Raw genomic sequence first — 72,089 nt, forward strand, 5'->3', positions numbered from 1 at the left:
CCTATAATCACCCTTATCGCTCCTATAGCCACCCTTATCTCTCCTATAATCACCCTAATCACTCCTCCTAGACAATATCCCAACCCACATAATATCAATAGTGAAATGCCTCCCTTATACCCACATAATATCAACAGTGAAATGCCACACTTATACCCTCAAAATATTAACTCAATTAACACAACAATTTATACGGAATATTATCACGGGAACGTAACAAAATCAATTCATATCACAATTTTCCCAATGGCCACAACTAATTCCAAGGATATAACAAAATCAATTAATTTCATAACAAATAGCCCAAGGCTCCACACAATGTATATAAAACCTCAAAAATAATCAACAGAGATAGAAATAATCAGCATAGAGCAATACCTTCATTAATCCAAATTTTGTTAATTATATTAACACTTCTTCTTAAGATTGCTTAATTAATTATTTATATAGAAAAAATCCATAATGAAATTAAATTCCAAGAAATATCAAACCATCAAACTCATGGAATTCACATAAATATACAACTAAGAATTACATCAAATTTTCATATAAAAATAAATTCAATAAATGTGATTTGAGGCACGACAAATAGATGATTTAATAAATTCCAACAATGATCCAATTTACTACACAATATGCCTAAGACATTAACCCAATATATTTTGCACATATAAGCCCGAGTACGTACTCGTCACCTCGCGTACACGGCTTTTCATATTTTTACAAACGGCACATAAGACTCTATGCCTAAGGGGTAATTCTCCCACTTGAGGTTAGGCAAGATACTTACTTTTTGGAAGTTATGCCGATATTTTAAAAATTGCCTTCTTGCTTGAATTGACCTTCAGACAGCTCAAATCTATCCAAATTTATTGTACAACTTCGATAAAATTCATCGAAAATAATTTCGGATAATAAAACGGCGACTTAAAAATTTATTCCAAAAAGTCAACAAAAGTCAATGCTGGGCTTGCCTCACGGAACCCGACATAATTTTTATGAAATTCAAACACCCATTCCGATACGATTTCAACCATACCAATTTTATCGAATTCTAATAGCAACTCGGCCTCTAAATCTTAAATTTTCGTTTTTGGAAGATTTTGCAAAAATCTTGATTTCCTCCATTTAAATACAAATCAAACGATGAATATAACCATAGATTCATGAAATATAATCACTTTAAGATATAGAACACTTACCCCAACCAAGATTGTGAAAAATCCCTCCAGAATCGCCCAAATCCGAGATCCAAAAATTCCAAAATGAAATGGCAAAATGACCATTTTTCGTCCTTAAATGTTTCTGCCCATTTTCGCTTTTGCGGACAAATTTGTCGCACCTTCGTGCTCGCTTTTGCAAGCGAATGCACGCTTCTGCGAAGATCACTGCCCAGCCACAAAGCTCGCACATGCGGAGCAATTTTCGATTCTGCGATGATCGCAGGTGCGCAACATTTCCGCTTCTGCGCTGCTTCGTCGCTTTTACGTAGAAAACATTGCACCTGCGATTACGTAGGTGCGGAATGCTGTCCGCATCTGCGACCTTCCTCCAGCTCTTCCCAGCTCGCTTCTGCGATGAAATCCTCGCTTCTGCGAGGTCGCACCTGCGCCCAAATTCCGCAGGTGCGATTCCAACAGATGCTGCCCAGAAATAGCAGAATTTCCAGCAGTTTCCTTCAAGTCCAAATTGCTCCGTTAACCTTCTGAAATCCACTCGAGGCCCTCGGGACTTTTATCAAATATTATAACATGTCCCATAATATAATACGGACTTAGTCGAGGCTTCAAACCACGTCAAACAATGCTGAAATTATGAATTGCACATCGAGTCGAATTATGAGTTTTTAAATCTTCCAACTTCTATATTTTACGCCAAAACGTATCAAATCAATCCGGAATGACTTCAAATTTTGCACACAAGTTATAAATGACGTAATGGAGCTATTTTAATTTCTGGAATCGAAATCCGACCTCTTTATCAAAAATTTAACCTTTGGTAGGACTTTCTAAAAATCTTCTATTTTTTCAGCTTTCACCAAAATGCGTCGAATTATCTTACGGACTTCCAAATCCAAATCTGAATATACGCCTAAGTCCGAAATCATCATACGAAGCTATTGATACCATCAAAATTTTATTCTTATTTGCTCAAAAGTCAACTCTCCGGTCAACTCTTTCCATTTAAGTTTCTAAATAAGAATTGTTCTTTTAATTTAGTTCTGAATATTTCGAAAGTCAAACTCGACCACACCTGCGTGTCATAATACATATTGCGAAGCTGCTCGAGACCTTAAGTCACTGAACGGAGCGTAAATTCTTAAAACGATAAGTCGGGTCGTTACAATGCATGTGCAGACAAATCCCACGCACCTGTGACCACAGCCCAGCTTCGCCCAAACCGCACCTGCGATAAATCCTTCGCTTCTACGTCCACGCACCTGCGACCAAATCTCTGCAGGTGCAATCGCACCAGACCTGGTGCACTTCAACAATTCCTTAAGTTCCAAACTCGATCCGTTAATCATCTGAATCTACCACGAGACCTCAACTAAATACACCAAGAAGTCCTAAATCACGATATGAACTTAGTCGAGCCTTCAAATCACATCAAACAACGCTAAAATCACGAATCGCGCATCGATTCAAGCCTAATGAACCTTTGAACTTCTAACTTCTATATCGATGGCGAAACCTATCAAATCACGTCGGATTGACGCGAAATTTTACACCCAAGTCATAAATGACACCACGGACATACTCCAACTCCCAGAACTCCAATCCGAGCCTGGTACCCACAATGTCCACTCTCGGTCAAACTTCTAAATTTTTAACTTTTGCCATTTCAAGCCTAATTAAACTACGGACCTCCAAATCACTATCCGGACACACTCCTAAGTCCAAAATCACCCAACAGAGCTAACAGAATCATCGAAACTCCATTCCGGAGCCATTTACTCACAAGTCAACATCTAGTAAACTTTTTCAACTTAAGCTTCCAACCTTGAGACTAAGTGGCTCAATTCATTCCGAAACTTCTCCGAACCCGAACCAACTATCAACTCGGCAAGTCACATAGCAACTATTAAGCATAAAAATGAGTAGTAAATGGGGGAACGATGCTACAACTCTCAAAACGACCAGCCGGGTCGTTACAAGGCTATTAGTCAAATGTCTTTCTTAATGCAGTATTAATATAGAAGGAATATAATATCAGTATAATTTTATTCGCGAACTAAATGAATCCTTAAAAATTGAGATCAACAATCCACATGTTAAATAACGAAGTGTCCTCACTATATATCACGACATTAAAGAGTCATGAGCCTTTAGTCCCGGATATTAAAGAGTCATGGGCCTGCTTGTCCGTAGCAATTTATTTGGGATTTTTTTATTTTTATACACTATTCGAAACCTTATTACGAAAAATATTCATGTATTGGTATTTATCCGACCTAAACATATTTTAGTTGCAAAATATATACAATCCACCTTAAAAGGCTCCCAATCCATTATTTGTGCCTTCAATCAAGAGATTTAGTTACACCATTTTCCTTTTTTCTCTCCTCTCTTCCCTCCTCTCCATATTCTCTCTTTCTGCCCATATCTCGAGTAAACGTAGTGCTTTGAATAATAACGAATTTTCCAACTAATCTGCTACTCTAACAGACTTTGCTCAAAATCCTCTTTTTTACTCTTCTTTTTTATCTTATTTATATACTCTTTAAAGTGTCAATAGATGAAGCTAACTTCATGTACTAGTAAAGGTAATCACTGAATTGAATGATAATGAATTGAGAATTCTTTCCAACTACCCTGCACTTCACTAAGGACAAACCTATTGTAGAAAGTTTAAAGTACTATTTTAAGATAAACCGCTTTACTCTTAAATCTTGTCCTTTAATTAACAAAGATAAATATTATGAATTGTTGTTCCAACCGGCAACTACCATGCCCTTAATTCTACAAAGAAATAAAATCTATTGGAGAATACTCAAGGAAAATTCAAAGTTACCGTTACACCATCTTCTCTTATAATTAAATTCTTGCATTTCCTTTGCTATATGTTCATATGGATGGGATTGTAGTGGTCGATATATTAATTTCAATGTCGACAAAATTGTGATAAACTCGGAATCAAGTTACGACGCATTACTTTCAGCCATTACAGAGCATCTATCAATTGATATACAATTACAACTTTCATATATTATTTCTATCCAGTTATATACAACTACAATGTCATATCACTTGAATACAATGTTTATACAAATTTTATACAATATATCTTTTGTATATTTTGTATCTGATTTATACATAGTAAAAACAAATTTCATATAACTAAGTATATATTATACAACTTATCTACAACTTATCTATAACTTATCTACAATTTATCTACACTTTCATACATTATTTCTACCCAGTTATATATAACTACAATATCATACAACTTAAATATAATTTTTATATAAATTTTATACAATATGTCTTTTTGTATATTTTGTATCTCTTTTATACATAGTAAAAATAAATTTCATATAACTAATTATATATTATACAAATTATCTACAACTTATCTACAACTTTCATACATTATTTCTACCCAATTATATATAATTACAATATCATACAACTTAAATATAATTTTTATACAATATTGTTCAACTTTCATACAATATTTAAATAAAACAATATATATAAACAACATAATATAATTTTTCTACAATTTTACTACATACTTTACTACAATATCGTAAGTATAATGTATGTCATGTCGTCTTCTTCTTCTTCTTCGAGTTTCAATCTGAAATTCAACCAAAATCAAGTCTAATTTTCACCAAAACACCCTCAAAATTGAGATATAAACTCAAAATAATATTCTCAATTGTTTGCAATAACACCCAATCCAAACAAATAATGGTTTTTGAAAACCCAAATTTGAATTCAAAGCTTCAAAACTTTTTAATGGCTATCAATGGTGGAATTGCTGCTATCTTACTGGAATTAGGGATGATCTTCGAAAGTGTTTTCTTCTTCATTGAAAGTTAAGCAAGCAACAGTAGTTAATGGAGGTGTGTGGTAGAGTATTTAGAGCTTGAATCTATAAAAATGGAGATTGATTTTTGAATAAGAGTGAAAAATGTAGAGAAATTTTTGAAGAAGAGTGTATAGGAATGTAAAAATTCCAAAATTATTTCCCTCCAGGGATCGTCACAGCCGACAAGCTAAACATCTCAAGCTTTACAAATGAATCAAAAGATGATGGTATCAAAATTTCCGCTAATGAAACCATTCCATGTGCTGCCTAGCCCAAGGATCAAATTAACATAGTAGCTGCAAATAAAAAATATTTTTGACTAGTCCAATTTAAAAAAATACTCTAACGTCTTCTTCAAAGGGGGTGTGTGGAGAGAGAAACGTGGGGGGAGTGGGATATAGACGTTAGAGTGATTTTAGGATTTAATTATTATCATTAAATACCTAAAAATGTACATAATTGGTAATTTTATATATATATATATATATATATATATATATATATATATATATATATATATATATATTATGTAATTAGATTAAAACTTGAGTAGGGAGGGTAATAAAGTTTGAAATAATGTAAAGGAATGTAAAAATTCTAATTTATTTTTGGGAACTTTTCATAATTGCTTATAGATTCAAACAATATTCCATAATATACAACCACAATTAAATTTTCATATTATACAACTTTTACGTATAATCTTAAAATATGGTAGAATCCCTATAGAAAAGGAATGCAAACTGTAACGTATCCCATTTCTCATCCCATCCCATAATTAATGCCTACAAATTCTCCATTTTGTTAAATCAACGTTTTCATTATAAACCCATTAGATTATTACTATTTCAATCTTCATCTTGGTCTTTAAAATTCTCCATCACCTTTATTTATATTGTCCTCCAACACATTCTCAACAAATAATTCATTATTTATCAACTTCTCCTTCTCCCGTAGGAGAAATATTCTTCAAATAAAACTATCCAAAAAAGTGATGTATTATATATTATATACCAATTTCATAAAAAAATATATTATATGATATATTGTATACCATATTTATTAGTAGTATGCATCATATAAACTAAAGTGATATTATACAATGAAGGTATATTGTATAATATACTATACCAATATCATATAAGTTTGTATTATATAATATACTATATACGATATTTTTAACAGTATACATCATATTTTTCTTCTCAACATACACATCAGATAACTAAAAGTGTATGTTATATTGTATAGTTATGTACCATTTTTACATTAGTTTATACTGTATAATTAGAAAGATATATCATTAGGTGAGAGAGAATCTCAAGGAGAAATTTAAAAGTTGTATATAATTTAATTAAAAAGGTAAGATTTTAAAATAAATTGTTCTAAAAGTAATTTTGTTAAAGCAGTTGTAGAAAATATAAATAAGTCTTTAAAGAGTTGTATTCTATGTAAATTCCTCTTTTTATTTTTTGTAGAAATGACATCAGATAGCCACTCTAAAGGGATGCTATTTAGGAATTAGCTAGTGCGTCCTGAATTTTAATTTTTCAGTTTAATTTTACAGGACAAAAATGTTCTAAATTATCCCGAAGTTAAAATTTTTTGGTTTAAAATTTCAGGATAAAATCAATATTGGCTAATCTCTAAATAGCATCCCTGAAAATAGCTATTTGTGCACTTGCCCCCATTATTTTGGAAAATAACATCGTATATCCGCTCCAAAAAATAATAGTTGAAACAATATATAATTTTTTTATTTTAATATATAATATACATTTTTATATATGTTTAGTATACATTTTTTGTATATTTATGTAGCAAATATATATATTTTTGACCGATCAGCCAAACGTGTAATTGCCCCTTTTTTCCTGTAATAGCGTATGGTCGTGTAGTATACTAGTATTGAACTTCCTCTGCTTTTGATATCATTGTATGATTTAGTTTCCTTTGTCAGTGCTGCTATTATAGGAATATATTGCCTTCCTATCACTAATTGATTTTATATCCATCTTTTCCTTGATCTTATTGATTCAATTTTTTTCCTGCATAAATTCCTATTTAATCAACAACAGAATCATTCCCTACTAACTGCTTTACAAGATTTAATTATCTTACCACAAGTAGAATAATATATAAAGAAAGTGATTCAATGCATAAATTCTTGAAATCCAAATTATATAAATTTTAGTAAGAGATGACTAAAGTCAAAAAAATTCCTTTTTCTTGTATAAATTTGAAGAATCCTCTTCACCTTATAATTAGTTTTTTATATTTATTTTCTCAGTATGAGTACTAATTCCTTGATCATCATCTTCTTGTTATTATTGATATCTCCACTAGAGCTTTCAACAGCAAGAAAATGTTTCTTTACCCCTAAGTATGAGGTACACATTATCAACAATCTTCCTTCTAATACCCCACCATTAAAAATTCATTGTGCTTCTGGAGATGACGATTTCGGAGATTATTTTCCTTCAATAAATGAAGACTACAATTGGTCTTTTTGTGGAAATCTTTTTGGTAAAAGTTTATATTTCTGTCACTTTTGGTGGGAAAAAGAAAAAGTTTTTGATGTTTTTAACAACACAAACACTTGTGTCTCAGGTGGACAAATTCCATATTTTTCAAGGCAATGTGTATGGGTGGTGAAGTCAGATGGTTTTTATTTGGGATATTATGAAGATAATGGACATATTGATATGTATCTTTATACTGGTTGGTCTTAGGGAGTTGAATGTATGTTTTTGCTTGTAAGTAAGGAAAAGAAATATTATGATTGTAATACACAGTGGCTATTCTTGCATAAGTGAAAAAAACAATAAAACAAAGTGGCTATCTTGCTTAATTATCCTCTTCTTGGTTATTCTAAACTTGATGTCCATTTTCTCTCACTTAGAAGTTTATATGATTGACCTTTACTTTTACTTTGCCTTGGATTTAATTACTTGATATTAGTCGCGGAGTATTAGTTAAAGGGTGGTCAATTCAATCCTTTTTGTAGAACATTACGTTGGTTGTAAGTAAAATATTTTTTTTTTATGTATGTATATTAATTGTTGAATTTCGCAGCACGTGGCACAAGGTAAGCTTCTAGCATAGTGACAAAGGAAGTTTAAAAAATATTTTAGGCCTCTCTCATAACATATTTTAGTATTTTTTGAATTAACTTGTCTCTAATTCTATCTTCGCCTTTGTTTGATATGCTATGTCACTTTGACACATAAAATGAATTTGAACCTATAGGCTATAGATTAAATGATATCCAAATACAGCTGGTGGACAAGTAAAGTTTGCTCATTTTTTAAAACTCAACTAGATTGTTTGACCAATTCGAAGATGAGCCAAATTAATTCCATGTATTTGGATTGAAATAGATTAATATTGATTTATGCCAACATATTGTGTATCTTCCCCCAAGTATAGGGATATCTAAAGAATGAATAATACATACTCCTAATAAGCGACTTTCTCAACTTATCATGCAGTTTTAGCTATATACTTAAACTTTGAGGGGGAGGAATACCAGTAAGGCTAAAAAAAAAAAAAAAAAAAAAAACTTCACCCGTAAATTTTAAATATGTAATTTAAACTTTGGGACAAGATAATGAAAATAATCATTTATTATCCTTAATAGAAAAAGAAAAATCAAGTACTTATAATTGTGATTTAGTACTTTCAGAAAAGTACAAATTGTTGGAATCCACATCAAGATTTTATAGACCTGACTAATCTCAATAACTATTTTTTTTGTTTGTATAAAACTCCATAATCCCCCTTTCATTTTCAATACTTATCTCTCAGTATGGCTCTCTTCTTGATCAACATCTTCTTGTTGTTCCTGATCACACCCCTTAACCTTTCAATAGCCAAAAAATGTATCTTTTCCAAAAAGTTTGAGGTACATATTATTAACAAACTTCCTTCTGATTCCCCACAACTGCAAATTCATTGCGTCTCAAAGAATGACGACCTTGGATACAATAATGTTGCCATAGACGAAGACTTTAATTGGTCGTTTTGCGAGTCATTTCTTGATAAAACTTTGTTTTTTTGTCACTTTTGGTGGGGTTCACAAAATAAGGTTTTAATGTGTTTGACGACCCATATTATTGTAAATGGGAGGTGAGGCAAGATGGTTTTTATTTGGAACAGTATAATGCTACTAACCCATCATATTATATGGATCGCTATACTGGGTGGTCTTAAAGGAAAATATGATGTTTGTCTTTCTGTTTAAGTAAAATGATAAAGAATGAAACATACTGAGTTTTATAATTTATAATGGCTTTCTTTCTTTTTTGTTATCCTATTAACTTCATTTTTTCAGATAGGTATGATGCTATTCATTTCTCGTTGTAGAATTCATTTTACTGACTTGAATCTTATATTGATTTTTGGCATTTACCTCAATTGGTACTTTGAAACTTTAATTGAGTACAAGTATCATAAAACTAGCGCCTCGATTAATATATAGAGTGAGAAAATTTATATACTCTCCTATGTCCAAAATAAATGTTTTTTTAATCAAATCAATTTGCTCTAAAATAAGTTCCCTTTAGGAAACCAAAAGTTATTTTTTCCAAATATACTCTTGCTCAAATAATTGATCCAAAAAGTATGAAAAGGAATAAAAGATGAACAAAGGGGCCAGCATCTACTTTTGTAATGATGCATATTAGCTATATATAATATTTCTCCTTTCAACAAAAGAAAAAATCTTCACATTAACTACAGTAATATAAAGAGGCTAGGACATTTAATAGTGATTTAATGTTTTAGAAAGGTACAAATATTTGTAATCCAAATCAAGATTTTGTTTGCTAAAATTCTTGATCTCAGTTTGAGCGAAACAATATAAAATTCTTGCAGAAACTGCATTTTTAACAATCACCCAAAAAGAAAATTAATGTTTTCTTCAAAAATATAAAACCATTCCAAAAACTAAAATTCAGCCAAGAGATTAAATAAGCAAGAAAGACACTGTAGATTCATATTACATTATTTTCCTTATCGGTGATGCATTTTACTTTTACAAGAACACAAATCTCCAACTTCCTAATTATTCCAATCCGAATATTCGTACTTAAAAAGGGTTATATTGTTCTGTTATTATCCCAAATAAAAACCCTCTGGTCTCACCACCCATACACATTGATTGTATAATCTGGCACTTCTCCATTATGGACACAATTCTCTGGGTCGTTAAACACTTCATATTTACTCTCTTTTGAACCCCACCAAAAATGACAAAAATATAAAGAACAATCTAAAATGCTTTCGCAAAATGACCAACTAAAGTCTTGTGTATTGGCTAGAAAATGATCTCCAAGATCATCATCAGCAGAAGCACAATGAATTTGCAGTTGAGGGGAATTAGAAGGAAGATCGTCGATTATTTGTACACGATACTTCGTGCTTATAAAACAGGTTGTTATAAGGTCAAGGGGAAAAAGAAATAATAACAATAAGATGAAGATACGAGGGTAACTCATTTTGAGAAAATATGGATCGATGTTAAAAGGTTTAGGGGTGATAAATGTCACGACCCAATTCTCACTATAGATCGTGATGGCGCCCAACGTCGCTGTTAGGCAAGTCAACAGTGAACTATCCATTTAATTGTTCAATTTATTATTTTTAAAGTCATGAATTTTATTTAATAAAGAAATCAAGAATAAATAGCCACGGTAATATAAAACATAAAATAAATCGTAAGAGTGAAATAGTGCTATTAATAGACAAAAATCATAAGTATCTACTAGAAATTTTCAAAACACGGTATCACAAATACACGAACAATCTAGTGGAATATATAAACTACTACAATTATTGTCCGAAATAACATAGACATAAATATAAAATAGAGTGCAACATGAAAGAGACTTCGGCTCCTGCGAATCGGAGCATGGAGGAGTAGCTAACCACTAAGTCTCTGAGTAGTGCAGATGCGTGCCTGATCGGATACCAGATGTACCTGTACAATTTGTGCAGAAGCGTAGCATGAGTACGTAAACAACGTGTACCCGGTAAGTATCTAGTTTAACCTCGAAGAAATTGTGACGAGGGGTCGACATCGACACTTACTAGAAGTCAATAAATAAAGTGCAGGAATTATAAATAGGCATGAAATATAATAGTAACAATGGAATAACACAATAATAAATAATGATCCCTTAACAGAATGTCAATTTAAAATCTCTAATTATCACATGCCAATTTTAACAAATAAGATCCATCAAGTAATTATCAAATCTCAAGTCACGAAGGAAATACCAAGTGCAACCGGACTCCTAGCGATATCACCGATATCACGCACGAATTATGTCGAGGTCGTACAACCAGATCCAGAATAATTGTGTACACTGCCGAGGGTCGACCGACACGAAACATTGATGCATCTAAATATATTGTCGAAGCGTTCGACACGATCCACAAGAATAGAGAAACTCTACAAACTACGGTCAATGACTACAACACAGGAATAGTACTCAAGAATGACATAATTTCCACCAATAATCAAGTATTCCGCCAAAACTCAAGATAATGAAGCTCGGTCATAAAATCGCATATCTAATTTCAATTATAAATTCAAGTAATTAAACTAACAATTTGGGTTCAAACAATACAAGTATTGTATGGTAAAGTCCTAAGTCTACAGGACATAAGCATAATTTTACCTACGTACGGACTCTCGCCACTTCGTGCGTACGTAACACCACAATTATTAGCAAATAACAATTTAAAATACCTACGGGGATAATTCCCTCTTACAAGGTTAGACAAGAGACTTACCTCTTTTTCAAGTCCTCTTTCTGGTCCACAAATCACACTAATAGCCTCAGATCGGTGCCGAGCAATCCGATACTAGCCAAAGGTCGTACAAACTAATCAATATATGCTAAAAAGTTTACAATTTAACTATTACAATAATTACCCAACCTAATTTAGAAAATTCCTAAAAGTCCACCAGGGGCAACGTGCCCAGATTCCGAAAATTTTCATAAATAAATGTTACACAAGACCTTACGAACTCAAATATATAATTTTTACTCAATTCCATAATTATTTTCGTGGTCTAATCCCATTTTTGCCAAACCCTAGATTTGTTCAACATGATCCTATAAGTTCCACAATTTACATGTTAAAATTTACCCATAATCTATGTATTAAACTCACATTATGTAGAAATTACTTACCTCAAGATGCTAGGTGATAAGCCCTCTCCAAGGAGCTCTAAAATCGGCAAAGAGTTGAGAGAAATGAAGAAAATCAGAATAAGTCCCATTTTTAACTAAAGTCACTGCCCAATGATCCTTCTTCGCGATCACGAAAATGCCCTCGCGATCGCGAAGGTAATACTGCCAAGGCCCCTGAAAAGCCTCTTCGCGATCGCGAGAAGCTCCATGCTAATGCGAAGACCAGCCCCCGCCGATCATTGCGAACGTGACCCATTTTTCGTGTTCGCGAAGGGCATCCACTTGCTGAGCCCCCAGACCCAGTCCCTTCTATGCGAATGCGCGACCCAACGATCGCAAATGCAGAGGCAAATGACCCACGGTTTCGCGATCGCGACCATATTTTTGTGAACGCGTATAACAAAAACCCCAAGCCCCAATTCCTTCATCGCGAGGCCTTCTCCACATTTGCGAAGAAGGAAACCGGAAAAACAAATTTTAGAAATTTTGAACTTAGCTTTGGGTGGTCCGAACTTCACCCTAGCCACCCGGGACCCCGTCCAACTATATCAACAAGTTCATAAACATTATACGGACCTGCTCGAAGCCTTGGAACACATAAAACAACATTAGAACTAAGAATCGCATCCTAAAACTAATTTAATCAATTTATGAACTTCAAACTTCTTTAACTAGCTCCAAACGCGACGAATCATAATTAGACAATTCGGAATGATGCCAAATTTTACGTACAAGTCATAATTCACCATACAAACCTATTCTTCAGCTCGGATCCCAAACGGATATCGATAACACCAAAGTATACTTCAAACCAAATTAAAGAAACTTTAAAACCTTCAAGGCGCCAACTTCCAACATTAAGCGCCGAAATGCTCCAATATCACCCGAAACTCGATCCGAACACATGCCCAAGTCTAAATTCATCATACGAACCTATTGGAACCATCAAATCTCGATTATGAGGTCGTTTACTCAAAATGTTGACTCAAGTCAAACTTGGTCACCTTAGGCCATTATTAAGGAACTAAGTATTCCGAATTCAACCCGAAACCTTCCAAAACCAAACCAACCATCCCCGCAAGTCATAAATAGTAAAAGCACATACAAAAAGTCTCAAACAGGGGAACGGAGATCTAGAAAGCAAAATGACCAGACGGGTCATTACATTTTCCACCTCTTAAACAAACGTTCATCCTCGAACGGGTCTAGAATCATACCGGAGTGCTGAATAAGTGTGGATATCTGCTCCACATGTCCTCCTCGGTCTTCCAAGTCACCTCCTCGACTGGTTGACCCCTCCACTGGGCCTTTACCACAAAAATTTTCTTAGACCTCAATTGGGGAACCTGCCTGTAAACAATGGCAACTGGATCCTCATCATAATCCAAGCTTTCATCTAGCTGAACTGTGGTGTAATCTAACACATGCGACCTGTCGGCAAGGTACTTCTGGAGCATAGACATATGGAAGACAGGATGAACTCCCGATAGATTGGGAGGCAAAGCAAGCTCGTAAGAAACCTCCCCAACTCGCCTCAACACCTCAAATGGGCCAATAAACCTCGGACTCAACTTTTCCTTCTTTCCGAACCTCATGATACCCTTCATCATCGAGACTTTCAAGAGAACTTTCTCGCCCACCATAAATGATAAATCAATTTGACCGTGATGTGCGAAGTCGCTCCTGAATCAACTTTAACTTATCTAAGGCATCCATTACCAAATTTGTACCGTATAACCTAGCCTCGCCGGGCTCGAACAAATCGATGGGGGAACGACTCTGTCGACCATATAAAGCCTCAAATGGAGCCATCTCAATGCTGGACTGATAACTGTTGTTATAAGCAAACTCGGCCAAAGGTAAGAATCGATGCCACTGCACTCCAAAATCAATCATACACGCTCTGAGCATATCCTCCAGAATCTAAATTATCCACTCCGACTGCTCGTCAGTCTACGGATGAAAGGTTGGAGCTCTACCTGGGTACTCAACTCACTCTATACTACTCAAAAATGTGAAGTGAAATGAGAGCCTCTATTTGAAATGATGGAAATAGGCACACCATGCAACCGGACAATCTCCTGAATAAAATATGGGTCAACCTCTCTGAAGAGTACATAGTCATAACCGAAATATAGTGTGCTGACTTGGTCTATTGAAGTAAGCCACCTGGCCTCTGATGTTCATACTTAACCTGCTGGGAATTTAGACATCTCGCCACATACTCAACTATGTCCTTCTTCATCCGCCGCTAGAAGTAATGCTGCCTCAGGTCAGAATACATCTTCATAGCACCTGGATGAATATAATAACGCAAACTGTGTGCCTTCTCTAGAATCGCCTCCCTCAGGCCATCAACATTAGGAACACATAGGCGACCCTGGAGTCGCATAACACCATCATCACCTATAGTAACCTCCTTGGTACAACCCTGCAGCACTGTCTCTCTAAGAACTAGCAAGTGCGGGTCGTCGTATTGACAAGCCTTGATCCACTCAAATAGTGAAGAATGAGCCACAACACATGAAAGAACTCGAATGTACTATGAAATATCCACCCTCACAAGTCTGTTAGCTAAGGACTGAATATCCAAATCCAATGGCCTCTCCTCTGCTGAAATGAATGCCAAATTACCCATACTCTCGGCCATTCTACTCAAGACATCCGCAACCACATTCTCTGTGCCTAGATGATAAAGGATAGTGATATCATAATCCTTCAATAACTCAAGCCACTTGCGCTGCCTCATATTAAGATCACTCTACTTAAATAAATGCTTCAAACTGCGGTGATCGATGTAAACCTCGCACGACACCCCATAAAGGTAATGCCTCCAAATCTTGAGAGCATGAACTATAGCAGCCAACTCAAAATCATGAATAAGATAATTCTTCTCGTGGGGCTTACTGACGTGAAGTATATTCAATAATTCGCCCCTCCAGCATCAATATACAACCCAAGATAACGCGTGAAGCCTCGCAATGCACAGTATACATCCCTAAATAGGAGGGCAACACTAACACCGGTGTTGTAGTTAATGTGGTCTTGAGCTTCTGGAAGCTTACCTGCAATCATTGGACCATCTGAACGGAGCAACCTTCTGGGTCAATTTAGTCAAAGGTGCTGCAATAGACGAGAAGCCTTCCACAAACCGATGATAATAACCTGCTCAGCCCAAGAAAATCCTGATCTCAGTCGATGTGGTAGGACGAGGCCAACTCTGAACTGCCTTGATCTTCCTGGGATCTACCTTAATACCCTCACCTAATACAACATGTCCCAAGAAAGCCACAGAATCCAACCAAATCTCACACTTGGAGAACTTAGCATATAGTTTCTGTTCCCACAAGGTCTGAAGCACAACTCTCAAATGCTGCTTGTGCTCCTCCATACTGCGTGAGTAAATCAATATGTCATCAATGAAAACAATGAAAAATGAGTCAAGATAGGCCTGAACACCTGATTCATCATGTCCATAAATGTTGTAGGGACATTAGTCAAGACGAAGGACATCACTGGAAACTCATAGTGCCCATATCTAGTCTGTAAACCCGTCTTCGGAACATCCGAAGCCCGAATCTTCAGCTGATGATACCCAGACCTCAAGTCGATCTTAGAGAACACCCTGGTACCCTATAACTGGTCAAACAAATTATCAATGCACGTAAATGGGTACTTTTTCTTAATGGTAAGTTTGTTCAATTCGTGGTAATCAATGCACATACGCATACTCCCATCCTTTTTATTCACAAACAATACCGGTGCACCCCAAGGCGACACACTCAGCCTAATGAACCCCTTCGCAAGCAACTCCTTAAGCTGTTCCTTCAAATTCATCAACTCTTTCGGAGCCATGCAGTACGGTGGAATAGAGATAGGATGTGTGCCTGGCACCAAATCAATAATGAAATTGATATCATGATATGGTAGCATTCCTGGTATATCAGAAGGAAACCCATCTAAGAACTCCCGAACCACGGGCAATGAATCAATCTTGGGAGTATCTACGATAGTATCTCAAACATAAGCCAGATAGGCCAAACAAACCTTCTCGACCATATGTCGGCCCTTCAAAAAAGAGATAACCCGACTAAATGTAATGATAGATGAACCCCTCTACTCCAATCTAGGAAAATCTGACATCGCCAAGGTAATAGTCTTGGCATGGCAATCTAGAATGGCATGGTACGGAGACAACCAGTCCATGCCTAGGATGGCCTCAAATTCAGTCATATCAAGCAACATATGATCCTCTTTGGTCTCATAACCATAGAAAGTCATAACACAGGACCAGTAAACCCGATCCACAATAACAGAATCACCCACTAGCATGGACACATATATAGGAGCACCCAGGGACTCACGAGAGACATCAAGATATGGAGCAAATAGAGATGATACATAGGAATAAGTAAACCCTCAATCGAATAGTACCAAAGCATCCCTACTGCATAAAGAAATAATACCTGTGATCACGGTGTCTGAATATATTACATCTGGTCTGGCTGGAAAGGCATAGAACCTAGCTGGAGCGCCACCTGACTGGACTCCACTTCTAGGGTGACCCCTACCCACCTTCCCTGCACCTCTAGATGGCCGAACGGGCGGTGAGGCAATTGGTGCGGTGATCATGGGCTAATAGACCTGCTGCACTGCCTTGCCCCGAAGCTTGGGGAAAAACCTCTTCATATGACCTAGCTCCTCGCACTCAAAGCAACCTCTCAGTGCAGAAGATGACTGACCCTGGGTCTCACCCTGGTGACCTGAATACCCACTGGAAGGACCCTGAATAGCCGGTGGCAGTAGGTGCTCTTTAGAATGCTACTGAAGTAGGGCCGCAGGAGCACCCCAAGAAGGAGATGGTGCTGAATACATGGGCTTGCTAGACTAACCCCTCACAAACTTACCTCTGCCCCCAGACAGAGAACCACCATATCCTCCTGAATATCGAGACCACTTGTCCCTCAACGCATGCTCTCGGCCCTACTAACAGATACGATCGATCCTCCGAGCTATCTGCACAACCTACTCATAAGAAGTACCCATCTCAACCTCTCAGGACATATTAACCTAGATGCCATAATTCAAGCCCGCGATAAACCACCGTATTCTCTCTACATCAGTGGGGAGTATCATAAGTGCGTGGCGAGACAACTTAGAGAACCTCGCCTCATAATCGGACATCGACATCTGACCCTGCTGGAGTCGCTCAAACTGACCCTGTATCTCTTCCCTCTGAGAAGGTGGAATATATCTCTCCAAAAAGAGACGTGTGAACTGGTCCTAAGTAAAAGGAGGTGAACTTGCTGGCCTGCTACAGAGATAAGACTCCCACCATCTACGAGCCTTTCCCTCCAACTGAAATATGGTGAAGTCCACCCCGTTGGACTCTAATACTCCCATGTTATGTAGCCTGTCCCTACAACAATCAATGAAGTCCTGTGGGTCCTCCCGTCGCTTACCGCCAAAGACAGGAGGATGTAGCCAGGTCCATATCTCTAACCACTTCTACTACTCGATAGTCGCGGCTGGTCTGGGCTTTGTGTATAGCCGCTGCAACTGGATGAGCCCTGCCCGTAGGTAGTGCACCAAGGGTCTGATATACAGTAGCAATATGCCCTGGAGCCTGAGCGGTAAAGGTCTATGCTCCCCTCCCACCTGAGAGGTGTATGGGTCCGTTGGAAATAAACCAGCCCGTGTCATAGAATCCATGAATTGCAACAGATGGCCCATGACCTCCTGAAATCCCTGTGCAGTAATGAAATCTGCCAGGGCCGGCTCAGCAGCTGGCACCTCATCCTGCTCTTGTACATGATTTGGAGTTAGCTGTGATAGTTCATGCTCTTAAGATCTGGAGGCATTATCTTTATGGGGTGTCCTGTGAGGTTTACACCGATCATCGCAGCTTGCAACATTTGTTCAAATAGAGGGATCTTAATTTGAGGCAGCACAGGTGGCTTGAGTTGCTAAAGGACTATGATGTTACCATCCTTTATCATCCGGGCAAGGCGAATGTGGTTGCAGATGCCTTGAGCAGAAAGGCTGAGAGTATGGGCAGTTTGGCACTCATTCCAGTAGAGGAGAGGCCATTGGCTTTGGACATCCAGTCCTTAGCTAACAGACTTGTGAGGTTGGATATTTCTGAACCCAGTCGAGTTCTCGCGTGCGTGGTGGCTCAGTCTTCCTTACTTGAGCGGATCAAGGCTCGTCAGTATGTTGATCTGCACTTGTTGTCTCTCAGATAAACAGTACTATAGGGTGGTTCCAAGGAGGTTACTATGCGTGACGATGGTGTTCTGCGGCTCCAGGGTCGCCTATGTGTTTCTAATGTTGATGGCTTGAGGGAGATAATTTTAGAGGTGACACACTATTCTCGGTATTCTATTCATCCAGGGGCTACGAAGATGTATCAGGACCTGAGGGATCATTATTGGTGGCGGCAGATAAAGAAGAACATAGTTGAGTATGTGGCGAGATGTCTAAATTGCCAACAGGTCAAGTATGAGCACCAGAGGCCAAATGACCTACTTCAGCAGATGGTTATACTTGAGTGGAAATGGGAGCACTACTATGGAATTCGTAGATTAGTTGCCGCAAACTTTGAGAAAGTTTGATGTAGTTTGGGTCATTATTGATAGGTTGACTAAGTCGGCACACTTTATTCCGGTTGTGACTACGTATTCTTCCGAGAGATTGGCCCAGATTTACATTCAGGAGATTGTCCAATTGTATGGTGTGCCTGTTTTTATCATATCAGATAGAGGCCCTCGGTTCACTTCGCACTTCAAGAGAGTAGTTCAGAGCGAGTTGGGTACCCGGGTAGAGCTCAGCTCAACTTTCAATCTGCAGACTGACGGGCAATCGGAGCGGATAGTTTATATTCTGGAAGATATTCTTAGAGCATGTGTCATTGACTTCGAAGGTTAGTGGGATATATTTTTTCCCTTGGCCGAGTTTTCTTGCAATAATAGTTATCAGTCCAGCATCGAGATGGCTCCATTTGAGGCTTTATATAGTTGGAGGTGTTGTTCGCCCGGCGAGGCTAAGTTATATGGTACTGATTTGGTGAAGGATGCCTTGGAAAAGGTAAAGTTGATTCAGGAGCGACTTCGCACAGCACAGTCTAGACAGAAAAGTTATGCGGATCAGAAGGCACGTGATCTATCATTTATGATGGGCGAGAAGGTTCTCTTGAATGTTTTGCCGATGAAGGGGATCATGAGGTTAGAGAAGAAGGGCAAGTTAAGCCCAAGGTTTATTAGCCTATATGAGGTGTTGTGGCGAGTTGGGGAGGTTGCGTATGATCTTGCTTTGCCTCCCAGTATATTGGGAGTTCATCTGGTATTCCATGTGTCTATTCTCCAGAGGTATCACGCCGATAGGTCGCACGTGCTAGATATACAACACGGTTCAGCTAGATGAGAGTTTGGGTTATGAGGAGGAGCTAGTTGCCATTATTGACAAACAGGTTCGCCAGTTGAGGTCCAAGAAAATTGCTGCGGTGAAGGTCCATTGGAGGGGTCAACCAGTCAAGGAAGCGACTTAGGAGGCCGAAGAGGACATGAGGAGCATATATCCATACCTATTCAGCACTCCTAGTATGATTCTAGACCTGTTCGAGGATGAACATTTGTTTAAGAAGTGGGGAATGTAACAAACCGACCGGTCGTTTTGCTTTCTAGATCCCCGTATGTGCTTTTATTGTTTTATGACTTGTGGGGATGGTTAGTTCGGGTTTGGAAGGGTTTGGGGTTGAAATTGGGCTTGGTGCAATATTAATGCAAGGTGGCAGAGTGATTGCATATGCGTCACGGCAGTTGAAAGTTCATGAGAAAAATTAACATGTTCATGCGCTGAAGATTTGGAGACATTACCTTTACGGTGACTCATATGAGGTATTCACTGATCATCATAGTCTTTAGTATATGTGTTCCTACTGTGGATGGGCTTCGTAAATTAATTATTGAGGAAGCCCACAGTTCCCGATGTTCTATTCATCCGGGTGCCGCCAAAATGTATCAAGATTTGCGACAATATTATTGGTGGAAGAGAATTAAAAGGATATAGTTGCATATGTAGCTCGGTGTCTAAATTGTCAGTAAGTCAAGTACGAGCATCAGAGAGTTGGTGTTTTGCTTCAGAAGTTAGAAATTCCTGAGTGGAAATGGGAGCGTATCACTATGGATTTTGTTGTTGGACTCCCGTAGACTTAGAGGAAGTTCGATACAGTATTGGTCATTTTGGACAGGTTGACCAAGTCAGCACATTTCATTCCAGTAGCAGTTACCTATTCTTCAGAGCGGTTAGTGGAGGTTAACATCCGCGAGATTGTCCGCCTTCACGGTGTGCCCGTGTCTATTATTTTAGATCGAGGTACGCAGACCATCTCGCACTTCTGGAGGGCTGTAAAATGTAAGTTAGGAATGCGGGTTGAGTTGAGTACAATATTTCATCCACAGACAGACGGACAGTCAGAGCGCACTATTCAGATATTGGAAGATATGTTTCGCGCTTGTGTTATATACTTCGGAGGTTCTTGGGATCAATTATTGCCACTTGCGAAGTTTGCCTATAGTAACAGTTACCAGTCGAGCATTCAGATGGCTCTATATGAAGCATTATACGAGAGGCAATGTCGTTCGCCAGTTGGCTGGTTTGAACCGGGAGAGGCTCGGTTGTTGGGTACCAAATTGGCACAGGATGCCTTGGATAAGGTCAAGATTATTCAGGATCGACTTCGCACAGCTCAGTCTAGGCAAAAGCGTTATGCCGACCGTAAAGTTCGTGACATTGCATTCATGGCAGGAGAAAGAGTATTGCTTCGGGTTTTACCTATGAAAGGTGTAATGAGATTCGGAAAGAAGGGCAAGTTGATCCCTAGGTATATCGGACCCTTTGAAATTCTTGAAAGGGTGGGTGAAGTAGCCTACAGGCTTGCACTACCACCTAGTTTATCACCAGTTCATCCGGTGTTCCATGTGTCGATGCTCCGAAAATATCATGGTGATCCGTCCCATGTATTAGATTTTAGCTCAGTCTAATTGAACAAGGATTTGACTTATTATGAGGAGCCGGTAGCTATTCTAGCTTGGCAGGTCCGACAGTTGAGGTCTAAGAGTTATCCTTCAGTTCAGGTGCAATGGAGAGGTCAGCTGGTAGAAGCATCTACCTGCGAGTCCGAGTCGGACATGCAATGGAGCTTCAAAAACTCATTTGAGTTGACATCGGTCAAGATTTTGAGCAAACGGACCCGAATCAGTGTTCTGATGATTCTAATAATTTCGTATAGTAATTTTGGACTTTGGAGCGTGTCCAAAAAAATATTTGGAGGTCCGTAGTTAAAATTAGGCTTGAAATGGCTAAAATAGAAATTTAAGTTTAGAAGTTTATCGGGGAGTTGACTTTTTGATATCGGGGTCGGAATCCGATTCTGGAAATTTGAATAGGTCCGTTATGTCATTTATGACTTGTGTGGAAAATCTGAGGTCAATCGATCTTGATTTGATAGGTTTCAGCATCGAATGTCGAAGTTGAAAATTCTTAAGTTCCTTAAGCTTTAATTGTGGTATGATTCGTGGTTTTTGCATTGTTTGATATAATTTGAGGTTTTGACTAAGTTCGTATGATGTTTTAAGACTTTTTGGTGAATTTGTTGAGGTTCCGGGGGTCGGGTGAGCTTCGGATGGTTAACAGGTTGAATTTTGGACTTGGAACTTTGCTATATTTTTTTGATGCACTGTCTGGTTTTCTTCTTCACGTTTGCGAGAGAGGTCTCGCGTTCGCGAAGGGGAAATGGAGGCAGGCGAGTTTTGTTCTTCGCGATTACGAAGGGTCGATACCAGTGTTCATCGCGAACGCATGAAGGCGTTCGCGTTCGCGTAGAAGGGCAAGGCCAGGCCGGGTAATGAGCACTAAAGCTTCGCGTTCGCGAAGGACGAGCTTGGTAAGGCATCACATCGCGAGGTTGCCTTCGCATACGCGAAGAGTAATTTTGGGCAGCAAAAATTTATGCTTCGCGAGGGTCCTGTCGCGTTTGCGAAGAAGAAATCGCTGGACAACAGAACTTAAGTTCTAGAAATGGGATTTCATCCCATTTTTTATTATTCACGATTTTGAGCTCGGGTAAGGCGATATTTGGGCGATTTTCACGGGAAAACATTGGGGGTAAGTATTCCTTATCCTATATTGATTATATTTCATGATTCGATTCTCATTTACATCATGAATCCATGAATTTATGGAAGAAAAATTAAATTTTTATAAAATCTTCCAAAAATGTAAAATGAAGTTTGAAGGTCAATCCGATGTCGGAATTCGATAATTTTTGTATGGTTGAACTCATATCGGAACGGGTGTTTGGACTTCGTGAGTTTTTCTGGGATTCGAGACGTGAGTCCCACTGTCGATTTTTAAAATGAATCGGATTTTAATTCGAAAAATTAGTAAATTCATATGGAATTAAATACTACGATTCGTGTTGAGTATATTGAATTGTTTATGACTAGATTTGAAGCTTTCGGACACGAATTCGCTAGGCAAAGATTTATTGGAATCTTGAAATTGGTTGCGAAGCGAGGTAAGTATCGTGGTTAAGCTTGACTTGAGGGAGTAGAACCCTTAAATTATTTATTATGTGAAATTCATGTGAACGGCGCATAGGTGAGGTGACGAGTGTCTATACGTCGTCAAAATTAATTATTTGCATAATTATTTGAAAATCATAAATTATTTTAAATCATGAATTAATTATTAAATTTATTGTTTCTCTCATATTCCTTGCTCAATATTACGCCTTGAATCCATGCTATAATTGCTACATGATTATTTAATTTATTTGACTTAATTGCTACCTGATATTTAGCATACTAATTATTAAATTGCCTATTTCTTCCTTAATTTCCACAATTAATTTCTACTTATCATCACTTATTTCTAAATAAATCATAATTATTGTATTCTTGTTGTCTTTTAATTTCATATTAATTATTGCATTTATTGGAGTAATTTATTTTATAAGAATTGGTAAATTATATTATTTGAGGAGCGGGTTGCACATCACAACATAATTGATTGAAATGAATATATTGGAGGAGCGGGTTATACGCCGCAACATAATTGATTGAAATGAATGGAGGAACGGGTTGCACGCCGCAACAGAATTGATTGAAATGAATATATTAGAGGAGCGGGTTGCATGCCGAAACAGAATTGATTGAAATTGAATATATTGTGGGATCGGGTTGCACGCCGCAACGGAATTTAATATGAATATATTGTGCGATCAGGTTGCACGCCGTAACAGAAACTGATTGAATTAATAATTGGTTATGACCGCCGAGTCGGCTTCAATTGTTGAATTAAGTTACCTATTTTATTTCTATTATTGTTGTTATTATTATTATTACGTACATGTTAATGTAAGTGACATGCCTTAGCATCGTCACTACTTTGTCGAGGTTAGGCTCGGCACTTACTGGGTACATGGGGTCGGTTGTACTCATACTACACTCTGCACTTTTTGTACAGATACCAGAGTTGGTCCCATCGGCGTACAATAGATTTGCTCGGATTCAGCTATTTGCAGGAGACTTGAGGTATAACTGCATGGCATTCGCAGTTCTGAAGTCCCTTTCTACTCTATCGTAGCTGTGTATTTCTTTCAGACAGCTTCATTTTCATTCAGACCTTTATTTGTATTATTCTAGTAGCTCGTGCACTTGTGACACCAGTTCTGGGATGGTATTTAGATATCGCTATTATTATGGATTATTCTCTTTATTTTAGACTTTATTTTCGTATTTGTTTCTTTGTTATTAATTAATTTAAAATTGTTTAAAAATGGCTAATATTATTCTAATGTTGGCTTGCCTAGCAAGTAAAATATTAGGCGCCATCACGGTCTCGAAGGTAGAAATTTCGGGTCGTGACAATTGGTATCAGAACCCTAGGTTGCTTAGGTCTCACGAGTCACGAGCAAGCTTAGTAAAGTCCGAAGGATCGGTACGGAGATGTCTGTACTTCCAGAGGCTATGGAGTTTAGGAAAAAATTCACTTTTATTCTACTTTGTCGTGCGATTTTATTCTATCATCGATGATTGAACCATTCTACTCTTATTCTCTCGTAGATGATGAGAACACGTAATAAATCTACCGACGGACAGGGATCAGAGCCCCCGGTGGCAACTATGACTAGGGGTAGAGGTAGAGGCCGAGGTTGTGCCAGAGGCCGAGGTAGAGGCAGAGGTAGAGCTCAGTCTAGAGCTCGAGCAACAGCACCTGTTGTAGAACCTCAAGTGGATTTTTGGAATGGAGGTTCCAGCTCAGACTGTACCTATTAGACCATTTCAGGTCCCGGAAGGATTCATAGCTACTCCAGTGCTTCAGGACACTCTAGTCCATTTGGTTAGCCTTATGGAGGGCGTGGCCTAGAATGGTATATTTCCAGTGGCACCAGCCGTCTCACAGGCTGTGGGAGGAGCACAAACTCCCACTACCCCACTCCGGGGAAGACAACTCCCCAGTATCAGGCTCCAGTAGCCCATCTAGTTGGGGTAGTTCAACTAGTTATTGCAGCACAGGCTGGTGATAGGCTTGCTTTGTCTTCTGAGGCTTTATTGAGGTTGGACAAGTTTACTAAGCTATTTCCAATCCATTTCAGTAGTACACCTTCTGAGGACCCACAAGAATTTCTTGACCGGTGCTATGAAGTATTGCAGAACATGGGGATAGTCGAAAGCAATGGGGTTGATTTTGCTGTGTTTCAGATGACTGGTTCTGCTAAGAGGTGGTGGAAAGATTGTGTATTTACTAGACCAGTTGGTTCGCCTACACTTACTTGGGAGCAGTTCTCACGGCTATTTCTAGAGAAGTTCCGCCCCATCACATTGAGAGAGGATTACCGCAAGCAGTTTGAGCGTCTCCAGCAGGGCAGTATGTCAGTCACTCAGTATGAGACCCGTTTTGTGGATCTATCCTGTCATGCTCTTCTTCTGCTTCCTACCGAGAAAGAGAGGGTGGGGAGGTTCATTGATGGACTCGTCCAACCTATCAAGCTACAGATGGCAAAGGAGACCGGGAGTGAGATTTCTTTTTAGACAGCTGCTAATGTTGCCAGGCGGATCGAGATGGTTCTTTCACAGGAGAGAGGGCCAGTGTCAGATAAGAGGCACTGCCATTCCGATAATTTCAGAGGCACCTCATCTAGAGGTAGGGGTTATTTATGGTAGGGGTCATCCTCCTAGGCCATTCTATTCAGCACTTCAGGCATCTCGCGGGGCTTCAGGGAGTCATGGTCCTATTATGCCTTACTCTGGACAACCGACATTTAGTGCACATCCAGGTTCTATCAATGCACCACCACTCCAGAGTCACTATGGCAGCTATCTGACCTGTTCGGGTCAGCTTCAGCTTCAGCAGCCATGACAGCAGGATGGGTGTTATGAGTGTGGGAACATTGGTCACATCAGGAGGCATTTCCCTAGGTTGTTGAGCTACAGATCTCAGCAGAATTCTCGTGCCATCATACCGGTACCGGTGTCTCCACCGCCCGCCCGACCAGCTAGGGGTAGGGGTCAGACAGCTAGAAGTGGAGGTCAGGTTGTTAGAGGTGGAGGCCAGCCAGTTAGAGGCCTTCCTAGAGATGTAGCTCCGAGTGGTGGGGCCCAACCCCGATTTTATGTTTTTCCAGCTAGACCTGAGGCTGAGTCATCCGATGTCGTGATCACAGGTATTGTTCCAGTTTTCCATAGAGATTCTTCAGTTTTATTTGATCCAGGATCTACTTACTCCTATGTGTCCTCCTACTTTGCTTCATATATGATTGTGCTTCATGATTTCCTGAGTGCTTCTGTGTGTGTGTCCACACCGGTGGGAGATTCTATCATTGTAGATCATGTCTATCATTCGTGTGTTGTTACTATTGGGAGTCTTGAGACTAGCGTGGATCTCTTACTTCTTGAGATTCATTAGACCTAGCATCTCGCCCTGGGAAGATGGTTCAATGCGAATGTGTATAGATTATCGGCAGTTGAACAAGGCTACTATCAAGAACAAGTATCCATTGCCAAGAATTGATGACTTATTAGATCACCTTTAGGGTGCCAAGGTATTTTCGAAGATTGACTTGAGGTTTGGCTATCATCAGTTGAAAATTAGGGCATCTGATGTCCCTAAGATAGCTTTTCAGACTCGGTATGGGCATTATGAATTTCTAGTGATTTCATTTGGGCTGACAAATGCCCCAACAACATTTATGGATTTGATGAAACGGGTATTCAAACCTTATCTGGATTTTTTTGTGGTTGTATTCATTGATATATCTTGATTTACTCCAGCAGTCGGGAGGAGCATGAGCAATATCTTCGAATTATGCTTCAAACTTTAAAGAATAATCAGTTATATGCCAAATTTTGAAAATGTTAATTTTGGTTAGACTCAGTTGCCTTTTTGGGGCATGTTGTATCGGCAGAAGGCATAAAAGTGGATCCTAAGAAGATTGAGGCAGTTCAGAATTGGCCTAGACCTACTTCAGCTACAAAGATCCGGAGTTTCCTGGGTTTGGCAAGTTATTATCATCGGTTTGTGGAAGGGTTTTCATCTATAGCATCTCCATTGACCAAATTGACCCAGAAGGGTGCCCCATTCAGATGGTCAGACGAGTGTGAGTTGAGCTTTCAGAAGCTCAAGACTACTTTGACTATGACGCTAGTGTTGGTATTACCTACAGGTTCAGGATCTTATACAGTGTATTGTGATGCATCTCGCATTGGGCTTGGTGCAGTATTAATGCAAGGTGGAAGAGTGATTGCATATGCATCGCGGCAATTGAAAGTTTATGAAACAAATTACCCTGTTCATGACTTAGAATTAGAAGCCATTGTTCATGCGTTGAAAATTTGGAGACATTACCTTTACGGTGTCTCGTGTGAGGTATTCACTGATCATCGTAGTTTTCAGTACCTGTTCAAACAAAAATATCTCAATTTGAGGCAGAGAAGATGGTTGGAGCTGTTGAAAGACTATGATATCACCATTTTGTATCACCCTAGAAGGGCCAATATGGTGGCCGATGCTTTGAGTAGAAATCTTATGAGTATGGGCAGCCTTGCGTATATTTCAGTTGATGAGAGGCCATTAGCTGCAGATGTTGAGACTTTGGCCAATCAGTTCGTGAGGTTAGATGTTTCAGAGTCCAATCGGATTCTAGCTTGCACAGTCGCTCGGTCTTCCTTGTATGAGTGTATCAGAGAGCGACAGTATGATGATCCCCATTTGCTTGTCCTTAAGGACACGGTGCGGCACGGTGGTGCCAATCAGGTTGCTGTGGGAGATGATGGAGTTTTATGGATGCAGGGTCGTATATGTGTTCCTAATTTGGATGGGCTTCGTGAATTAATTATTGAGGAAGCCCACAGTTCCCGATATTCTATTCATCCGGGTGCCGCCAAAATATATCAAGATTTGCGACACATTATTGGTGGAGGAGAATGAAAAAGGATATAGTTGCATATGTAGCTCGGTGTCTAAATTGCCAGCATGTCAAGTACGAGCATAAGAGACCTGGTGGTTTGCTTCAGAAGTTAGAAATTCCTGAGTGAAAGTGGGAGCGTATCACTATGGATTTTGTTGTTGGACTCCCGCGAACTCAGAGGAAGTTCGATGCAGTATGTGCCATTGTGGACAGGTTGACCAGTAGCAGTTACCTATTCTTCAGAGCGGTTAGCGGAGATTTACATCCGCGAGATTATCCGCCTTTACAGTGTCTCGTGTCTATTATTTTAGATCGAGGTACGCAGACCATCTCGCACTTCTGGAGGGCTGTACAATGTAAGTTAGGAATGCGGGTTGAGTTGAGTACAACATTTCATCCACAGACAGACGGACAGTCAGAGCGCACTATTCAGATATTGGAAGATATGCTTCGCATTTATGTTATATACTTTGGAGGTTCTTGGGATCAGTTCTTGCCACTTGCGGAGTTTGCCTATAATAATAGTTACCAGTCAAACATTCAGATGGCTCCATATGAAGCATTATATAGGAGGCGATGCCGTTCGCCAGTTGGCTGGTTTGAACCGGAAGAGGCTCGATTGATGAGTACCGATTTGGTATAGGATGCCTTGGATAAGGTCAAGATTATTCAGGATCGACTTCCACAGCTCAGTCTAGGCAAAAGAGTTATACCGACCGTAAAGTTTGTGACATTGCATTCATGGCAGGAGAAAGAGTATTTCTCGGGGTTTCACCTTTGAAAGGTGTAATGAGATTCAGAAAGAAGGGCAAGTTAAGCCCTAGGTATATCAGACCCTTTGAAATTCTTGAAAGGGTGGGTGAAGTAGCCTACTGGCTTGCACTACCACCTAGTGTATCAGCAGTTCATCCGGTGTTCCATGTGTCGATGCTGTGGAAATATCATGGTGATCTGTCCCATGTATTAGATTTTAGCTCAGTCCAATTGGACAAGGATTTGACTTATGATGAGGAGCCGGTAGCTATTCTGGCTCGGCAGGTCCGACAGTTGAGGTCTTAGAGTTATCCTTTAGTTCGGGTACAATGGAGTGGTCAGACGGTAGAAGCATCTACCTGGGAGTCCGAATCGGACATGCAAAGTAGATATCCACACCTTTTTACCAGCTCAGATATTTTTCCAATTCCGTTCGAAGACGAACGTTTGTTTTAGAGGTGGAGAATGTGATAACCCGAAAGGTCATCTTTAAATTTAATAATTATTTTGGTATTCTAAAACCTCAAATAACACCATATAGCTTTCTTCGACTTGCGTGCGATGTCCGTAATTTTTTCGAAAATATTTTATGTGAAAAATGGATTAAAATGTGAAATGGAACTTAAAAAACTCATTTGAGTTGACATCGATCAAGATTTTGCGCAAACAGACTCAGATCAGTATTGTGATGATCCGTATGGTAATTTTGGATTTAGGAGCGTGTTCGAAAAATTATTTGGAGGTCCGTAGTTAAAATTAGGCTTGAAATGGCTAAAATAAAAATTTAAGTTTGGAAGTTTGACCGGGGAGTTGACTTTTTGATATCGGGGTAGGAATCTAATTCTGGAAATTTGAATAGGTCTGTTATGTCATTTATGACTTGTGTGCAAAATTTGAGGTCAATCGGACTTGATTTGATAGGTTTCGGCATCAAATATAGAAGTTAAAAATTCTTAAGTTGCTTAAGCTTGAATTGTGATATGATTTGTGGTTTTAGCATTGTTTGATGTGATTTGAGGTTTTGAATAAGTTCGTATGATATTTTAGAACTTGTTGGTGTATTTGGTTGAGGTCCCGTGGGCCTCGGGTGAGCTTCAGATGGTTAACGGGTTGAATTTTGGACTTGCAACTTTGCTGAATATTTTTGATGCACTGTTTGGTTTCCTTCTTCGCATTCGCGAGAGAGGTCTCACATTCGCGAAGGGGAACTGGAGGCAGGCAAGTTTTGTTCTTCGCGTTCGCGAAGAAGGGACCGTGTTCGCGAAGGGTAGATGCCAGTGTTCATCGTTCGTGTTCGCGTAGAAGGGCGAGGCCAGACCGGGTAATGAGCACTAAAGCTTCGCGTTCGCGGAGGGGAGATCGCATTCGCGAAGGCCAAGCTTGGTAAGGCATCGCATTCACGAGGTTGCCTTCACGCTCGCGAAGAGTAATTTTGGGCAGCATAAATTTTTGCTTCGCGAAATCAAGGGTCCTGTCGCATTCGCAAAGAAGAAATCCCTAGACAACAGAACTTAAGTTCTGGAAATGGGATTTTGTCCCATTTTTCATTATTCACGATTTTGAGCTCGGGTAAGGCAATATTTGGGCGATTTTCAAGGAAAAATATTGGGATAAGTGTTCCTTATCCTATATTGATTATATTTCATGATTCGATTCTCATTTACATCATGAATCCGTGAATTTATGGAAGAAAAATCAGATTTTTATAAAATCTTCCAAAAATGTAAAATGAACATTTGAAGGTCAATCTGATGTCGGAATTCGATAATTTTTGTACAGTTGAACTCGTATCGAAACGGGTGTTCATATTTCGTAAGTTTTTCTGGGATTCAAGATGTGGGTCCCACTGTCGACTTTTAAAATTAATTTCGGATTTTAATCCGAAAAATTAATAAATTCATATGGAATTAATTCCTACGATTTATGTTGAGTATATTGAATTGTTTGTGACTAGATTTGAAGCTTTTGGGCACGAATTCGCGAGGCAAAGGTTTATTGGAATCTTGTAATTAGTTGCGAAGCGAGGTAAGTGTCGTAGTTAACATTCACTTGAGGGAATAGAACCCTAGAATTATTTGTTATGTGAAATTCATGTGAACGACATATAGGCGAGGTGACGAGTGTCTATACGTCGTCAAAATTAATTATTTGCATAATTGTTTTAAATTATGAATTAATTATTATATTAATTATTTCTCTCATATTCCTTGCTCAATATTACGCCTTGAATCCATGCTATAATTGCTACATACTTATTTGATTTATGTGACTTAATTACTACCTAACATTTAGCATACTAATTATTAAATTGCCTATTTCTTCCTTAATTTCCACAATTAATTGCTACTTGTCATCACTTATTTCTAAATAAATCATAATTATTGTATTCTTGTTGTCTTATAATTTCATATCAATTATTGTATTTATTGGAGTAGTTTTTTTTATAAGAATTGGTAAATTATATTATTTGAAGAGCGGGTTGCACGCCGCAACAGAATTGATTGAAATTAATATATTAGAGGAGTGGGTTACACGCCGCAATAGAATTGATTGAAATGAATATATTGGAAGAGCGGGTTGCACGCCGTAAAAGAATTTATTGAAATGAATATATTGGAGGAGCGGGTTGCACGCCGCAATAGAATTGATTGAAAATGAATATATTGTGGGATCAGGTTGCGCGCCACAACGTAATTTAATATGAATATATTGTGGGATCGGGTTGCACGCCGCAACAAAAATTGATTGAAATAATAATTGGTTATGACTACCGAGTCGGCTTCAACTGTTGAATTAAGTTACTTGTTTTATTTCTATTATTGTTCTTACTATTATTATTGCGCACAAGTTAATGTAAGTGACATGCCTTAGCCTCGTCACTACTTCGTCGATGTTAGGCTCGGCAGTTACTGGATACATGGGGTCGATTGTACTCATACTACAATCTGCACTTCTTGTGCAGATATCGGAGTTGGTTCCAGCGACGTACAATAGATTTGCTCGGATTCAGCTATTCGCAGGAGACTTGAGGTATAGCTGTATAGCGTTCGTAGTTCTGAAGTCCCCTTCCACTTTATCGTAGCTGTGTATTTCTTTCAGAAAGCTTCATTTTCATTCAGACTATTATTTGTATTATTCTAGTAGCTCGTGCACTTGTGACATCAGTACTGGGATGGTATTTAGACATCTCTATTATTACGGATTATTCACTTTATTTCAGACTTTATTTCCGTATTTGTTTCTTTGTTATTAATTAATTTAAAATTATTTTAAAATGGCTAATATTATTCTAACACTGACTTGCCTAGTAAATGAAATGTTAGGCGCCATCACGGTCTCGAAGGTAAAAAAGTTTTGGGTCGTAACAGTTCGGCACCGACTTGAGGCTTTAGAGTGAATTTGTGGACCGGAAGTGAGCTTTGGAGTGAGGTAAGTCTCTTGCCTAACCTTGTAAGAGGGAACTCATCCCCTTAGGTATATTTTGTAGTGTATTTCTTGTATGGGGAGCTACGTACGCACGAGGTGATGAGAGTTCGTGCATAGATATATTTCATGATATGTCCGGGTAGACTTAGATCCACACCATGCTTTAATTGTACTGTTGTGATTACCTTGCGTATTGATTGTATTTATTGATCATGTAATTAAGACAAACCAAAATGAAAATTAGAAATTCAGAGCCTAACAACTTTAAAAAAAGATAAAGTTAAGGGATAATAGTAATTAATTGTAACGACCCGAACATTTATTTTATTTTTTAGATCCCCATTACCTTAAATAAGACTCTCCGTATGTGCTTTTACTATTTTATAACTTGCGAGGATGATTAGTTCAGGTTTGGAAGGGTTCGGGTTGAAATCGAAACACTTAGTTCCTTAATATTAATTTAAAAGGGGTTAAGTTGGACTTGAGTCAACATTTTGAGTAAACGACTTCGGAACCGGGTTTTGACGGTCCCAATAGGTTCGTATGAAGATTTTGGACTTGGGCGTATGTTTGTATCGGGTTTCGGATGACCCGAGAGCGTTTCGACGCTTATTATTGAAAGTTGGCGCATTGAAGGTTTTTCAAGTTCTTTAAATTTGGTTTGAAGTAGGTTTTGATGTTATCGAGGTACGTTTGAAATTTTGATCTTGAGAATAGTTCCGTATGGTGATTTAAGACTTACAGGCAATATTTGGTGTCATTCCGAGTAGTCTAAGTATGATTCTGCGCATTCGTAGCAAGTTAAAAACTTGAAGTTCATAATTTGATTCAATTTGGTTTTGGGGTGCGATTCTTAATTTTGTTATTGTATTACGTATTTCGAGAGTTCGAACAAGTCCGTATTATATTTATGGACTTGTTGGTATACTTGGACGGGGTCCCGGGTGGCTCGGGTGAGTTTCGGACCGCCTGGAGCTAAGTTCCAAAAATATGGTGTGCTAGTTCTGATTTCCTTCTTCGCGATCGTGAGGGTTGTGTCGCGTTCGCGGAGAAGGAAACGGTGAGGGTCTGAGATTACTCTATGATTTTGCGACCCCTTGTCCGCGGTCGTGAAGGTCTAGGACTTGTGGCCTCCGTGTTCGCGTGAGGAGGCCGCGTTCGCGTAGGGAGATGGGCATGGGGGATGGGTGAGCTCTCTCTTCTTCGCGTTCGTGAGCTGGATCCTGTGTTCACGAAGATCAGGATCGTCAGCCTTCGTGTTCGTATGTGGTTCCTCGTTCGCGATGGCCTTCCTCCTTGGCCCTGGGCAGATTGCCTTCGCGATCGCGATGGCTTTTCCGCGATCGCAAAGAAGGCAGACCTGGGCAGTGAGGTTTATTTAATGTCAGGACTTAGGCTATTTTGGTTCATTTCTTTCATATCTTGGGCGATTTTTGAGCTCTTTCAAGGGAGGTTTTCACCTAGCACTTTGAGGTAAGTAATTCCTACCCAATATAAGTTTAATACATAGATTGTGGGTAGATTTTAACATGTAAAATTATAAAAATTTTGGGTTTAGTTGAAAAATTTAGGTTTTGATAAAAATGGGATTTAATTGCGAAAATGATTATGGAATTGAGTGAAAATTATATATTTGAGTTCGTGAGGTTATGGGTAACATTTATCTTTAAAAATTTTTAAAATCCGGACACGTGGGCTCGGTGGTGAATTTTAAGAATTTTCCAATTTGAGTTGAGTAATCACTCTAATAGTTAGATTATGAATTTTTGAGCACGTAATGATTAATTTATATTATATTTGGCTAGTTTCGGGTTGTTTGGCACCAAGTTGAGGATTTAGAGCGGATTTGTGGAGCGGAAGTGAGCTTGAGAACGAGGTAAGTTTCTTGCCTAATATTGTAAGAGAGAACTCATCCCCTTAGGTGTATCTTGTTGTGTATTACTTGTGTGGGGAGCTACGTACGCACTAGGTGACGAAGGTCCATGCATAGCTAAATTTCATTATATGTACAGGTAGTCTTAGACCCACATCATGCTTTAATTGTACAATTGTATTTATTATGTATATTAATTGTCTTGAATAAAGCTGAGACCAGGGATTTTAAAGTTGCAATTCTTGAATTTAGATTTCTTATTTTTGGAAGAATTGAAGAATACATAATAACTCTAATAAATTCATGTCCTCTCGCGTCGCAAGTACTTCCGCGAGCAAGGTAAACTTCTCTACTCTCATTGGAGCGGGTCGTTCACCTCGGCAGTATAATAGATGCATCTATGGTTCGTGTCGTTCGACCCTCAGCAGTGCACATAATATTTTGGATCGGGTCGTACGGCCACGACATAAATCGTGTGTGATAATACTCGGAGCCCGATTGCACTTGATATTATTTAATGGATTGAGAGGTTATAATTTATTTAATGACAGAAATTGATTTGGAGTTAGTAGGTGTTGGTTGGACATTTTTGAAATCTTCTATCAATTAAAGAATTATTTATTTACTGCTTGCTATTGTGTTATTATTATTATGTACATATTCCATGCTTATTTAAAATTTATGTATTTTATTTGTTGGCCCATAGAAAGTGTCGATGCCGACCCCTCGTCACTACTTCTTCGAGGTTAGACTGAATACTTACTGGGTATATGTTGTTTATGTCCTCACGCTACAATTCTGCACTAATCGTGCATGATTTGAGGTAAGTGCATCTGGCAGTCATTCCGACGCGCACCCCCGTTACCCCGAGGCATAGTGGTAAGCTGCTCTTTAAGGCCATTCTGCAGCACCCACAGTCTCTCTTTTGTATTTACTTTCTGTCTACTCTACTAGTTGCTCATACACTTGTGACACCGGGTCTTGAAAATAGGCTAGTAGACACTTGATAGATTTTGAGTATTTATTTCACCGCACTTGCTCTTTTAATTGTTTGCGCTTTACTTTATTAAATTTTTCACTTCTTATTTACTTAATAAATAAAAATCAACTACTTTGCAATTATTAAAAAGAATAAATACATGGCTATTTCACCGTTGGCTTGCCTAGCGATAATTGGGTCATGTAGGTCTTACAAGTTATGAGCAGTCCTAATAGAGTCTTGCGGATCGGTGCGGAGACGTCCGTACTTATCTTCGAGAGGCTATAGGGTGTTAGGAAACTACTATTTATTCATCTCCTATCGTGCAGTTGATGTTGTGCTAAGTATCTTTCTCTTATTCTCTCAGAGATGGTGAGAATGCGTGCAGAAGATGTACACAACCATGGAGGAGCTGTTCCCCCTGTTGCTAGAGGCTGAGGGAGGGCTCCAGCTCGTGGCAGAGGATGAGGGCGTCCTAGAGTTGCTCCAGTTGTTCCACCAGTGGATCTAGTGGAGGATCCTGTCATTGAGGAGCAGGGCGAGGTGCCTGCAGCGGGGCCAACCCTAGTGGATTTCATGTTCGCGCCACGATTCCAGGAGGTCATGGGCTGTATGCTACGGTTCATGGATTCTATGACTCAGGCTGGTTTATTTCCAGCAGACCCAGCCACATCTCAGGAGGAAGGGGGAGCATAGAACCCTACCGCTCAGGCTCCGGGACATGTGGCTGCCATATATGAGACCCCGGGCACACTACTCGTGGGCGAAGCTCAGCCAGTCACAACAGTAGTACCTGAGCCCAGACTAGCTGCTGCCGGCAAGTTGCAGAAGCTATTGGATAGATGGACCAGGCTACATCCTCCTGTGTTTGGAGGTGAGTGACATGAGGACCCCTAAGACTTTATTAATCGTTGCAGGGACAGGCTGTACAACATAAGGATATTGGAGTCCCACAGGGTGGGCTTTACCACCTTTCAGCTAGAGGGCAGGGCCCGTAGATGGTGGCGGTCCTATCTTCTTGGCAGGCCAGCAGGTTCTCCTCCCTTGACTTGGGACCAGTTCACACGTATCTTTCTGGATAAATATATTCCACCCTCTCAGAGGGAAGAGTTGCGATTTCAGTTCGAGTAGCATCAGCAGGGTCAAATGTCAGTGACCGACTCTGAGGCGAGATTCTCTGAGTTGTCTCGCCATGCACTTATGATACTCCCCACCAATGCAGAGAGAGTGCGGAGGTTTGTGGTAGGCTTGCACTATGGTCTCAAGGCCACTATGGCCGGAGAGGTTGAGATGGGGACCTTTTACGAGCTAGTTGTGGAGATAGCTCGGAGGATCGAGGGTGTTCATCTGCAGAGCCGATAGAAGATGCTGCAGGACAAGCAATTTCGTTATTCTGGAGGGTTCAGTGGTGCTCCGTTTGGGGGCAGAGGTTAGTTTATGATGGGTCAGTCTAGTAGGCCCACATATCCAACACCGCCGCATTCTCGGGGTGCTCCAGTGTGGCCCTATTTTAGCGCCATTCTAGAGAGCTCCTACTGCCCACCAGCTATTCAGGGTTCCTTCAGTGGGTATTCAGGCTATTAGGGTCAGACTTCAGGTCAGCAGTCCACCGTTCTGAGGGGTTGTTACGAGAGCGAGGATCTGGGCTGCATGAAGAAGTTTTGTCCCACACTTCGGGGCAAGGCAGTATAGCAGGGTCATCAGCCTATGATTACTGCACCAGCTGCCGCACCAGCTGTCCGGCCGCCCAGAGGCGGAGGGCAGGTGAGTAGGGGCTGCCCTAGAGGTGGATGCCGGTCAGTTAGCGCTCCATCTAGGTTCTATGTTTCTCTAGCCAGACCAGATGCAGTAGCCTCAGATGTCATGATCACAAGTATTATTTCTGTCTGCGGTAGGGATGCTTCGGTACTATTTGATCCAGGGTCTACATATTCATATGTTTCATCTCTGTTTGCTCATTTTCTGTGTGTTCCTCGGGAGTCCTTGGGTACTCCTGTATATGTGTCCACGCCAGTGAGCAATTATGTTATTGTGGATCGGATTTATCGGTCCTGTATCGTGACTTTCTGTGGTTATGAGACTAGAGCGGATCTTATGTTGCTTGATATGACCGACTTTGAGGTCATTGATGGTAGGCTATAATCTCATGTTTTAGATGATTATTACACTCTAATTAACTGCACGTTACTTGTGTTGAGCTTTAATGGGTAGTATTTTGCAATTATTGCATATTTTATGCCTTGTAGTAATGATTCCGAGTTATGTAGATGTTGTGGAGCTAAATCAAATAATTAGAGCTTTGAAGTCTGAGTAAAAGCCCAAGGGATTAAGCCGGGAATGTGTTTGGGGTCGAGGATCACTCCTGGAAGTCAAAAATCAAGGAAGAAGAACCACTATGAGGAAATGCACTAATGCGACATACCATGCATAGCACCGTGAGATGCATCAGTACAAATATGCGTCAGAATTTTGAGAAGTTCAGAGACTTGTAATTTTTGGGTCTGATAGAAAAATACACTAATGCTAGGCATAGTGCGTGGCATTGTGCATAGCATTAGTACAAAATTTTGTCAGACAAGCTGAGTTCAGAAAGTTTACAACCGAGAAAATTGCACTAATGCTACGCATCCTGCGTAGCATAGTGCGACGCATGAAAAGTAATAAGTTAGCAAGTTTTCGTATTTATGTTAGGAAAGGGAGGTTTCGTTTGGGCCCGACCCTACTTGGTATAAATACATGAAAAAACGTTATGTTCTGAACTTTTGACATACTTTTGACCTAAGGAAGCTAAGGAGAAGTTGGAAGAACACAAGCACAAGGATTTCATCATCTTTCTCATTCGAGACCCGAGTTTGGATCGAATCTATGTTTTCCTATACTTTAATTATATTTGTGATGAATTTCTCCATGATTATGGAGTAGTTCCTTTTAAGATTTGATGGATTTTGTGTTGATGATTGTTTGTGGATTATAACTCTAATTTTATGTATTGAATCATTTTTGGATGAATTAATTGTTGCATCTATATTCAGTTGTTCATGTAATCGAGAGAGGCATAACTTGCATTACATTGTTGGTTGTTTTCATAGATTCTTATAAGTAATCAAAAGAGGCTAGTTAAATCATTGATTAAACCTAGTTAGAAGAATAATCGAAAGAGGTTTTCCTAAAGACCAATCCACTACGCATTCTTGCATATCTTCACAAAGCTTAAATTGGTTCATCTCGTGAGGTTGAGACTTAATCGAGAGAGGAGTTTCTACTAAACGCCTGAACTAATAATTGAGTGAATTCGAGAGACTCACTTGAACATTAGAAGTGAATTATCTAGAGTTAGATTCCGAACAATTATCTTGAACCTATCCTATCAAAACCCTATTTTCTCCCACTGATAACTTTCTTTGCTTATTCCTTGTTTCAATTGTCATTAGTCAATATATTTAGGCTCTTAGTTAATGTTAGTTAGAAATCATATAAATCTCAATTGTTGATCATCTTGGATAGAAATCAAGCTAGAAACTACGAGAATACTGTTTAAATCCAATCCCCATGGATACGATATTATACTATACTATATTTGATTAGCGAGCATAAGTTAAGTGTGTGTTTCCAGCTAGTCAAATTTTGGCGCTGTTGCTGGGGATATGCAATCAATAGTATTTGAAATAGTATTTAGTGCTAATTCAGGAATTTATTTTATTTTATTTTATTAGTTCCTTTTTACATTTGGTGTTGTTGGCTGTGCGCAGGTTACAGGTTTAGATTGGTGCATGACTCGAGCTTCTGCGAAAGAAGTGCTACCATACGAGCCTGAGATAGTAAAACAACTGCGACAACTGAGGAAGAAAAGAGATCTCATCGAGATATTAGAAATTAAAAGGTTGGGCAATCCTCAACCAAAGAACTTATGGATGGAAATGGTGATGATAATGTAGATTTGGATGCGAGGGAGGTAGCACAACAACGAGAAAAAGGTGCACGGGATTCTGAGGAAGCAGCTATTAGAGATGCACAGATTATCTATGAAGAAGAGAGGGCTAGGAGAATTGCTCAAAATCAACCCTTGGCTTCAGGATCATTTGGAAATATAGCTCCAGGGCCTGGGAGATCATTGGGAGATTATGACAGACCGGTCTACAATCAAGGCTTATCAAGTGTTAGACCACCTCCAATTGCAGCTAACAATTTTGAGTTGAAGCAAGGGTTGCTTCAAACCATTTAGAATTGCTGTGTTTTCAGAGGAAAGATAAATGAAAATCCAAAGACACATCTGATGGATTTTGAGGAGATTATGAACACCTTTCAATATAACGGGGTGTCACAAGATGTAGTGTACTTAAGGACATTCCCCTTTTCACTCAAAGATGATGCAAAGCAGTGGCTTCGAAGCTTGCCCACGGGATCGATTAGAACATGGGATGAGATGACCAGAAAAGTTTTTGATAAATATTTCTCCTCAGCTAAGACGGGCAAGTTTAGAAGAGAAATCCATAACTTTTGCTAAAAAGAGATTGAAACTATTTTTGAAGCATGGAAGAGGTTTAAGGAGATTGTTAGAAACTGTCAACATAGTGGAATTGAACTCTGGATGCAACTCCAGGACTTCTGGGATGGATTGACACCGGCCTCGCGTAGAACATTGAGCAATGCAATTGGAGGCCCTTTAATGAAGAAGACTCCAGAGGAGATTATTACAAGTCTTGATGAGTTATCTGAAGATACCAATCAGTGGCCCTCTGAGAGTGCTGAAAGAAGAAGATCAACTGGTGTTCACTAAGTTGATGCTACTACATCTGTGCAGTCACAACTTGATGCTATGGCTAAAGAAATACGGAAGTTGACCTTAGCCACAATACAAAATGAGCCTCACGCAACTTGTGATATATGTGGAAAAGGACACCCTACTCATGAGTGTCAAGCCTCACCGGAGGAAGTAAATGATATGAGAAATTATAATTTTAATGCAATGGGTCAGAAACACCCCGTTTTTTCATGAAGTTCACATGGGGGAACCGCTAATGCATGGAAACAAAACAACCCAGGTTTCAAGGACAAGGAGATCATGGTTTTATGAAACAGTCGAAGAAGCAGTTCCAGCCTCAACAACCCAATCAGCCTGGTCTAAAAGATATCATGAAGGCCTTCATTGTGAAAACTGATGAAAGATTTGAAGTACAAGGGGAAGCAGTTCAAAATTTAGAGAAGCAAGTGGGACAGATTGCAACAATATTATCTGAGAGTGTTCCAGGCACTCTCCCTATTGATACTGAAAGAAATCCCAAAGAAATAGTGAACATTGTAACCTTGAGAAGTGGGCAAGTGTTGAAAGATCGCACCCCTATCCAAAAAGATGTGAAATTTGTAAAAGAAAGTGGGGAGCAGCTGAAAAGTGATGACGACAAGAAGAAGAAAGGCCCAATGAAAGCTGATAAAAAGAAGAAGGGAGCAAAATCGAGAAGGGAGGAACATGAGGAGAGCAAGCATAGGTCTGCGCTACCTTTCCTTCAAAAGCTATGTAGAGAAAAGTTGGACAAGCAGTTTGAGAGATTTCTAGATATGCTGAAACAAGTTCGTGTAAACTTACCATTCATAGAAGTGCTCTCACAAATGCCTTCTTATGCTAAATTATTGAAAGAGATCCTTACAAATAAGAGGGAAGTAGAGGATACCTCAGTGGTCAAGCTCACAAAGCATTACAACGCGATATTGCAAAAATAAACTTCCACAAAAGTGTGGAGATCCAGGGAGTTTTACTATTCCTTACTCTTTAGGAACTATTAATTTTGATAAGTCCTTATGTGATTCTGGTGCCTCAATTAATTTAATGCCTCTATCTATTCATAGGAAACTAGAGAAGAAGATTGGAGAGATAAGGTCTGCACCAATATCGTTGCAGCTGGTAGAACAAACGACTTTAATACCCGAGGGGATAGTGAAAGATGTGTTAGTTCGGGTGGATAAGTTCGTATTTACCTCTGGATTTTATAGTGGTGAATATGGAGTAAAACAAGGAGGACCCCTCATCCTAGGAAGACCATTCTTAGCGATGGGCAGAGAAATATTAGATATACATGAGAGAAAATGCATGCTTATAGTGGGTGAGGAGACTGTGATTTTCTAGATGGATATAGAAAAGGGGTGCAAAAAGGAAAACCAGCTGCAAGTGTTGAGTGTAAAGTGAAGGCTCGAAAGAGAAGGCTGTAGTGAGCGAGAAAAATAAGTGTTGTGTACCCCAAAAAGGTTGAGAAAAAGCTATTTGTATGGATGTGTGCATAAGTTCGGGCGCGAGGAATGGAGCCCGACTTCGACTCAGATCCCTACTAGATATTCAGGAAAGTTTCCTTTACCTTATTCTTTTTAATTGTGTGTCATGGGGACATGCAACAACTTAAAAGTATGGGGTGGAGGATATTTGTATGTATGTATGTATGTATGTTAGGTTTTTGTTTGAAGAGTAGAGAATTTGTTTTGATTTTTCCCGACGATGGATATCATCGACAGGTTTCTTGAGGGATTAAAGTCGAAAGAAAAAAGACAAAAAAAATTTCGTTTGAAAGTAGTGTAATAATTCCCCCTCGGTTTTTCTTTGTGCCGCGGTTCTTTTTCAAGGGTTTTGTTTAAACTGGGTGTAGTTAGTTTTTAATTTTGTTAAGAGTAGGAAACCTTGTGCTATGATTTGAATTGATGGAAATATCTCTTGACTTTATTATGCCTTGAGAATAATAAGTGATTTAGTTGTGATGCTTTTGCTCAGTTTTTTACTCTTGTATAAGTACCTTAAATTGTATGATCTTAACTTTGCTTAACTGATTTGACTAGAGTGTCTTGATAGTCCAATCCTGAGTGAGTTATGTGTGATGTGTGTGTGAGGTTTTGTGTATTCTGTGCATTGCATTTGATGTCTAGAACTTGCCCCATGTGTTTGCAAAGCGAAATAATAGTTTTACTCAGTCTTGGAAGTGATATATGCATTTCGTTGTTGAGCCAGATATATGCTATTACCCACCTAATTGTTATGTATCATAGTTAACCCTTTTGAGCCTGTAATCCTATTTCTTTGGCAACCACATTACAAGCCTTACCCATTTGTTTGAATTGACCACCTATTTGAACATTGTACCTCTCGTGAGCACTTAAATTTGTTATGAACTCTGTAAAAGTTAAAGTATGGGGTGTTGGTTTGGCTTTTGAGTGGAACTATTGAAATAAAGAGAAGGTTGTACTATTTTGAAAAAGTAAGAGCCACTTGAATTGAATAAGAAAAAAAGAAGAAGTGTATGATTGTGAAAAAATAAGAGTTTCTGATTGTTCTTAAATTTCATTGTATGTGGAACTACTCTCTATTGTTGTGTGAGGGCACTTGATTCATGAAGGAAATGTAATGTCATTGACCTCTGTGTTAGAGTAAGTGAGTGGGTTGTAAAAAATGTGTGGTGCTTTTGAGTCAAATCTTGAGGCAAGGGTGTTACGTTAGGGTGCTTAGTCTGTTCTAAATATTCTTGGTGTGATGAGTTAGGAGAGTTGTTTAAAATGGTCGTGTCTATATGAAGTGTAGTTTGATTGCTCGAGGACGAGCAATGGTTTAAATGTGGGGTGTTGATGGTAGGCTATAGTTTCGTGTTTTAGTCGCTTATTGCACTCTAATTCACTGCACTTTACCTGTTTTGAGATTTAATTGGTAGTATTTTGCACTTTTGCATATTTTATGCCTTGTAGGGATGATTCCGAGTTATGTATATGTTGTGGAGCTAAATCAAATATTTGGAGCTTTGAAGTCTGAGTAAAAGCCCAAGGGATTAAGCCAGGATCGTGTTTGGGGGTCGAGGATCACTCATGGACGTCAAAAATCAAGGAAGAAGCAATACTCGTAGGAAATGCACTAATGCAACGCACCATGCGTAGCACTGTGCGACACATCAGCGCAAATGTGCGTTAAAAATTTGAGAAGTTCAGAGAATTGTAATGTTTGGGTCTGACAGAAAAATACACTAATGCTAGGCATAGTGTGTGGCATTGTACGTAGCATTAGTACAAAATTTGTGAGACAAGCTGAGTTCAGAAAGTTTACAAACAAGAAAATTTCACTAATGCTACGCACCCTGAGTAGCATAATGCGACGCATGAAAAGTAATAAATTTGCAAGTTTTCCTGTTTCGGCTGGGAAAGGGAGGTTTCGTCTGGGACCGACCCTACTTGGTATAAATACATGGAAAAATATTATTTTCTGGACTTTTGACATACTTTTGACCTAAGGAAGCTAAGGAGGAGTTCGAAGAACATAAGCACAAGGATGTCATCATCTTCCTCATTCAAGACCCAAGTTTGGATCGAATCTATGTTTTCCTATACTTTAATTATATTTGTGATGAATTTCTCCATGATTATGGAGTAGTTCTTTTTAGGGTTTGATGGATTTGGTGTATTGATGATTGTTTGTGGATTATAACTCTAGTTTTATGTATTGCATCATTTTTGGATGAATTAATTGTTGCATCTATATTCACTTGTTCATGTAATCGAGAGAGGCATAACTTGTAATATCTTTGCATTACATTGTTGGTTGAGTTCATAGATTCTTCTAAGTAATCGAAAGAGGCTAGTTGAATCATTGATTAAACCTAGTTAGGAGAATAATCGAAAGAGGTTTTCCTAAAGACCAATCCACTACACATTCTTGCATATCTTCACAAAGCTTAAATTGGTTCATCTCGTGAGGCTGAAACTTAATCGAGAGAGGAGTTTCTACTAAATACCTGAACTAATAATTGAATGAATTCGAGAGACTCACTTGAACATTAGAAGTGAATTATCTAGAGTTAGATCCCGAACAATTATCTTGCACCTATCCTATCAGAACCCTATTTTCTCCCACTGATAACTTTCTTTGCTTATTCCTTGTTTCAATTGTCATTAGTCAATACATTTAGACTCTTAGTTAATTTTAGTTAGAAATCATATAAATCTCAATTGTTGATCATCTTGGATATTAATAAAGCTAGAAACTATGAGAATACTATTTAAATCCAATCCATGTGGATACAATATTATGCTATACTATATTTGATTAGCGAGCATAATTTAAGTATGTGTTTCGAGCTCGTCAGTCATCCTGGGCATGGATTGGTTGTCTCCATATCATGCCATCGTTGATTGCCATGCCAAGACGGTTACCTTGGCGATGCCAGAGTTACCTATATTGGAGTGGATGGGTTCGTCTCTCAGTGCATCTAGTCAGGTTATCTGTTTTCTAAAGGCTCGACACATAGTCGAGAAGGGTTGTTTGGCTAATCTAGCTAATGTTGGTGATACTACTACAGAGAATCCGGTGATTGATTCAGTGCCCGTGGTCTGGGAGTTCTTCGATGTGCTTCCTTCTGATCTACCAGGCATGCCACCAAATCGTGATATCAATTTTTGTGTTGATTTTGCTCCAGGTACCCAGCCTATCTCTATCCCATCGTACTGTATGGCTCTGAAAAAGTTGAAGGAGTTGGAAGATCATCTTGAGGAGTTGCTAGCAAAGGGGTTCGTCAGACCGAGTGTGTCGCCTTGGGGTGCAACCGGTGTTATTCGTGAAGAAGAAAGATGGGACTATGCGGATGTGAATTGATTACCGCCAGTTGAACAAAGTGACCATTACGAACAAGTACCCATTGCCGCATATTGATGATTTGTTTGACTAGTTTCAAGGTGCCAGGATGTTCTCTAAGATCGACTTGAGATTAGGGTATCATCAATTGAAGATTCGGGATTCGTATGTTCCGAAGACAGCTTTCCGCACTAGATATGGCCACTATGAGTTCCTAGTGATGTCCTTTGGGTTGACTAACGCTCCGACGTCATTTATCGATTGATGAACCGGGTGTTTAGGACATATATTGACTCATTTGTCATTCTCTTCATTGATGACATATTGATCTACTAATGTAGCATGGAGGAGCACGAGCAACATTTGAGAGTGGTGCTTCAGACCTTGCGGGAACATAAGCTATATGCTAAGTTCTCAAAGTGTGAGTTCTGATTAGATTCTATGGCATTCTTGGGGCATGTTGAGGGTATTAATGTAGATCCCAGAAAGATCGAGGTAGTTCAGAGTTGGCCTCGTCTTACCACAGTGACCGAGATCAGGAGCTTCTTGGGTTTAGCAGGTTATTATCGTCGATTTGTGGAGGGTTTCTCATCTATTGTAGCACCTTTAACTAGATTGACCCAGAAGGGTGCTCCGTTCCGATGGTCCGATGATTGCGAGGCGAGCTTTCAGAAGCTCAAGACCGCATTTACTTCAGCATCGATATTAGTATTGCCTTCCATTTCAGGGATGCATACTGTGTATTGCGTCGCTTCACGCATTGGTTTGGGTTGTGTATTGATGCAGGAGGGGCGAGTGATTGTATATGCTTCATGTCAGCTGAAGCCCTACGAGATGAATTATCCCGTACACGATTTGGAGTTGGCCGCGATAGTTCATGCTCTCAAGATATGGAGGCATTACCTTTATGGGGTGTCCTATGAGGTTTACACCGATCATCGCAGCTTTCAGCATTTGTTCAAGCAAAGGGATCTAAAATTTAGGCATCGCAGGTGGCTTGAGTTACTAAAAGATTATGATATTACCATCCTTTATCATCCGGGCAAGGCGAATGTGGTTACGGATGCCTTGAGTAGAAAGGCGAAGAGTATAGATAGTTTGGCATTCATTTCAGTAGAGGAGAGGCCATTAGTTTTAGACATTCCGTCCTTGGCTAACAAACTTGTGAGGTTGGATATTTCAGAGCCTAGCCGAGTTCTTGCATACGTCGTAGCTCAGTCTTCATTATTCGAGCAGATCAAGGCTCGTCAGTACGACGATCTGCACTTGTTGGTTCTCAGAGAGACGGTACTACAGGGTGGTTCCAAGGAGGTTGTTATCAGTGAGGATGGTGTTCGGCGATGTGTTCCTAATGTTGATGGCTTGAAGGAGACAATTATAGAGGAGGCACACAGTTCTCGGTATTCTATTTATCCAGGTGCTACGAAGAAGTATCACGACGTGAGGCAGCATTATTGGTGTCAACGGATGAATAAGGACATAGTTGAGTATGTAGCGAGGTGCATAAATTGCCAGCAGGTTAAGTATGAGCACAAGAGGCCAGGTGTCCTACTTCAGCAGATGGTTATACCTGAGTGGAAATGGGAGAGCATCACTATGGACTTCGTAGTTGGGTTACCACGGACCTTGAGGAAGTTTGATGTAGTTTGGGTCATTGTCGACAGGTTGACCAAGTCGGCGCACTTCATTCTGGTTTTGACTACGTATTCTTCAGAGAGATTGGCCCAGATCTACATTTAGGAGATTGTTCGGTTGCATGGTGTAACGACCTGGCCGGTCGTTTTGAGTACATTAGCCCCGATCTCCTATTTACTACTTCTCCCATATCTATTTCTGCTATTGTGACTTGCCGGGAGGTTTCATTTTGGTTTTTGAAGTGTTTTGGGACACTTAGTCCCTAAATAGAGGTTTAAATCTTAGGATTTTGACCGTAGTCGAAAGTGTGAGAAGACAACTCCGGAATGGAGTTCTGTTGGATTTGTTAGCTCCGTTGGGTGATTTTGGACTTAGGAGCGTGTTCGGCTTGTGAATTTGAGGTCTATAGCTAATTTAGGCTTGAAATAGCGAAAGTCGAATTTTTGGAAAGTTTGACCGGAGGGTTGACTTTTTGATATCGGGGCCGGATTCTGATTCCGAAAGTTGGAGTAGGTCTGTAATATGGAATATGACTTGTGTGCAAAATTTGAGGTCAATCGGACGTGGTCAGGTAGGTTTCGGCGTCATTTGTGGAATTTGAAAGTTTAAAAGTTCTTTAGGCTTGAATCCGGGTGTAATTGGTGTTTTGATGTTGTTTTGAGTGATTTGAAGGCTCGAATAAGTTCGTATGATGTTTTGGGATGTGTTGGTATGTTTGGTTGATGTCCCGTGGGCCTCGGGTGAGTTTCGGGTGGTTAACGGATCATTTTTGGACTTGGCTTGATAGTTGAAGTCTCGTTGCAGCAGGTTCTGGTTTCCTTGTACGTGATCGTAGGGATTCATTCGCGATCGTGTAAGCTTATTCGGGGCAGAGGTGAGTTTGTTCTATGTGATCACATAGTTAGGAATGCGATCGCGTATGGGTGCGAAGTTGTGCTTCGCGAATACGTGGCTAAGGTCGCATTCGCGTAGAAGGATTTGAGCAGGAGGGGAGGCATGGCCCATTCTCTTCGCGATCGCGTGAGGCAGGATGCAATCGCGTCGGTATGAGAGGCAGTGATCCGCGATCGCATAGGTTATTCCACGATTACGTAGGGTAAAAATGTGGGGCAGCATAGTTGTGCTTCGCGATCGCGATGAAGGATATCTGGGCAGGCAGTATTAATTTCAAAAACGAGGGTTTGAACTCATTTTTGCATATTTTGAGCTAGAGAACACGGAATTGGGCGATTCTTGAAGGGATTTTTGTGGAGTTGATTGGGGTAAGTGATTCTTACTTGGTTTTGGTTCAATCCCATGATTTCATCTTTAATTTTATCATCTAGTTGTTGACGTGGGGTGAGAAATTTGGGAAAAAGAGAAAGAACTCTTGAGTTGGAATTTTGCGGTTTTGAATGGGATTTTATTATCGGATTTGAGTAAATTTGGTATGGTTAGACTCGTGAGTGAATGGGATTTCGGGTTGTGTGACTTTTGTCAAATTTCGAGACGTGGGCCAGGGAGCCGGATTCGAGCCAATTTCAGAATTTTTGCTATAATTTAGTACTTTTCTTGTGGAATTGATCCCTTTAGCCTATATTGATTGTATTGTTCTACTTGTGGCTAGATTCAGGACATTTGGAGACCGATTTGAGAGGAAAAGACATTTCAGAGTAGAGATTGGCTCGGTTTAAGGTAAGTAACAGTCTTAAATCTGGTTTTGAGGGTATGAAACCCCGAGAATTGCATAATGTGAATATTTTGGGGTGGCGCACATGCTAGGTGACGGGTGTGCGAGTGTGCACCGTGAGGGATCATTACTTGGTCTGTCCCGTGAGACTGTAAAGTCGAATAGCCATTGTTATTACTTGTTTTCCTTGTCTTTGAGCAATTGACTGCCTTTCATGTTAGAAACCATGCTTAGGCCATATGATATCACTGTTGGGACCTGCAGTGGTCGTATACTTATTGAATTACTTGCTAATTGGTGTCTTGTACTCAGTCATGGTTTCACTTGTGTATCATATCTCAGCCACTTCTTGATTTTGTTGATACACTATGTTATCTTTGTTTTTGGTGATCTTTGTGATTTCTAAGAGCCCGAGAGGCTAGAGAGGTTGATGACGGACTGAGGTCGAGGACCTATCTGTGAGGTACTGATACTATGGCACGTGAGCTATTCGTGCATCATGTGAGTTGTCCGTGCGGTTCCACATATTGTTATAATAGCACGTGAGTTGTCTGTGCAACACATGAGTTGTCCGTGCGGATTTTAGCGCTTGGGCTGAAAGGAGCCCCTCCGGAGTCTGCACACCCCCAGTGAGCGCAGGTGCCTATTGAGTGTCAGTACTGATGGCTGAGAGCCGAGCGATTGAGTTGTTATGACGAGTTGAGTGTTTATTGCCCTGAGAGGTTGTACCTGTTTTCCATTTGTTGATGCACTTAGTTGCTATCTGTCATTGTTGTGAAATTTCTGAAAGATTCTATATCCAGATTACTTGCACTGTAACTGTATAAACTTATTTGACTTGAACTACCGGATTTGAAAGCATGTCTATTCTTTGCTGGAATTATTGAAAATGAACTGTATTTGTATAGCTCGTCACTACCTTCTAATTTCTTTATTTATTTCTGTTACTTGCTGAGTTGGTTGTACTCATGCTACACCCTACACTTCATGTGCAGATCCAGGTGTGTTTGATCACGGAGGTCGTTGAGTTCGTGCGTGATCGAGTACCTGAGACTACGAGGTTGCTGCCGGCGTCCGCATACCTTGTCTCTCCTTCTATGTTTTCTTTCTTTTCATTATTGACATTCAGACACTGTTTGTATTAGACTAGATATTTAGATGCTCATGATTCAGTGACACCCTGATGTCGGGCTATTTTTCTGCACTTATGTTTTAATTGGGTTTTACCCCCATTTTATGAAAAACTACGGTTATTTTAAATGTCTTAATTCATTTCTATTGAATTTTGAAAGTGTTTGTGGAAAGGTCGGCTTGCCTAGTACCACGATAGGCGCCATCACAACGGGTTAGGTTTTTGATAGTGACAAGTTGGTATCAGTGCCTATGTTACATAGGTCTCACGAGTCTTGAGCAGGTTTAGTAGTCTTGCAGATCGGTACAGAGACGTATGTGCTTATCTTTGAGAGGCTGTCGAATCCTTAGTAAACTTCACATTCTTGAATTCTTGTCGTGCAAATCTGTTGATTCTAGTAAATAAACATTTGTTGTTTCATTCTCATATAGAGGGTGAGGACTCGTACTATCGGGCAGGATGGACAACCACCAGTACCACCAGCCAGGGCTGCGGTAGGGGCAGAGGTGCAGCCCGCATAGCAGCTGGGGCAATAACTGCAAATCCACCAGTTGCCCCATACCAGGACCAGATTCCAGTTGTTGATGCACCAGCTCAGGCACCACCTGTGCCTATTGTGATTCCAGGCCTTCAGGAGGCCTTAGCTCAGATTCTGACTGCGTGTACCAGTCTTGCTCAGGCGGTCTCTATTCCGGCCGCAACAGCTACTTCTGAGGCAGAGGGAGGTGCTCAGACTCCCGCCGCCCGCACGCCAGAGAAGGTGGTACAGGGATTCCAGATGCTGGGGGCACCACCAGCCCAGCTGGTTGCAGCTGCTCAGGACTATGTGGTACATGTCATGCCTGATGATGAGCAGTGTCGATTGGAGAGGTTTGGGAGACTCCAGCCTCCATCTTTCAGTGGTCCAGAGGGAGAGGATGCATAGGGTTTCTTGGACATGTGTCAGAGGATACTCCATACAACAGGTATTCTAGAGACCAGTGGGGTCTCGTTCACTACCTTTTAGTTCTTCGGGAAGGCATTTAGTTGATGGGAGGCTTACGAGAGGCATAGGCCGGTTGGCGCAGCGCCCCTTACCTGGCAGCAGTTCTCTATTATCTTTCTGGAGAAGTTCGTGCCTCAGTCCTGCAGAGAGGAGCTGCGCAGACAGTTTGAGCAGCTTTGTCAGGGAGATATGTCTGTGATGTAGTATGAGATGCGATTCTCGGAGTTGGCTCATCATACTAACTGGTTGGTTCCCACAGATAGGGAGAGGATCAGGAGGTTTATAGATGGCCTCACTTTTCAGCTGCGATCACTTATGACCAGAGAGAAAGTGTCTGGTGCTATTTTTGATGAGGTTGTCAACATTGCTCCTCAGATTAAGATGGTTCGCAACCATGAGCGGGTTGAGAGGGAGGCCAAGAAGCATCGTGGTTAGGGTGGATTCAGCGGTGTTCCTTCTGGGGGCAGTTCTACCACGGTAGGGGTCGTCCTTTCAGACATGCTCATACGGCTCGCCCAGTTCACCATGGTGCATCATCTGGCCACGGGTCACATAGTCATCAGCAGGGCCAGTCGTTGTTCAGTGCACTACCGGCGCAGAGTTCAAATCAGGCCTCGTCAGCTCAGGTTTCCACGGGTAGTTCCTCTAGGCACCAGGAGCAGCAGTTCCGTCAGAGGAGGGGTTGTTTCGAGTGTGGAGATTTTGGTCACATCAAGAGATATTGCCCTAGGTTGTTGAGTGGGGCACCACAGTAGAGTACTCGGCTGATGGCACCAGCACCAGCAGCTCCACCACCCGTCCAGCCAGCTCGAGGTGGGACTCAGTCAGCTAGGGGTCGCCCGACAGGAGGAGGCAGATCAGGGGGTGGCCAAGCCCATTTCTATGCCCTTCCTACCATACCATATGCCATTGCTTCAGATGCTGTGATTACAGGTATTGTCTTAGTTTGCCACAGAGATGCCTCTGTATTATTTGACCGTGGTTCCACTTATTCTTATGCGTCCTCATATTTCGCTCATTATCTAGATATGCCCTGTGAGTCCCTAGTTTTGTTTGTTCATGTGTTCACTCTAGTGGGCGAAACTATCATTGTGGACCATGTATATTGGTCATGTGTGGTGACTATTGGGAGTCTGAAGACTATAGTGGATCACTTGTTGCTTAGTATGGTTGATTTTGACGTGATATTGGGTATGGATTGGCTATCTCCATGTCATGCTGTTCTAGATTATCACGCTAAGACCGTGGAATTAGTGATGTCGGGGTTGCTGAGGGTTGAGTGGATTGGTTATATAGACTATGTTCCCAGCAGAGTGATTTCATACTTGAAAGCTCAGCAGATGGTTGAGAAAGGTTGTCTATCTTATCTGGCCTTTATGAGGGATGTTAGTGCAGAGGCTCCTGCCATTGATTCTGTTCCGTTGGTACGTGATTTTTTGGATGTGTTTCCTGCAGACCTGTCGGGCATGCCGCCTGACAGGGGTATTAACTTCGGTATCGATTTGGTGCCGGGAACTCAGCCCATTTCTATTCCACCATACCGTATGGCACCGGTTGAGTTGAAGGAATTGAAAGAGCAGCTTCAGGAACTCCTTGATAAGGGGTTTATTCGGCCTAATATGTCACCATGGGGTGCAGCAGTTCTATTTGTGAAGAAGAAGCATGGTACTATGAAAATGTGCATTGATTACAGACAGTTGAATAAGGTCACAGTTAAGAACAAGTATCCTTTGCAGCGTATTGATAATTTATTTGACCAGCTTCAAGGAGCGACGGTGTTCTCCAAGATTGATTTGAGGTCAGGGTATCACCAGCTTAATATTCGGGACTTAGATATTCTTAACACAGCTTTCAGGACCCTATATGGCCATTATGAGTTCCTTGTGATGTCTTTTGGGCTGACTAACGTCCCAGCAATGTTCATGCATCTGATGAACATTGTGTTTCAGCCGTATTTGGAATCGTTCGTCATTGTATTCATTGATGATATCCTGGTGTACTCTCGTAGCCAAGAGGAGCATGCCCAACATCTGAGGATTGTGTTACATCGATTGAGGGGGGAGAAGCTTTATGCAAAGTTCTCCAAGTGTGAGTTTTGGCTTAGTTCAGTGGCGTTCTTGGGACACGTGGTGTCTAGTGAGGGTATTCAGGTGGATCCGAAGAAGATAGAGGCGGTGCAGAGTTGGACAAGACCGTCCTCAACCACGAAGATTAGGAGCTTTCTTGGTTTGGCGGGCTATTACCGTCGCTTTGTGGAGGGTTTTTCATCTATTGCATCACCCTTAGCCAAATTAACCCAAAAGAGTGCTCCATTCAGGTGGTCGTATGAGTGCGAGGAAAGATTTTAGAAGCTCAAGATTGCTTTGAACACGACTCGATTTTTCGTTCTGCCATCAGCTTCTGGTTCCTACATAGTGTATTGTGATGCCTCGCGGATCGGCATTGGGTGTGTTCTGATGTAGGAGGGTAGAGTGATTTCTTATGCTTCGCTCCGGTTGAAGACCTATGAGAAGAACTATCTTGTCCACGATATGGAGTTAGCAGCTATTCTTCACGCCTTGAAGATTTGGCGGCACTCTTTGTACGGTGTCCATTGTGAGATTTACACGGATCATCGGAGTTTGCAACATCTGTTCAAGCAGAAGGATCTTAACTTGCATCAGCGGAGGTGGTTGGAGCTTCTTAAGGACTATGATATCACCATTTTGTACCATTCCGGGAAGGCCAATGTGGTGGCCGATGCCTTGAGTCGCCGGGCGGAGAGCTTGGGGAGCTTAGCATATCTTCCAGCAGCACAGAGGCCATTGGCATTGGATGTTCAGGCCTTAGCTAGTCAGTTTGTTAGATTGGATGTTTTGGAGCCGAGTCGAGTATTGACTTGTGTGGTTTCTCGGTCTTCTCTTTATGATTGTATCAGGGAGCGTCAGTATGAGGACCCCCATCTGCTTGTCCTTAAAGACACGGTCCAGCACGGTGATGCTAAGGAGATCACTATTGGGGATAATGGTGCATTGAGGATGCAGGGCAGGCTATGTGTGCCCAATGTAGATGGTTTGCGTGAGTTGATTCTCCATGAGGCTCATAGTTCATGGTATTCTATTCATCCGGGTGCCGCGAAGATGTATCGAGACTTGAGACAACATTACTGGTGAAGGAGAATGAAGAAGGACATAGTGGAGTATGTAGCTCGGTGCCTAAATTGCCAGTAGGTGAAGTATGAGCATCAGCGACCAGGTGGGTTACTTCAGAAGTTAGAGATTCTGGAGTGGAAATGGGAGTGGATCACTCTTCGTTGTTGGGCTTCCACGGACTCTGCAGAAGTTTGATGCAGTTTGGGTGATTGTGGACCGGCTGACCAAGTCAACTCATTTCATTCCTGTGATGACTAACTATTCTTCCGAGCTGCTGGCTCGAGTGTATATCCGTGAGATCGTCATGCCTCATAGCGTACCAGTATCTATCATCTCTAACCAGGGTACGCAGTTTACATCACGGTTCTGGAGGGCCGTGCAGCATGAGTTGGGTACTCGAGTGGAGTTGAGCACAACATTTCACCCTCAGACGGACGGACAGTTCGAGTGCACTATTTAGATATTAGAGGATATGCTCCGTGTGTGTGTGATGGAGTTTGGGGGTTCATGGGATCAGTTCTTGCCTCTAGCAGAGTTTGCTTACAACAACAGTTACCAGTCGAGCATCCAGATGGCACCTTATGAGGCTCTATACGGTAGGCGGTGTAAGTCTCTAGTGGGTTGGTTTGAGCCGGGCGAGGCTAGATTATTGGGTACAGACTTGGTTCAGTATGCTCTGGAGAAGGTTAGGGTAATTCAGGATAGACTATGCACAACTTAGTCCAGAAAGAAGAGTTATGCGGATCGGAAGGTTCGCAATGTTGCATTCATGGTTGGAGAGCAGGTCTTGCTCCGGGTGTCACCCATGAAGGGTGTTATGAGGTTCGAAAAGAAGGGAAAGTTGAGCCTGAGGTTTATCAGTCCATTTGAGGTATTGCGATGTGTTGGGGAGGTTGCTTATGAGCTTGCCTTGCCTCCCAGTTTAGCAGAAGTTCACCTAGTATTTCATGTTTCTATGCTCCGGATGTATCACGGCGATACGTCTAACATGTTGGATTTCAGCTCAGTCCAGTTGGACAAGGATTTATCTTATGTTGAGGAGCCGGTGGCGATATTAGATAGGCAGGTTGGAAAGCTGAGGTCGAAGAGTATTACTTCTGTGAAGGTTCAGTGGAGGGGTCAGTCGGTCGAGGAGGCGACTTGGGAGACCGAGCATGATATGCGCAGCCATTATCCTCATCTTTTCACCACTTCAGGTATGTCTCTATGCTCGTTCGAGGAGGAATGATTGTTTTAAGAGGGGGAGGATATAATGACCCGGCCGGTCATTTTGTGTACATTATCCCCGATCCCCTATTTACTATTTCTCCCATATATGTTTCTGCTATTGTGACTTGCCGGGGGATTTCGTTTTGGTTTTTGGAGTGTTTTGGGACACTTAGTCCCTAAATGGAGGTTTAAGTCTCAGAATTTTGACCATAGTCGGAAGTGTGTGAAGACGACTCCAGAATGGAGTTCGATCGGTTCCGTTAGCTCCGTTCGGTGATTTTGGACTTAGGAGCATGTCCGGACTGTGAATTTGATGTCTGTAGCTAATTTATGCTTGAAATGGCGAAAGTCGAATTTTTGGAAAGTTTGACCGGAGGGTTGACTTTTAGATATCGGGGTTGGATTCCGATTCCGGAAGTTGGAGTAGGTCCGTAATTTGGAATATGATTTGTGTGCAAAATTTGAGGTCAATCGGACGTGGTTTGGTAGGTTTTGGCCTCGTTTGTGGAATTTGAAAGTTTAGAAGTTCTTTAGGCTTAAATCCGGGGGTAATTGGTGTTTTGATGTTGTTTTGAGTGATTCGAAGGCTCGACTAAGTTCATATGATGTTTTGGGATGTGTTGGTATGTTTGGTTGAGGTCCCGGGGGGCCTCGGGTGAGTTTCGGGTGGTTAACAGATCATTTTTGGACAAGGCTTGATAGCTGAAGTCTGGTTGCAGCAGGTTCTGGTTTCCTTGTACGCGATCGCAGAGATTCATTCGTGATCGCGTAAGCTTATTCAGGGCAGAGGTGAGTTTGTTCTACGCGATGGTAGAGTAAGGAATGCGATCGCGTATGGGTGCCAAGTTCTGCTTCGCGAATGCGTGGCTAAGGTAGCGTTCGCGTAGAAGGATTTGAGCTGGAGGGGAGGCGTGGCCAATGCTCTACGTGATGGCATGTGGTAGGTTCGATTGCGTCGGTATGAGAGGCAGTGATCCGTGATCGCGTGGGTGATTCCGCAATTGCGTAGGGTAAAAATGTGGGGCAGAATAGTTGTGCTTCGCGATCGCGAGGAATGTTCCGCGATCGCGAGGAAGGATATCTGGGCAGGCATTATTAATTTCAAAAATGAGGGTTTGAACCTATTTTTGCATATTTTACGCTAGAGAACACGAAATTGGGCGATTCTTGAAGGGATTTTCGTGGAGTTGATTGGGGTAAGTGATTCTTTATTTTGGTTAAATCCCATGATTTCATCTTTAATTTTATCATCTAATTTGTGACGTGGGGTGAGAAATTTGGGAAAAAGAGGAAGAACTCTTGAGTTGGGATTTTGAGGTTTTGATGGGGATTTTGTTATCGGATTTGAGTAAATTTGGTATAGTTAGACTCGTGAGTGAATGAGCTTTTGGGTTGTGTGACTTTTGTCGAATTTTGTGACGTGGGCCCAGGAGCCAGATTCGGGCCAATTTTGGATTTTTGGCTATAATTTAGTACTTTTCTTGTGGAATTGATCCCTTTATCCTATATTGATTGTATTGTTCTACTTGTGGCTAGATTCAGGATGTTTGGAGACCTATTGAGAGGCAAAGGCATTTCACAGTAGAGATTGGCTCGGTTTGAGGTAACTAATAGTCTTAAATCTAGTTTTAAGGGTATGAAACCCCGAGAATTGCATAATATGAATATTTTGGGGTGACGCACATGCTAGGTGACGGGCGTGCGAGCGTGCACCGTGAGGGATCGTGACTTGGTCTGTCCCGTGAGACTGTAAAGTCGAATAGCCATTGTTATTACTTATTTTCCTTGTCTTTGAGAAATTGACTGCCTATCATGTTAGAAACCATGCTTAGGCCATATGATATCATTGTTAGGACCCGCATTGGTCGTATACTTGTTGAATTACTTGCTAATTGTTGTCTTGTACTCAGTCATGGTTTCACTTGTGTATCATATCTCAGCCTCTTCTTGATTTTATTGATATACTATGCTATCTTTGTTTGGGCTGATCTTTGTGATTTCCGAGAGCCCGAGAGACTAGAGAGGTTGATGACTGAGTAAGGCCGAGGGCCTATCTATGAGGTACTGTAACTGTAAATACTGATTTGACTTGAACTACTGGATTTGAAAGCATGTCTATTCTTTGCTGGAATTATTGAAAATGAACTGTATTTCTATAGCTCGTCACTACCTTCTCAGTTCATTATTTGTTTCTGTTACTTCCTGAGTTGGTTGTACTCATGCTACACCATGCACTTCATGTGTAGATCCAGGTGTGTTTGATCATGGAGGTCCTTGAGTTTGTGCGCGATCGAGTACCGGTCACGCCCTAAAATCGAGAAGCGCGACCGACGCTTAACCGAGTGAACCCGACCGAGCAAGCCTGTTAGATTTCATTCTACCCAAACTCATCCACAAATAAAGATAATATATATTATCATTAATTAGATGAAAATGTGTTCATGTCTACAATACCAATTCATTTCCAATAGTTTCGTCATTTTTAAAGTCTCAAATGGACAAGTAATACAACTACAACATAACATAGTTTGTCTTTCCCCAGCACCAATACACAACCCACACTATGTCTACAGAACCTCTATAGATAAAGAAGAATACAATGATAATGCTGGCAATAAGGCTCCGGGTATACCTTAAACCGAATACACAAAGTACAAAAGATACATGACCACGGAATGAAGTGGGGCTCACCAAGTCAACTGGGAAGAAGGTGCACTGCTATCACTGATCAATATCTCCTGCTGTGGAACCATCTGCATCCATTTAAAGATGCAGCGCCCCCGGCAAAAGGGACGTTAGTACCGCCGAATAGTACTAGTATGTATAACTAAACACCCTTTCAATAGAATGACAAATAATACAAACAAGATTATCATAATATCAATGAAAGCCTTAATCAACATCAAACCTCAATTTAGGATCAAGTCAATGTTCAAATTAATTTCCATATCTCACATTGGGAGATTTTTAGTATCGATACACCATTGTCCACAATACCATTATTCACAATACCATTATTCACATAACCAGTACCACCGTACTCTTAGCATGAAGTCCGATCACGATCCGATCGGCTAGGCCATCTCATTAGAGACATCAACCACAATTTCTCTCAATATCAATACCACCGTCTTTAACATGGATTCTGATCACAACCCGATCGGCTAGGCTATCCATTAGGGACATCGACCACAATCACAATTTCAATTACAATTTCCAGCACAATCACCACCATGTGTGCGGCATGGTGTCCGATCATGGTCCGACCGGCTAGGCTGTCTTATTTGAGACATCAACCTTTTTATATCAATCATCGCATTTCATATTACTTTCACATCTTTTCATTTCATTGACACTAATGGCCATAATTATAAGATCATTCTTGGCACGTTGGCCATATTAAGTAATTCATGCTCACCTTATCAATTTCAAATATCATTATCGTCGTCAACAACAAATACAATTCAAATCAAGGTGTGTAGTACACACTTGAGCAATTTAGAGTCTAGGCACATAGAGATATTTCACAAAAATTGGCATAATAGCCTTTATTTGAACTTGACTTAAAGTCTAAACATTATTAATGCACAACCCATATTTTAACACATCCTCAATTGGTAACATAATATGAATAAAGCATTTAGGATGCTTGTTGAACATATATCTTTCAACCCAATCTTACTCGGAATAGCCAGTTTCATAATGAATCACTCGGGACTTATATCATTTACATGAATATCGTGGGATTCAATTCTAAGAGAAGAGTTTAGCCAACATACCTCACTTGAGCTTCCTTAAACTCTAAAACGTTCCGGAATTCTTTGCAACTTCAATCTATTGTAGAAATATAACATATTGAATCAAAATTAGGAAGATGATCATGGTTCTAGCTCACTTGAGCATTTTATCAAATACTATGTGTGCATAAGGTTTCAATGTCCTTTTTATGAAGGATTCTATCATCCCACAACCCAAACTTTACCATTTTTAGCTCAACAATCTTTCTATACCCTTTGATAACACATGCATGTAAAATAAACAACTCTCATGCCCAAAAATTATCTTGCTAGTTACCCATTTTCAGAAGATTTCGAAATTAGGGTTTAGGGTGTAGAATCTTACCTCTAGGATGAAGACCTAGTGAGCTTCCTTTCTTAATCTTCCAAAACTTGAGCAAGAATTGAAGAAAAATTATTGAAGAACACCTTCTCACTCTAGGGCACTCTCTCTTTCACTCTAGGGCACTCTCTCTCACTCTAAAATATCATATTTATGTCTCAAAAATGGCCCAAAGAGTGTATTTAACGAAATAGGGTCGGGTTTTAAAAGTCCAAAAATAGAGCTCCGAAACAAGGTATGCGATCGCATAACCGATATGCGGACCGCATATCGGTCGCATAATTGGTTACAAAATAGCCAAAAGAACTGTCTGTGCATGCGGTCACTATGCGGTCCTCATAACTATTAGGCGGTCGCATAATGCACCGCATAACAGTTATGCGGTCGCATGGTCGACAGCATAGTTGCTTCCAACTAATCCAATTAACTGTCTCACTCTGCGGCTATTATGCGGTCCACAGAGAGGTTCTGCGGTCGCATAATGGACCGCAAAAATATACTTTTCTGCCAAAAATTTTCCTTTACTTTTCGGTGCTTTGTTCAACCCAAAAAGTCCGAGCCACGGCGAGCTTGTGAGCCTAGTCCGGCACCTTGAAACATTATTTTCTTTGCAAACTTTACTGGGTTTTACACTTAAGTACTTCAAAATTTTCTGGGGTATTACATTCTCCCCCGCTTAGGATCATTCGTCCTCGAATGAGGGTAAAAATCCGTCATTAGCATCTTTTGCAACTCAGTTTGTTTCATACCACATTCGAGCAGCCCCAAATTTGACTAACTCCCAAAATCTCCAAATATTTTGCTAGAGTTTCCCTTGTAACTAGGCCTATCCACCTGTCAGAGAGCCCCAGAAACACATCCTAACAACATATACGTATTCCAACGACGTAACATAATACAAAACAACACAAATTGTGTTCTCATAAGCAATATATATCCAGAAAGGAACACCCTTAATGCCAATTGTTCACATGATACAAAATTCATAAAAGGTAAGTCTTATAATTTTAATTTTTTTCCCTAGATCACAACTTTAAATACATTGTCATTCAAACAAATAAGGATACTTTTTCTTCATTTCTTCCTCGGCCTCCCAAGTAGCCTCTTCAACCTGTTGGTTTTGCCACAACACTTTTACGGAGGCAATTTCTTTATTTCTTAATTTTCGGACTTGCCGATCAATAATAGAAACCAGAATCACTTCATAGGTCAATTTCTCATTTACCTCAATAGTCTCAACCGGAACAATGAGTGTCGGATCTCCAATTACTTTCTTTAACATAGACACATGAAACACCGGGTGTACTTATGACATCTCAGGCGGTAGCTCAAGCTTATACGCTACCTCACCGATCCTCTGAATGATTTTGTACAGTCCGATATACCTCGGAACCAATTTCCCTTTCTTACCAAATCGCATTACACCCTTCATGGGGGGAAATTTCAAGAATACCCAATCATCTTCTTTGAACTCCAAATCCCTACGACGAACATCCGAATAGGATTTCTAATGACTCTGAGCAGTCTTTAACCGCTCCTTAATGATTTTAACTTTTTCCATAGCCTGATGCACAAGGTCTGGCCCTATCAAATCTGCTTCCCCAATTTCTAACCACCCAACGGGAGATCTACATCTCCTACCATATAAAGCCTCGAACGGTGCCATTTGAATGCTAGCATGATAGCTATTGTTATATGCAAATTCTATAAGTGGTAAATAATCATCCCAGCTACCTTTGAAGTCTAGAACATAAGCACGCAACATATCCTCAAGTGTTTGAATAGTCCGCTCTGTCTGCCCGTCAGTCTGCGGGTGAAAGGCTGTACTAAGATTCACCTGAGTACCCAAACCATGCTGAAATTTCTTCCAAACGTTAGCAGTGAATTGTGCTTCCCGATCAGAAATGATGGAAACTGGGGTGCCATGCAACCTGACTATTTCTTTGATATACAACTGAGCATACTGCTCCACTGTGTCGGTAGACTTAACCGGAAAAAAGTGTGCTGATTTCATGAGTCGATCCACAATCACCCAAATCGAGTCAAACTTACGTGGGGTGCGTGGTAATCCAACCACAAAATCCATATTTATCATTTCCCACTTCCACATTAGAATTTCTATGTTCTGTGCCAACCCACCGGGCCTTTGGTATTTGGCCTTCATTTGCTGGCAATTCGAACATCTTGCCACAAAGTCCACCACATTCCTCTTCATATTATTTCGCCAATAGACTTCTTTAAGATCATGATACATTTTTGTAGAACCTGGGTGAACGGAATATCTAGAAGTGTGAGCTTCAGTCAAAATCCTTTCACGGATACCATCCACATTTGGAACACATAGTCGCCCTTGGTACCTTAGTGTACCATCATTCATGCCAAGAGAAAAGGCCATGATCTTGTGTTTATGAATCCCCTCTTTCAATTGCACCAACAATGGATCGTTATATTGCTTCTCTTTGACTTCCACAATAAGCGATGATTCATCCCTATTTTGCACAATTACCCCTTCTTCACTAGAGTTCGCAAGACGAACTCCAAAACTAGCCAATCGGTGAACTTCCTTGGCCAATGGCCTTTGATATGCCTCCAAGTGTGCTAAGCTGCCCATAGATTTTCGGCTAAGAGCATCTGCCACAACATTAGCCTTCCCTGGATGGTATAAAATATCAATGTCATAATCCTTGAGTAATTCAAGCCATCTTCTCTGCCTCAGATTCAATTCCTTCTATTTGAAAATATATTGAAGGCTCTTATGATCCGTGAATATATCCACATGGACCCCATATAAATAATTACACCAAATTTTCAATCCAAATACCACTGCTGCAAGTTCTAAATCATGTGTTGGATAGTTCTTTTCATGATTCTTGAGTTGCCTAGAAGCATAAGCTATCACCTTCCCATGTTGCATTAATACACACCCAAGCCCGATTCTTGAAGCATCACAATATACCACAAATCCATCTATACCCTCTGGTAGAGTCAACACCGATGCCGTAGTCAATCTTGCTTTCAATTCCTGGAAACTCTTTTCAAAAGCATCTGACAATTGGAACTTAATTGCCTTCTGCGTCAATTTAGTCAACGGAGAGGCAAGAGTAGAAAACCCCTCCACAAACTTTCTGTAATATCCAGCTAAGCCTAAGAAACTGCGAATCTCTGTTGGAGTTGTAGGCCTCGGCCAATTCTTTACAGCCGCAATTTTCTGAGGATCAACCTTAATTCCTTCATTACAGACAACATGACCAAGAATATGACCAACTCAAGCCAAAATTCACACTTTGAAATCTTTGCATAGAATTTGTGCTGATGCAGGGTTTGCAGAACTACCATGAGATGGTCAGCATGGTCCTCTTGACTTCGTGAATATACAAGAATATCGTCAATGAACACTATCACAAAGGAGTTGAGGAATGGCTTAAAAATGCTATTCATAGGATCCATGAAGGCTGCTGGAGCATTTGTTAGCCCAAAAGACATTACTAAAAATTCAAAATGCCCATACCGAGTTCTAAAAACTGTTTTCGAAATATCCCGCTCCCTGATCTTCAATTGGTGATACCCGGATCGTAAATCAATTTTGGAGAAGTACCTAGCACCTTGCAATTGGTCAAACAAGTCATCTATCCTTGGCAGTGGGTACTTATTTTTGAATGTTACCTTATTAAGCTGCCGATAGTCAATATATATTCTCAGTGACCCATCTTTCTTTCTTACAAAAAGGACCGGTGCGCCCCAAAGCGACACACTTGGCCGGATAAAACCCTTTTCTAACAAATCTCTCAATTGTTCCTTTAGCTCCTTTAATTCTGCCAGTGCCATTCTGTATGGTGGAATAGATATAGGATGCATGTCTGGCATCACAGCAATCCCAAAATCAATCTCCCTGTCTGGTGGGATACCAGGGAGTTCATCCGGAAAGACTCCCAGAAATTCATTCATAAAAGGCACGGACTCAAGTGTAGGTGCCTCGGCATCGGTGTTCGCAACCCGGACCAAATGGTAAATGCATCCATTGTTGATCATCTTTGTGGCCTTAAGGTAATAAATAAACCTACCCTTCGACACTACATCATCACCCTTCCACTCAATAACCGGCTTATTTGGAAATTCGAACCTAACAGTTCTGGTTCGGCAATCAAGCTTGGCAAATCATGAATAAAGCCAATCCATCCCCATTATCACATCAAAATCGACCATTCTCAATTCAATAAGATCGGCCATGGTGCCCCAACCACGCAACGTGACAACACAATCCCTATAAACCCACGCGGCCAAAATAGACTTACCAACCGGATTAGATATAGAGAACGACTCATAAAGCTGTTCTGGTTCTATCCCAAATTCCATAGCAACATAAGGTGTGACATATGACAAAGTGGAATCGGTATCAATAAGAGCATATACATCATAAGATTGGACGATTAATATACATGTGAGAACATCTGGAGAAGCCTCTGAATTCTGGCGACCCTTCATAGCATAGAAACGGCCAAATCCTCCCGAACGCTATGCTCCACCCCTAGCTTCACCACGCCCTGCGGGTGTTGGAGTGCCTCGAGCTGGAGGAGGTGCTGCGGATGTAGTAGCTGCAGAACTTGCTGGTTGTGCCATGCCCCTGCCCGCACCCTGGCGGGACGAACGACAATCTCTCTGAATGTGACCCCTCAATCCGCATCCGTAGCATATGGGTAAGTCCATGTAGCATATTCCTAGGTGCATCTTTCCATACCTAGGGCATGGGGGCTTCCTCTACTGCTGGAATCTACCACCATGACGACCCTGCTGATTAGATCCCCTTTTGCCCTGACTGGGCCTGAAATGGGTCCATTGCTGCTGCTGACTGGGCCCTAATGGCAATGCACTAGCCGAAGACTGAGCAAAGGACTGTGATGGCCCTGACGACCCTCCTCTGAAGGCTGACCTGCCGCCACCATAAGAACCACCAAAGTTGCCCGTAGACTGGGCTTTATTACTACCCTCTCGCTCCATTCTGTTCCTTAATTTGCGGGCCTCTGTGGCTTCAGCGAATGCCACCATCTTTCCATAGTTCATATCAGAATTTAAGGCAGCTATAACAGCCTCATTAATTACCAAGGGACTAAGGCCCTATAGAAATCGGCGAACTCTAGCCTCCATAGTGGGCAACATGTAAATAGCATATTTAGACAGGTACGCGAATCTCATATGGTAATCCCACACACTAAGGCTACCTTACCTCAGGTTCCCAAACTCAGCAGCACAGGATGCCTTAGTCTCGGCAGGCAAGAAATGATCAATGAAGCCATTGGCAAACTCACCCTACCTCGCCGGAGAGCTCCCTTCTCCACGGGACTCCTCCCATAGTTCAAACAAAGAATATGCCACCTCTTTCAGGCGGTAGGAGGCCAACTCCACTACTTCTGTCTCAGTAGTACGCATGACTGGGAGAGTCTTATGCATCTCATCGATGAAATCTTGTGGATCTTCCTTTGGGTTAGTACCCGTAAACACTGGAGGATCCAACTGGAGAAACTTGTTCACCCTGGAACCAGTTGAATCCCCTGGCTGACTGGATGAAATGGGTGCAACATTTGACCTCTGGGTCTAGGAAGCCATTATTTGAGCCAACATCTGTATGGCTCCCCTAAGATCAACATCAGAAATACCAGAATCGGAAGCTGGAACTGGTATATCAGACCCTCAGTAGGTGTAGGGACAGGTGCGGTCTGATCAATTGTAGTAGAGTCAGGCAATGTAGTAGCTGGAGGAATATTCTCACTCCTTGGATGTTCACCCACATCATCAATTATAGGATCAACTGTCACTCCTGGGGTGACATTGGCTCTTTGGCCAGTTCTTGCCTTCTTATTAGGCGCCATGTACTGAAAATTAGAGCAACTCAGGAGTTAAATGAGGAACAATCCTACAACAAGCTTTATCGCACGATCAAGAACATGAAGGAAGGGTATTATTCCTAAATGCCCATATAGCATCCTAATTATAGATATGGTCGACAACACACCGATAATAAGGACTCTACTAGACACGGCTCCGAGACATCCTATGACACTTTAAAACCTTAGGCTCTGATACCAATTTTGTCACGCCTCAAAACCAAGGAGCGCGACTGGCGCTCAACCGAGTGAACCCGACCGAGCAAGCCTATTAGATTTCATTCTACCCAAACTCATCCACGAATAGAGATAATATATATTATCATTAATTAGACAAAAATGTGTTCATGCCTACAATACCAATTCATTTCTAATAGTTTCATCATTTTTAAAGTCTCAAATGGAAAAATAATACAACCACAACATAAAATAGTTTGTCTATCCCCAACACCAATACATAACCCATACTATGTCTATGGAGCCTCTATAGATAAAGAAGAGTACAATGATAATGCCAGAAATAAGGCCCCGGCTATACCTCAAACCGAATACACAAAGTACAAAAGATACATGACCCCGGAATGAAGTGGGGCTCACCAAGTCAACTGGGAAGAAGGTGTACTACTATCACTGATCAATATCTCCTGCTATAGAACCACCTGCATCCATTTAAAGATGCAGCGCCCCCGACAAAAGGGACGTTAGTACCATCGTATAGCACTAGTATGTATAACTAAACACCCTCTCAATAGAATGACAAATAATACAAATAAGATTATCATAATATCAATGAAAGCCTTAATCAACATCAAACCTCAATTTAGGATCAAGACAGTGTTCAAATTAATTTCCATATCTCACATTGAGAGATTTTTAGTATCGATATACCATTGTCCACAATACCATTATTCACAATACCATTATTCACAAAACTAGTACCACCGTACTCTTAGCACGGAGTCCGATCACGACCCGATCGGCTAGGCCATCTCATTAGAAACATCAACCACAATTTCTCTCAATATCAATACCACCATCTTTAGCACGGAGTACGATCACGACCCGATCGGCTAGGCTATCCATTAGGAACGTCGGCCACAATCACAATTCCAATTACAATTTCCAGCACAATCACCACCATGTGTGCGGCATGGTGTCCGATCACGACCCGACCGGCTAGGCTGTCTTATTTGAGACATCAACCTTTTTATATCAATCATCGATGTCCATTGCACCAACAATGGATCATTATATTGCTTCTCTTTGACTTTCACAACAAGCGATGATTCTGCCCTATTTTGCACAATTACCCCTCCTTCACTAGAGTCTGAAAGACGAACTCCCAAACTAGCCAATCGGTGAACTTCCTTGGCCAATGGCCTTTGATATGCCTCCAGGTGTGCTAAGCTACCCATAGATTTTCGTATTACTTTCACATCTTTTCATTTCATTGGCACTAATGGCCATAATTATAAGATCATTCTGGGCACGTTGGCCATATTCAGTATTTCATGCTCACCTTATCAATTTCAAATATCATTATCATCGTCCACAACAAATACAATTCAAATCAAGGTGTGTAGTACACATGTGAGCAATTTAGAGTCTAGGGCACATAGAGATATTTCATAAAAATTGGCATAATAGCCTTCATATGAACTTGACTTAAAGTTGAAACATTATTAATGCACAACCCATATTTTAACACATCCTCAATTGGTAACATAACATGAATAAAGCATATGGGATGCTTGTTGAACATATATCTTTCAACCCAATCTTACTCGGAATAGCCAGTTTCATAATGAATCACTTGGGACTTACATCATTTACATGAATATCGTGGGATTCAATTCTAAGGAAGATTTTAGCCAACATACCTCACTTGAGCTTCCTTAAACTCAAAAATGTTTCGGAATTCTTAGCAACTTCAATCTATTGTAGAAATATAACAAATTGAATAAAAATTAGGAAGATGATCATGGTTCTAGCTCACTCGAGCATTTTATCAAACACTAGGCGTGCATAAGGTTTCAATGTCCATTTTATGAAGGATTCCATCATCCCACAATCCAATCTTTACCATTTTTAGCTCAACAATCTTCCTACACTCTTTGATAACACATGCATGTAAAAAACACAACTCTCATGCCCAAAACTTATCTTGCTAGTTACCCATTTTCAAAAGATTTCGAAATTAGGGTTTAGGGTGTAGAATCTTACCTCTAGGATGAAGACCTAGTGAGCTTCCCTTCTTAATCTTCCAAAACTTGAGCAATAATTGAACAAAAATTATTGAAGAACACCTTCTCACTCTAGGGCACTCTCTTTCACTCTAAAATATCATATTTATGTCTTAAAAATGGCCCAAATAGTGTATTTAACGAAATAGGGTCGGGTTTTAAAAACCCAAAAATGGAGCTCCGGAACAAGGTATGTGATCGCATATACGATCGCATAACCGATATGCGGACCGCATATCGGTCGCATAATTGATTACAAAATAGCCAAAAGAACTGTTTGTGTATGCGGTCACTATGCTGTCCGCATAAGTATTATGTGGTCGCATAATACACCGCATAACAGTTATGCGGTCGCATGGTCGACTGCATAGTTGCTTCCAACTAACCCAATTAACTGCCTCACTCTGCGGTCATTATGTGGTCCGCAGAGTGGTTCTGCGGTCGCATAATGGACCGCAGAAATGCACTTTTTCGCCAAAAAATTTCCTTTACTTTCCGGTGTATTATTCAACCCAAAAAGTCCAAGCCGCGGCGAACTTGCGAGCCTAGTCCGGCACCATGAAATATTATTTTTTTTGCAAAACTTTACCGGGCTTTACACTTAAGTACTTCAAAAGTTTTCAGGGTGTTATAGTACCGGAGACTACGAGGTAGCTGCCGGTGTCTACAGACCTTGTCTCTCCTTCTATGTTTTCTTTTTTTTCAGTATTGACATTCAGACACTGTTTGTATTAGACCGGATATTTAGATGCTCATGATTCAGTGACCCCCCGATGCCTGGCTATTTTTTCGCACCTATGTTTTAATTGTATTTTACCCCCGTTTTATGAAAATCTCCGGTTATTTTAAATATCTTAATTCATTTCTATTTAATTTTGAAAGTGTTTTTGGAAAGGTCGGCTTGCCTAGTTCCACGATAGGTTCCATCACGACGGGTTAGGTTTTGGGTCGTGACACATGGTGTGCCAGTTTCCATCATATTAGATAGAGACCCTCAGTTTACTTCGCATTTCTTGAGGGCAGTATAGAGTAAGTTGGGGACCCGGGTACAGCTCAGCACAACCTTTTATCCGCAGACCGACAGGAAATTGGAAAAGATGGTTCAGATCTTGGAGGATATGCTCATAGTATGTGTGATTGACTTCGGATGGCAGTGGGATCGATTCTTGCCTTTGTCTGAGTTTGCTTATAACAATAGTTATCAGTCCAACATCGAGATGGATCCATTTGAGGCTTTGTATGGTCGGCGATGTCGTTCGCCCATCGGATGGTTTGCGCTCGGCGAGACTAGGTTATATGGTGCCGATTTAGTGAAGGACCTATTGGAGAAGGTGAAGTTGACTCAGGAGAGACTTCACACTACACAGTCTAGACATCAGAGTTACGGGGATCAGAAGGCGCGTGATTTATCATATATGGTAGGCGAGAAGGTTCTCTTGAAAGTCTCACCAAGGAAGGGAATCATGAGGTTCAGGAAGAAAGGAAAGTTGAGCCCAAGGTTTATAGGTCCATTTGAGGTGTTGAGGCGAGTTGGGGAGGTTGCTTATGAGATTTCTCTGCCTCTCAGTCTATCGGAATTTCATCCAGTTTTCTACGTGTTTATGCTCCGGAAGTATCATGCCGATAGGTCGCATGTGTTAGACTATGTCACGGTTCAGCTAGATGAGAGCCTAGGTTATGAGGAGGAGCCAATTGCCATTGTTGACAGGAAGGTTCACCAGTTGAGGTCCAAGAAGATTTCTGCGGTAAAGGTTCAGTGGAGGGGTCAACCAGTCGAGGAGGCGACTTGGGAGACTGAGGAGGACATGCAGAGCAGATATCCACACTTATTCGGCACTCCAGGTATGATTCTAGACCAGTTCGAGGATGAACGTTTATTTAAAAGGTGGAGAATATAACGACACAGCCGGTTATTTTGCTATCTAGATCCCCATTCCCTTAAATAAGACTCCATGTATGTGCTTTTACTGTTTTATGACTTGCGGGGATGGTTAGTTTGGGTTTCGAAGCGTTCGGGTTAAAATCGGAATACTTAGTTCCTTAACATTGGCTTAAAAGAGGTTAAGTTTGACTTGAGTAAACGATCTCAGAACTGGACTTTGACGGTCCCAATAGGTTCGTGTAAAGATTTTAGACTTGGGCGTATGTTCGGATCGGGTTTTGGATGACCCCGGGAGCGTTTCAGCGCTTATTATTGAAAGTTGGCGCATTGAAGGTTTTTCAAGTTTTTTAAATTTGGTTTGAAGTAAGTTTTGGTGTTATCCAGGTACATTTGGAATTCTGAGCCTGGGAATAGTTCCGTATGGTGATTTAAGACTTGCACGTAAAATTTGGTGTCATTCTGAGTAGTCTAAGTATGATTCGGCGCATTCGAAGCAAGTTGAAAACTTGTAGTTCATAATTTGATTCAATTTGGTTTTGGGGTGCGATTCATAGTGTTGATATTGTTTTACGCATTTTGAGAGTTTGAGATGGTCCGTATTATATTTATGGACTTGTTGGTGCACTTGGACGGGGTCCCGGGTGGCTCGGGTGAGTTTCGAATCGACCGGAGCTAAGTACCAAAAGCTGGTGTGCTGGTTCTGGTTTCCTTCTTCACAATCGCGAGGGATGTGTCGCATTCACAAAGAAGGCAATGGTGAGGGGATGAGATTTCTCTACGCGTTCGCGACCCCTTGTCTGCGTTCGTGAAGGTCTGGGACCTGTGGCCTCCACGTTCATGTGAAGAGGCTTACGTTCGTGTAGGGAGATGGGCCTGTGGGGTGGGGTGAGCTCTTTCTTCTTCGCGTTCGCGAGCTGGACCCCACGTTCGAGAAGCTCAGGCTCGTCAGCCTTCATGTTCGCGTGTGGTTCCTCGCGTTCAAGATGGCCTTTCTCCTGGGTCATGGGCAGATTGCCTTCGCGATCGCGATGGCTTTTCCGCGATCGCGAGGAAGGCAGACCTGGGCAGTGAGGTTCATTTAATGTCGGGAGTTAGGCTATTTTGGTTCATTTATTTCACATCTTGGGCAATTTTTTAGCTCTTTGTAGAGAGGTTTTCACCTAGCACTTTGAGATAAGTAATTCCTACCCAATGTAATTTTAATACATAGATTGTGGGTAGATTTTAACATGTAAAATTGTGTAAATTTTGGGTTTAGTTGAAAAACCTAGGTTTCGATAAGAATGAGATTTAACCACGAAAATGATTATGGAATTGAGTGAAAATTATATATTTGAGTTCGTGAGGTTATGGTTAACATTTATCTTCAAATATTTCTGGAATCTGGGCACGTGGGCCTGGGGTGAATTTTAGGAATCTTTCAATTTAGGTTGGGTAATCACTCTAATAGTTAGATTAAGAACTTTTGAGCACGTATTGATTAATTTATATTATATTTGGCTAGTTTCGGGTTGTTTGGTTCCAAGTTGAGGATTTAGAGCGAATTTGTGGACCAGAAGTGAGCTTGAGAAGGAGGTAGGTCTCTTGCCTAACTTTATAAGAGGGAACTCATCCCCTTAGGTGTATCTTGTTGTGTATTACTTGTGTGGGGAGCTACGTACGCACTAGGTGACGAGAGTCCGTACGTAGCTAAATTTCATTATATGTCCAGGTAGTCTTAGATTCACATCATGCTTTAATTGTACCATTGTGTTTATTATGTATATTAATTGTCTTGAATAGAGATGAGACAAGGGATTTTAAAGTTGCAATTCTTTAATTTAGATTTCTTATTTTTGGAAGAATTGATGAATACATAATAACTCTGATAAATTCATGTCCTCTCGCGTCGCAAGTACTTCCACGAGCGAGGTAAACTTCTCTACTCTCATAGGAGCGGGCCGTTCGCCTCGACAGTATAATAGATGTATCTATGATTCGTGTCGTTCGACCTTCGATAGTGCACATAGTATTTTGGATCGGGTCGTACGACCAAGGCATAAATCGTGCGTGATAATACTCGGAGCCCGATTACACTTGATATTATTTTATGGCTTGAGAGGTTATAATTTATTTAATGACAGAAATTGATTTGGAATTAGTAGTTGTTGGTTGGACATTTTTGAAATCTTTTATCAGTTAAAGAATTATTTATTCACTGCTTGCTATTGTGCTATTATTATTATGCACATATTCCATGCTTATTTAGAATTTCTGTATTTTATTTGTTGGCCCATAGTAAGTGTCGATGTCGACCCCTTGTCACTACTTCTTCGAGGTTAGACTGGATACTTACTGGGTATATATTATTTTGTACTCACGCTACACTTCTACACTAATCGTGCAGGATCAGAGGCAGGTGCATCTGGCAGTCATTCTCGCGCGCACCCCCTGTTACCCCGAGGCATAGTGGTGAGCTGCTCTATGAGGCCGTTCTGTAGCACCCGCAATCTCTCTTTTGTATTTACTTTCTGTCTACTCTATTTCAGATAATAGCGTAGTGTTTTATATATTCGAATAGTTGCTCATACACTTGTGACACCAAGTCTTGGAATCAGGCTAGTAGACACTTGATAGCTTTTGAGTATTTATTTCACAGCACTTGCTCTTTTAATTGCTTACGCTTTACTTTATTAAATTTTTCACTTCCTTTTTACTTAATAAATAAAAATCAACTATTTTGAAATTATTAAAAAGAATAAATACATAGCTAGTTCACCGTTGGCTTGCCTAGCGGCGACGTTGGGCGCCATCACGACCTATAGGAGAAATTGGGTCGTGACATTAATGATAATGATTTATTAAAGATTTTGTCAAAGTTAAAACCTAAGAAGTTATATAGGTTATTCCATCAATTTTTCCATAGTTAAAGCCAAATCTAAATCAATACTATAAAGCTACTTTTTGGGCGTGTACTTATTTTAGTTTCGCCTGTCATTTGCTCCTTACTATAAAGCTAAAGGGAAAGAAGAGCAATGACCATCACCTAGCAACATGAATACATGTTTATCCCGAAACAAGTCCAATATTACCGCAGACAGGAAAGAAAATTGACCCAGTTACTTGTCTAGGATTAAGTGATAGCAGCTACATACAAATTTGTATGGTACAACAACATACAAATTAAAAATAAACTTCGTACAAATTTGATACATCTACAAAAATATATAAACTAAATACAAATTTTATATAACTAATTATATAATATAAACTTATTTATAACTTATCTACAACTTTCATACATTATTTTTACCTAGTTAAATACAACTACAACATCATACAACTTAAATACAATTTCATACAAATTTTATACAATATGTCTTTTGTATGTATTTTGTATATGATTTATATATATTTTATATGTGATGTGTTCTTCTTCCTCTCTAAAATTTCAATCAAAATTTCCTCTTAATACAATTTTGATACATATCAACAACTTTATGTAAAAAGATAGTATTTATAACTTAAGTACAAATTTAATACAACGATTCATACACTATACTACTATTTTTTAACTTTCATACAACATTCAATTAAAAAAATATATAACTACGATAGAATACAACTTAAATATAGTTTACATACAATTATAATACAACTTTAATACAATTTCGTAAGTATACAATTTTCTTCGAGTTTCAATCTGAAATTCAGCCAAACTCAAGTCTAATCTTTACCAAACACCTTCAAAATTGAGATATAAACTCCAAACAATATTTCCAATAGTTTGCAAAAATACCCAATCCAATCAAATAATGGTTTTTGAAAATCCAAATTTGAATTCAAAGCTTCAAAACTTTTTAATGGCTATCAATGGTGAAAAGTCAATCGCCTT

The 72,089-nt window shown here is 40.3% G+C and overlaps 1 non-coding gene across 1 annotated transcript; it reads right to left on the reverse strand.

Moving 5' to 3' along the window:
* Positions 1 to 39,213: 39,213 nt before the first annotated feature.
* LOC117279000 (small nucleolar RNA R71) lies at positions 39,214 to 39,320 on the reverse strand. The gene has a single exon (XR_004509390.1). It is a non-coding gene; the product is annotated as a small nucleolar RNA R71 (small nucleolar RNA).
* Positions 39,321 to 72,089: the final 32,769 nt, after the last annotated feature.

The sequence above is a fragment of the Nicotiana tomentosiformis genome, chromosome 9, assembly GCF_000390325.3.
Source record: "Nicotiana tomentosiformis chromosome 9, ASM39032v3, whole genome shotgun sequence".
NCBI lineage: Eukaryota > Viridiplantae > Streptophyta > Magnoliopsida > Solanales > Solanaceae > Nicotiana > Nicotiana tomentosiformis.